The sequence below is a fragment of the Aegilops tauschii genome, chromosome 5, assembly GCF_002575655.3.
Source record: "Aegilops tauschii subsp. strangulata cultivar AL8/78 chromosome 5, Aet v6.0, whole genome shotgun sequence".
Lineage (NCBI taxonomy): Eukaryota > Viridiplantae > Streptophyta > Magnoliopsida > Poales > Poaceae > Aegilops > Aegilops tauschii.
Window position 1 is genome coordinate 364,627,305 of NC_053039.3, and position 72,089 is coordinate 364,699,393.

At 43.5% G+C, this 72,089-nt stretch overlaps 3 protein-coding genes across 4 annotated transcripts; 1 reads left to right on the forward strand and 2 right to left on the reverse strand.

Moving 5' to 3' along the window:
• The first annotated feature begins 32,480 nt into the window (after positions 1-32,480).
• Positions 32,481-34,245, forward strand: LOC109767644 (uncharacterized). Its single transcript, XM_073498632.1, has 3 exons — positions 32,481-32,641; positions 32,741-32,893; positions 33,433-34,245. Exons 1-3 carry the CDS (start codon positions 32,570-32,572, stop codon positions 33,982-33,984), a joined length of 777 nt encoding a protein of 258 aa, XP_073354733.1. The 5' UTR covers positions 32,481-32,569; the 3' UTR covers positions 33,985-34,245.
• Positions 34,246-35,396: 1,151 nt separating this feature from the next.
• On the reverse strand, positions 35,397-36,376 carry LOC141022870 (uncharacterized). Its single transcript, XM_073499147.1, has 3 exons — positions 35,980-36,376; positions 35,694-35,905; positions 35,397-35,597 (listed from the first exon to the last, which is right to left on the reverse strand). Exons 1-3 carry the CDS (start codon positions 36,374-36,376, stop codon positions 35,397-35,399), a joined length of 810 nt encoding a protein of 269 aa, XP_073355248.1.
• A 5,094-nt stretch (positions 36,377-41,470) lies between these two features.
• On the reverse strand, positions 41,471-49,317 carry LOC109767645 (uncharacterized). Of its 2 annotated transcripts, XM_020326377.4 has the most exons (12): positions 48,662-49,317; positions 47,267-47,489; positions 47,045-47,186; positions 46,766-46,963; positions 46,388-46,522; positions 45,934-46,062; positions 44,440-44,843; positions 43,952-44,168; positions 43,198-43,388; positions 42,530-42,840; positions 42,103-42,333; positions 41,471-42,000 (listed from the first exon to the last, which is right to left on the reverse strand). In XM_020326377.4, the coding sequence occupies exons 1-10, from the start codon at positions 49,197-49,199 to the stop codon at positions 42,660-42,662; spliced, it is 2,358 nt and encodes a 785-aa protein (XP_020181966.1). In that variant the 5' UTR covers positions 49,200-49,317; the 3' UTR covers positions 41,471-42,000; positions 42,103-42,333; positions 42,530-42,659. The 2 variants fall into 2 exon arrangements, with proteins under 2 accessions (XP_020181966.1, XP_020181967.1); XM_020326378.4 differs by having other exon boundaries at positions 41,471-42,333.
• Between the last annotated feature and the right edge of the window lie 22,772 nt (positions 49,318-72,089).

Consider the following 72,089-nt stretch of genomic DNA (forward strand, 5'->3'; position numbering starts at 1 on the left):
AAGTAAATAAGCGAAGAACAATATGTGAAAAGCTCGTAGGCATTGGATCGGTGATGGAGAATTATGCCGGATGCGGTTCATCATGTAATACTCATAACATAGGGTGACACAGAACTAGCTCCAATTCATCAATGTAATGTAGGCATGTATTCCGAATATAGTCATACATGCTTATGGAAAAGAACTTGCATGACATCTTTTGTCCTACCCTCCCGTGGCAGCGGGGTCCTAGCGGAAACTAAGGGATATTAAGGCCTCCTTTTAATAGAGTACCGGACCAAAGCATTAACACATAGTGAGTACATGAACTCCTCAAACTGCGGTCATCACCGGGAATGGTCCCGATTATTGTCACTTCGGGGTTGCCGGATCATAACACATGGTAGGTGACTATAGACTTGCAAGATAGGATCAAGAACTCACATATATTCATGAAAACATAAAAGGTTCATATCTGAAATCATGGCACTCGGGCCCTAGTGACAAGCATTAAGCATAGCAAAGTCATATGTGACAGCCTGGTTTTTGCCCCCTCTTATTTCCCTGATTTTCATTTGGAGTTATTCTAAAATTTGGAATTTTTGAATCTTTTCATATGGACTTAAACACTTGGGTATCCTTGGCTTCCACCCAAGTGCTTCATTTCCCTCCCTAATCATCATTTCCCTTCTGATCCACCCCAAAATAATCTTTGGAATATTTTTCTTAAATGAAAATATTCATTTTCCTCTCAAAAACCCTAGCTTGTTCAATATGCTCCAAAGCAACCCCAATTTTTATGGCCCAGAAAAATCTGAGATAATTCACAAATATTCTTTGAACCCTAGGACACCTTCCTGAGCAAAAATATTTCATCACTTTTTGGAATATATTTGCTACAGAAAATATTTTCTGTTCTGGACAGAAATGGTGGTTTCTACAGCAACTACCATTTTACTTGCTCCATTGTGCCTGGACTTTCTTGTGCATCTTCACCTTAGTAGATCATGGCTAACGTCCAAAGCACAGCCCCCAACTCCCAGCCATTTGACGTCAGTAACCACTCAAAGTTACTTATCAGAAACTTACTTGGCTTGTTAAAACTCCTCTACCGCACCTGAATCAAAACCAAAGCGTGGTAAAATTCAAAACCACCACGAACAACAAGCCAGACATGATTTTTGGACGTAGGCTGGCCTGAGGGAAGAGTTCGCGCGGTGACCACGCGTGTCCACCATGCCATGCCTGCATGTCGACGCGCTCTGTTCGCGCGTGCTCGCTTCCCCCGTTTGCCTGAGCGTGCCAAACTTCGCCACCATCCTCGTCTCAACGCCATTAACTCCCCTTGGTGCTCGCCACAGCGAGCACGGGCACGGTCCGGCCAACACAACAGTTCGGTGCGCATTGTGCTCGTCGCCTTCTCCTCGCTCCTGTGCTTGTCCCCGTTCACCAATAGTTGCCGCGTGAGCTGCGTCGTCTTCTCCCCCTCTCACTGACGCCGCTCGTCACCGGGCGCCGTGGACAAGTGTCCACCGGCGGAGCCCGAACCCCCCCTCTCCGCTCGCCTATACATGGAGCCGCCCCCAGCCTCCTCGAGCACCATCCACCACTCCCACCCACTCCTCTAGCACATAGGCAACCGTAGCCCGGCCAGGCAGGTCGCGGGCCGCCGTCCCCGAGCTCAAGCTCGCCGGCGACCCCTCTGGTCGTCATGGTAGCTCCAGCCCCTCTCAGGCCAGGGCGACACTTCCAGAGCCTCCGCCTCTCGTCGATGAAGCTGTTCCGACCTCTTGGAGCCCCTGGAGTTGCCTCTGCTCGCCGTCTTCCTCATCTCCGGCGAAAACCGCGTTCTTCCTCCGCTTGCGAGGTCGATTCTGACGCCGTCCGACCATCCCTAGCTATGCTACGGGTACGGGCAGGTGCGCCTCCGTCCCCTCTCTCAATCCCTCCCTCTCGTTTTGGCCAAGGATCCCTCGTCACCGGCGAGAGCTCCGGCGAAGCCGCGACCCCCTCTGTTTCCTTCTCCCCCTCCTCCTCACCTCACTAGAGGGGCCCGCTAGTCAGCCACTCTGTCGGTGAAGTTATTTTCTTGCACAAATAAAATAGTAAAATTTAGTAGAAAATTTTCTGTTAAGTGCTTGTTTAGCCATTTTGCTTGATTTACAGAATGTTTGAACCTAACTTGGTTGGTAAAGAAATTAGGATTTGCTTGTGGTGATGATAGTATAATTTTTGCTATGCATATGAGAAATTAATCGAAGTTATTTTCTTGCATGAGAAAAATAATGAAACTTGCTACAAAATATCTGGTTAAAATGAGAGTTACCCTGACCAGGAAAGTAATATAAGTTGTTGATGTTTATGCTTAGTGTGAATATGGTTGACATCAGTCATTTTCGTTAATATGTGATGCATGTGTAGTATTGCATTTCATGGCATGCTATGACACCGGTCATTTTCATTTTAAGTTGAACCTGAATATAACTCAACTTGAATATATCGTTGACTGGGTCATGGTGCCGCTGAATCGAGTTTTTCCCAGTGCAACCACATTTGCCTTTGTGGGAAGGCCTTGATTCGGTCCATTGACATGCCTATGGTCAGTGCCTCCAACTAGGGAAGGTTCTGGGCATGCTTACCCCGGCCCAGTAAGCAGGCATAATCTTGTGTGCCCGTTGTTGAGATTATGGTACCGGGTCCCCGAGTGGGATCATTTTGGCCACGACGGTGGTCGTTGTATCTTTGGTAGACACAGGGCCACCCAGGACTAGCCCGTTGGGGATTGGGTCGGAGTAGCCGGGAGAGTCTCATGGCAATGGAGGGGTTTCGTCGAAATGCCGTTGGTCCACCCAAATGGGAGTGCGAGGCCATGGGTTCCGTGGTGTGGGTACAGTGTGCTACCTCTGCAGAATGTATAGTCTATCGATAGCCGAGTCCACGGTCACGGACGCCTCGTAGTAGGTCCCACCATGAGTCAACATTTAATAAATTTGCACACTAAGTTATAAACTTTGCACTGTTGATGATGGTGGAAAGGCCATCGAGATGTTCGAGACCAAATATTGGTCGTGGTTGTGATCGCCGTAAGGATCACGAGTTACTCTTGTCAGGACCACAATGGTGATTTGTTTGTGATCCGTAAATGATCACGGTTGGTAAGTCCGTCTCGAGGGACGTTCGAGCATGATCACAGCATGTTGGACATATGGTGTTGCATTATTATTAATTGGTTAATTATCATGATATTGTTTGTCATTATGATTATGTCTGTTGTGAGCTTGCAAGTACATTCAATGTACTGACCTGGCGTATCATGCCAGATTTCAGGAAAGTCTCGTTGGAAAGGAGTGTTGTCCGGGTCTAGATCGTGTCCACATCGGTGTCCCTGTGCTATGGAGCTTCCGCTACGACGTTGTTCCACTGCCGCGTAGTTGTCATGATCGAGGCCCCTTTATGTTCACTAAATAATGTACATATTGTTCAGCCGCACCGTGTGTGCCGCTTGGCCTCGACATCTGTTGTAATATAAACTCTGATCCACTAGCATCAATAAAGCGGTTGTTTTCTGTACCAAGATGTTGTGTGTTGCCAGAAGACATGGTCTCTGGGCTGGCAATGCAGGGTAAACCGGTCGCTCTGAGCTGGGGTGCCACAACGCTTGGTATCAGAGCCACGCTGACTGTAGGCCACGCTGACTGTAGGCCACGCTAGACTACGACGTGTTAACTGGACGCTAGACACGAGTAAATTTGAGTGTTGGTAGCAGTTATAGCTAGTTGTTGCATTGCAGGCATTTGGTTTATTTTTTTATGCTAACCTGCTAATGGTTGTGAGTGTAGATGGCTCCGGTGGCGTATCCGTGCCAGTTGCAGCTGATGCCGTACACGTCACCGCACCTCCTTCGCAACGTGTGGCGTCGGTTGTACCCTCTCGGAGACGACCCAGTCTATCGTGTGTACCGGGAGCGTCTAGCAGACTCAGTGTATGAGTATCACGCAGTGGTTACTCTGCGCACCAGTTCCGGTTCCGGCTCTTATACTCGTACTTCTCGAAGCGGTTACGCCTCTACCACTTCTCAGGCTGTCCAGTTTGCCGCATTCGAGGTCCTTGTCGAGCTTCGCTACAACGAGGTCCGAATGCACAACAACCCAGGTTTCTACTACTATCCTTCTCTGCACGACAATGGTCGTGTCCGTTTCCCTATCATTGATCCGGAGTCTGATAGTGTTGCTAGCCACCTTGCTCGATATGTCACCGCTAGCTATCTTCTGATCCACGAGCTGGCTCGAGAGCTGACTCGTGCCCGTACTGCTTTAGCCGCTGCTTTAGTCTCTGCTAGATCTGTCACTGCTCCATCTTCTCTGGGATTTACTCCGTATATTCCGGTCGGTTCTAGTTTCCGTATTTCGCCGGTTACTCCTCCGAGTAGCACGGGCGTCTCGGCCGTGAATCCTCTCAGTGCTCCTGCCGAGTGGGTTTCACTTCTCACTACTCATGTAGCCCCGATGCTTCATCCTACCCCTGCCCCTGAGGGAGAGCCCTCGAGGCAGCACCGTCGTGTTACCTTTAATCCGGAGGTTTCCGTTAACCTCGTCAGTTGAGGATCCGAGTCCGCTTCAGGGGAGGACACCGCAGCACCAGCAGAGCAGTAGTACCTCTTAGTATTCGCAGTCGTCCGGATGATGTACGGATGTAGTCGTACGAGTCATGATGTTTTGTTGCATGTATGAGAGTAGTTGAACCTGGCATGTTGTTTATCTTTCATGTAGGAGTCTATGTATAATTATGTTGGGACTTTATTCGCCGTATTTTCTTCGCTCTTCTGTTTTCTTCCGGGATTTGTTGCTGGCTTTTCCCCAAATTTATTCTTGGATGTTTCTCATCTCGATTGCGTTGTCTTGGAAAAAATCCACAATAGGATGACGCGGGGAGGCAGCAGTAGCAACGTTCGTGAGGGAACTCCTGTTCGTCGTTCCGCACGATAGGCAGGACATTCTCCCGAGCCGTATGTTCCGCCACCACCTCCACCGCCAAATCCGCCCTCCACCGAGCAAATTCTGCGTATGTTTGAGGAAAGAAGGAACAATGATCTGATTGAAATATTAAGAAGTGTGCAAGCTATGGTTGGACAGAATGGAAATCATAACGGTCATTACTCAAAGCTGTCAGATTTTCAAAGGACCAAGCCACCCAGTTTCAGTCAGATTGTTGACCCATTGGATGCAGACGATTGGTTGCGTACCATTGAGAAAAAGCTTGAGATTGCTCGTACTGAAGAAAATGATAAAGTTCCATTTGCAACTCATTACCTTGAAGGCGCTGCTGCCATATGGTGGGAAAATGCAAAAGCCATGTGGCCTGTTGATGAAGAAATCACCTGGGAAAAATTTAAGGATCAGTTCCGGAAATATCATATCCCTACTGGAGTTATGAAGACTAAGCAGCGTGAATTTCTTGCACTCATCCAAGGAAGTCAGTCGGGGGGTGAATATTTGCAAAAATTTAATCATCTGGCCCGTTACTCCCTTTATGACGTGGCCACCGAAGAAAGGAAGATTGACATATTTCTTGGAGGCTTAAATCCGCAACTCCGGTGTACTCTCAGTATGTTTGATTTCCCAGATTTCCAAACTTTGGTGAACAAGGCTTTCATTGCTGAATGGGAACACAAGCTTATATCAGATAATAGGCCTGTTAACAACGACCACAAGCGCAAGTTTGAGCCAAAGAAGGATGGGCAACCAGTGCAAAAGGCTCGTACCTGGCAGCTGACTCAGGTGGAATACAAGCCAAATTGGCAACAGAATGTTAACAAGACCACCACTCAAGTCAAGAATGTCGTGACCAACCCAATGCATGAGGAGCGTCAGCGCAATAATTCTTGGTTCAGTTGTGGGCAGAACGGACATTATGCCAGACAGTGCCCCAAGAACAACAAGGCGAATGCCCTATTCAGGCCACAAGTCAACTTTATAGAGTCATGCCCGACCCAGCAAAACTTTACTGGGCACGTGCATCATCTCTCAGCCGATGAAGCCCAAGAGAACCCCGAAGTCGTCATTGGTATGTTTTCTGTTGATGACATACCTGCCGTAATTTTATTTGACTCTGGGGCTTCCCATTCTTTTATTTCTCGGAGTTTTGCTGCCCAAAACAAATTTCCTTGTTCGCTTTTGGGCAAAAATATGCTGGTACAAACCCCGGGATCTAAGAGCAATCTGGTTTGCCTTGATCTGGAAATCAATATCAACGGAGTCTAGTTTCCAACCTCTCTGATAATTATTGAGTCTGCAAAGTTGGATATTATATTGGGTATGAATTGGTTGACCCAATATCAAGTTTGCATAAATTGCGCAACACGAGAAGTCACTTTGACCAGTCTGAATGGGCAGACTACCAAATTCTATGCTCACAAGAATATACCCAAGCAAGAATTGGTTTTCACCGCTGTGGCTGAGTTGGAATTAATTCCTGTGGTCAGCGAGTACCCTGATGTATTTCCAGAAGAACTGCCAGGCATGCCACCAGATCGAGAGCTGGAATTTGCAATAGATCTTGTGCCCGGAACTGCACCGTTATACAAGAAGTATTACCGGATACCCTCATCAGAATTAGTGGAGCTAAAGAAACAGCTTGATGAACTGCTCCAGAAAGGATATATTCATCCCAGCTCTTCACCATGGGGATCACCTGCTATTTTCGTGGACAAAAAGGATGGCAGCCTCCGCATGTGCATAGATTACCGCTAGCTGAATGAGGTCACCATCAAAAATAAATATCCGCTGCCAAGGATTGATGATTTGTTTGATCAGCTCAGTGGGGCAAAAGTATTCTCTAAGATCGATTTACGGACCGGATATCATCAGCTCAAGATTAAAAAGGAAGATATTCCTAAGATGGCATTCACTACTCGGTACGGTCTTTATGAATATACAGTGATGTCCTTTGGTCTCACCAATGCCCCTGCTTTCTTCATGCATATGATGAACAAAGTATTCATGGACTTCCTCAACAAATTCGTGGTAGTCTTCATCGATGACATCCTCATTTACTCCAAGGGTGAAGAAGAGCACGAGGATCACCTCCGAGCAGTGCTACAACGACTCCGCGACCATCAGCTATACGCCAAATTCAGTAAATGCGAATTTTGGCTCAAGCAAGTTGGGTTTCTCGGACATGTACTATCCGTCGAAGGTATAGCCGTGGACCCGAGCAAAGTAAAGGATGTGCTCGATTGGTTGCCGCCCACGACCGTGACGCAGATTCGGAGTTTTCTCGGGTTAGCTGGATATTACCGTCGTTTCATTGAAGGGTTTTCCAAGATTGCTAAACCCATGACGGAGCTGCTCAAAAAGGATAAGAAGTTTGAATGGACGGAGGACTGTGAGAAAAGTTTCAATGAGCTAAAGATACGACTGACAACCACACCTGTATTGACTCTTCCAGACATTTATCGCAGTTTTGATGTGTATTGTGACGCCTCCAGGCAAGGCCTTGGTTGCGTATTTATGCAAGACAACAAGGTAGTAGCATATGCATCGCGACAGCTACGACCCCACGAGGGAAATTATCCTACTCATGATTTGGAATTGGCTGCGGTGGTTCATGCGCTAAAAATTTGGAGACACTACCTCATTGGAAAAAAGTGCCAAATTTTTACCGATCACAAAAGTCTTAAATACATACTTACTCAGCCGGATTTAAATCTCCGTCAACGAAGATGGCTAGAGTTGGTCAAGGATTATGATCTTGGAATAAATTACCACCCGGGTAAGGCCAACGTGGTTGCCGATGCACTCAGTCGAAAGCCTGTCAGCTTAAATGTCATATTGAAATCCTTGCCTCCCGAACTCCAAGAGGAGATCGCTCAGCTCAACCTGGTCATAGTGGATGCAATCTGGGTCATAGTGGGCACCTTAACCAAGGTTGCTCACTTCATTCCGGTCAGCACCAGATACCGAGCGGATCAACTTGCACAGCTGTATGTATCCAGAATAGTCAGTCTGCATGGAGTACCCCGAACCATCACTTCCGACCGAGGTTCCCTGTTTACCTCCGCTTTTTGGTCACGTCTCCATCAAGCCTTGGGGACAGCGCTGAAATATAGTACTGCTTATCATCCTCAGACAGATGGACAGATAGAGCGGGTAAATCAAATACTCGAAGATATGTTGCGAGCCTGTGCTTTAGCCCAAGGACCTAAATGGGAAGACTGCCTGCCATATGCCGAGTTTTCTTATAACAACAGCTTCCAGACCAGTCTAAAGATGTCACCTTATGAAGCTCTGTATGGCCGTAAGTGCCGCACTCCTTTAAATTGGTCTCAAACTGGAGATAGTCGTATCTTCGGAACAAATCTCATGATGGAAGCTGAGAAACAAGTTAAGGAAATCAGAGACAGATTGCAATTGGCCAAATCTCGCCAGAAAAGTTATTATGATGCAAAGCACCGACAGATCAATTTTGAACCCGGAGAACACGTATACCTCCGAGTCACTCCTATGAAAGGCATCAAGAGATTCCAGACCCGTGGAAAATTGGCACCCAGATTTATTGGTCCATTCCCGGTTATGTCCCGAGTGGGTACTGTGGCATATCAGTTGGAACTACCCGCTGAATTTGCAGACGTGCATAACGTGTTTCATGTTTCAAAATTAGGACGTTGCATATCCTCGCCTGAGAAAAGGACTGCTATGGTTGAGGTAGAATTGGCAAATGATTTGACCTATGAAGAAAGACCGTTTAGAATTTTGGATCGGATGAAAAGGGTCACTCGCAGTAAAGTAAGAAAATTCTACAAGGTTCAGTGGGAGCATCACACAGAACCAGAATTAACTTGGGAGTGGGAGGAATTACTAAGGGCTCATTATCCAGAGTGGTTTTCCCAAGCGACCGAATCTCGAGGACGAGATTCATTCTAAGTGGGGGAGGTTTGTGACAGCCTGGTTTTTGCCCCCTCTTATTTGCCTGATTTTCATTTGGAGTTATTCTGAAATTTGGAATTTTTGAATCTTTTCATATGGACTTAAACACTTGGGTATCCTTGGCTTCCACCCGAGTGCTTCATTTCCCTCCCTAATCATCATTTCCCTTCTGATCCACCCCAAAAATGAAAAATATTCATTTTCCTCTCAAAAACCCTAGCTAGTTCAATATGCTCCAAAGCAACCCCAATTTTTATGGCCCAGAAAAATATGAGATAATTCACAAATATTCTTTGAACCCTAGGACACCTTCCTGAGCAAAAATATTTCATCACTTATTGGAATATTTTTGCTACAGAAAATATTTTCTGTTTTAGACAGAAATGGTGGTTTCTACAGCAACTACCATTTTACTTGCTCCATTGTGCCTGGACTTTCTTGTGCATCTTCACCTTAGTAGATCATGGCTAACCTCCAAAGCACAGCCCCCAACTCCCAGCAATTTGACCTCAGTAACCTCTCAAAGTTACTGATCAGAAACTTACTTGGCTTGTAAAAACTCCTCTACTGCACCTGAAGCCAAACCAAAGCGTGGTAAACTTCAAAACCGCCACGAACAACAAGCCAGACATGATTTTTGGACGTAGGTTGGCCTGAGGGAAGAGTTGGCGCGGTGACCACGCATGTCCACCATGCCATGCCTGCGTGTCGACGCGCTCTGAGTGCCGCCGAGCGCTCTGTTCGCGCGTGCTCGCTTCCCCCGTCTGCCCGAGCGTGCCAAACTTCGCCACCATCCTCGTCTCAACGCCATTAACCCCTCCCTGGCGCTCGCCGACGCTAGAGCTCGCCGTAGCGAGCACGGGCACGGTCCGGCCAACACAACAGTGCGGTGCGCACTGTGCTCGTCGCCTTCTCCTCGCTCCTGTGCTCGTCCCCGTTCGCCAACAGTCGTCGCGTGAGATGTGTCGCCTTCTCCCCCTCTCACTGAAGCCGCTCGTCGCTGGGCGCCGTGGACAGGTGACCACCGGCGGAGCCCGAACCCCCCCCCCCCCCCCCTCTCCGCTCGCCTATAAATGGAGCCGCCCCCAGCCTCCTCGAGACCCATCCACCACTCCCACCCACTCCTCTAGCACGTAGGCAACCGTAGCCTGGCCGGGCAGGCCGCGGGCCGCCGTCCCCGAGCTCGAGCTCGCCGGCGATCCCCTCTGGTCGTCGCGGTAGCTCCAGCCCCTCTCAGGCCAGGGCGACCCTTCCAGAGCCTCCGCCTCTCGTCCGTGAAGCTGTTCCGACCTCTTGGAACCCCTGGAGTTGCCTCTGCTCGCCGTCTTCCTCATCTCCGGTGACCACCGTGTTCTTCCTCTGCTTGTGAGGTCGATTCCGACGCCGTCCGACCACCCCTAGCTACGCTACGGGTACGGGCAGGCGCGCCTCCGTCCCCTCTCTCAATCCCTCCCTCTCGTTTTGGCCAAGCAGCCCTCGTCGCCGGCTGATAACCCACAAGTATAGGGGATCGCAACAGTTTTCGATGGTAGAGTATTCAACCCAAATTTATTGATTCGACACAAGGGGAGCCAAAGAATATTCTCAAGTATTAGCAGTTGAGTTGTCAATTCAACCACACCTGGATAACTTAATATCTGCAGCAAAGTATTTAGTAGCAAAGTAATATTTTTGGGTTTTGTAGTGATTGTAACAGTAGCAATGGAAAAGTAAATAAGCAAAGAACAATATGTGAAAAGCTCGTAGGCATTGGATCGGTGATGGACAATTATGCCGGATGCGGTTCATCATGTAACAATCATAACATAGGGTGACACAGAACTAGCTCCAATTTATCAATGTAATGTAGGCATGTATTCCGAATGGGATAATTAGATTTATGCCCCTAGTTGTGTCCCACTCGTCTGTTTTACCCCTAATTCCCAAAATTCACCGGTTCCGTCCAAGTCACTTTGATCCTCTTATGCTTTTGCCCTTTGACCGTTTGACCGTCAGTTTGAAAACTTCATAACTAATTCATACAAAATCAAAAAAATGCAAATAAGATACCAAAATGTTCAGAAAAACATCACCTATATGTCAGTGTCATTTGCATTCATGAAAAAAGTGTTGGAAAGTGCACATCCGAGTTTTAGCTCTTTTGATACCACCATGAAGAGTAAACTCTAAAAAAATTAAAAAAAATGTGGTGGCAAAGAACGACAAGTGTTGTAAGTGCTTGCCAAGTTTCATTAGGGAACGACATTCGTGGAAGTCGTGGCAAAAAAATAATCTATTTTGGAGTGTTGATTGTTTTTTTTTGCCGCGGCACCCACGAATGTTATTCCCTAATGAAACTTGGCAGGCACTTAAAACATTTGTCATTCTTTGCCACCAAATTATTTTTGATATTTTTTGAACTTTTTTAGATTTTACTATTCATGGTGGTAGCATAAGAGCTAAAACTCGGATGGGCACTTTCCAACACTTTTTTCATGAATGCAAATGACACTAACATATAGGTGATCTTTTTCTGAACATTTTGGTATCTTATTTGCATTTTTCTGATTTAGTATGAATCAGTTATGAAGTTTTCAAACTGACGGTCAAACGGTCAAAGGGCAAAAGCATAAGAGGAGCAAAGTGATTTGGACAGAACCGGTGACTTTTGGGAATTAGGGGTAAAACAGGCGAGTGGGACACAACTAGGGGCATAAATCTAATTATCTCATTCCGAATATAGTCATACGCGCTTATGGAAAAGAACTTGCATGACATCTTTTGTCCTACCCTCATGTGGCAACGGGGTCCTAATGGAAACTAAGGGATATTGAGGCCTCCTTTTAATAGAGTACCGGAACAAAGCATTAACACATAGTGAATACATGAACTCCTCAAACTATGGTCATCACCGGGAGTGGTCCCGATTATTGTCACTTCGGGGTTGCCGGATCATAACACATAGTAGGTGACTATAGACTTGCAAGATAGGATTAAGACTCACATATATTCATGAAAACATAATAGGTTCAGATCTGAAATCATGGCACTCGGGCCCTAGTGACAAGCATTAAGCATAGCAAAGTCATAGCAACATCAATCTCAGAACATAGTGGATACTAGGGATCAAACCCTAACAAAACTAACTCAATTACATGATAAATCTCATCCAACCCATCACCGTCCAGCAAGCCTACGATGGAATTACTCACGCACGGCGGTGAGCATCATGAAATTGGTGATGGATGATGGTTGATGATGACGATGGCGACGGATTCCCCTCTCCGGAGCCCCGAACGGACTCCAGATCAGCCCTCCCAAGAGGTTTTAGGGCTTGGCGGCGGCTCCGTATCGTAAAACGCGATGAATCCTTCTCTTTGATTTTTTTTCTCCCCGAACACGAATATATGGAGTTGGAGTTGAGGTCGGTGGAGCGTCAGGGGGCCCATGAGGCAGGGGGGGCGCCCCCCACCCTCGTGGACAGGTGGAGGCCCCCTGGCATAGATTATTTCCAATATTTTTAATATTTTCCAAAAATCTCTTCCGTGGAGTTTCAGGTCATTCCGAGAACTTTTGTTTCTGCACATAAATAACACCATGGCAATTCTGCTGAAAATAGCGTCAGTCCGGGTTAGTTCTATTCAAATCATGCAAGTTAGAGTCCAAACAAGGGCAAAAGTGTTTGGAAAAGTAGATACGACGGAGACGTATCACTGTGGTGAATAAAAGTAATATTAAGACACCCAAACCTCCTGAGCAAATTAAAGTTGAACCTAGTATTGCTATGGTTAAAGATCTCTTGGCTAATAATATTGATGGGCATGTTAATTACTTCTGTGAGGAAACTTCTAGAATTGCTAGACCTGATACTAAAAATAAACATAGACCTATTGTAGGCATGCCTGTTATTTCTGTCAAAATAGGAGATCATTGTTATCATGGTTTATGTGATATGGGTGCTAGTGCAAGTGCAATACCTCATTCCTTATACAAAGAAATTATGCATGATATTGCACCTGCTGAGATAGAAGAAATTGATGTTACAATTAAGCTTGCAAATAGAGACACTATTTCACCAGTTGGGATTGTTAGAGATGTTGAAGTCTTGTGTGGGAAAGTTAAATATCCTGCTGATTTTCTTGTTCTTGGTTCCCCACAAGATAGCTTTTGCCCCATCATATTTGGTAGACCCTTCTTGAATATTGTTAATGCTAGGATAGATTGCGAAAAGGATGTTGTTACTATTGGTTTGGGTGATATGTCTCATGAGTTTAACTTTGCTAAATTTCGTAGACAACCCCGTGATGAGGAATTGCCTAGCAAAGATGAAATTATTGGTCTTGCTTCTATTGTCGTGCCTCCTAGTGATCCTTTAGAACAATATTTGCTAGACCATGAAAATGATATGTTTATGAATGAAAGAACGGAAATAGATGAAGTATTCTTTAAACAGGGACCTATTTTGAAACACAACTTGCCTGTTGAAATCCTAGGGGATCCTCCTCCACCCAAAGGTGATCCCGTGTTTGAGCTTAAACCATTACCTGATACTCTTAAATATGCTTATCTTGATGAAAAGAAGATATATCATGTTATTATTAGTGCTAACCTTTCAGAGCATGAAGAAAAAAATTATTGAAAACTCTGAAGAAGCATCGTGCTGCTATTGGATATACTCTTGATGATCTTAAGGGCATTAGTCCCACTCTATGCCAGCACAAAATAAAACTGGAGAAAGATGCTAAACCGGTTGTTGATCACCAACGACGGTTCAATCCTAAGATGAAAGAAGTGGTAAGAAAAGAAATACTAAAGCTTCTGGAAGCAGGTGTAATTTATCATGTTGCTGATACTCAGTGGGTAAGTCCTGTCCATTGTGTCCCTAAGAAAGGAGGTATTACCGTTGTTCCTAATGATAAAGATGAATTGATCCCGCAAAGAATTGTTACAGGTTATAGAATGGTAATTGATTTTCGTAAACTAAATAAAGCTACTAAAAAAGATCATTACCCTTTACCTTTTGATGATTGCTTAAGCAACCTTGATCGAGTTTTGCAGAGATGTGAAGAAACTAACCTTGTCTTGAATTGGGAAAAGTGCCACTTTATGGTTAATGAAGGTATTGTCTTGGGGCATAAAATTTCTGAAAGAGATATTGAAGTTGACATAGCTAAAGTTGATGCTATTGAAAAGATGTCGTGTCCCAAGGACATTAAAGGTATAAGAAGTTTCCTTGGTCATGCCGGTTTTTATAGGAGGTTCATTAAGGACTTCTCAAAAATTTCTAGGCCTCTACCTAATCTCTTACAAAAAGATATCCCTTTTGTCTTTGATGATGATTGTGTAGAAGCATTTGAAATACTTAAGAAAGCATTGATTTCTACACCTATTGTTCAGCCAGCTGATTGGAATTTACCCTTTGAAATTATGTGTGATGCTAGTGATTATGATGTAGGTGCTGTTCTAGGACAAAGAGTTGATAAAAGAATAAATGTTATTCAATATGCTAGTAAAACTCTAGACAGTGCCCAGAGAAATTATGCTACTACTGAAAAGGAATTTTTAGCAGTTGTATTTGCTTGTGATAAGTTCAGACCTTATATTGTTGATTCTAAAGTAACTGTTCACACTGATCATGCTGCTATTAAATACCTTATGGAAAAGAAAGATGCTAAACCTAGACTTATTAGATGGGTTTGTTGGGGAACGTAGCAAAATTTTCTACGCATGACCAAGATCAATCTATGGAGTAACTAGCAACGAGAGAGAGGGGAGTGCATCTTCATACCCTTGAAGATCGCGATGCGGAAGCGTTGCAAGAACGCGGTCGGTGGAGTCATACACGAAGCGATTCAGATCGTGGCCGAATCCGATCTAAGCACCGAACAACGGTGCCTCCGCGTTCAACACACGTGCAGCCCGGTGACGTCTCCCACGCCTTGATCCAGCAAGGGAGAGGGAGAGGTTGGGGAAGACTCCGTCCAGCAGCAGCACGACGGCGTGGTGGTGGTGGAGGAGCGTGGCACTCCAGCAGGGCTTCGCCAAGCACTGCGAGAGGCGAGGAGGGAGAGGGGTAGGGCTGCGCCAAGAGAGAGGGAGACTCGTGTCTGTGGCAGCCCCAAAACCCCCACTATATAGAGGGAAGGGGAGGGGTTGCGCCCCCATCTAGGGTTCCCCCCCTAGGGGTGGCGGGCAGCCCTAGATGCATCTGAGGGGGCGGCCAGAGGGGGAGAGAGGGGGGCGCACCCTAGGTGCGCCTTAGGCCCATCTGAGCCTAGGGTTTTCCCCCTTCCCCCCTTCCCTGCGCCTTGGGCCTCTTGTGGAAGGCGCACCAGCCCACCTAGGGGCTGGTCCCTTCCCACACTTGGCCCACGCAGGCCTCCGGGGTTGGTGGCCCCTCCCGGTGGACCCCCGGAACCCTCCGGTGGTCCCGGTACATTACCGGTGACGCCCGAAACTCTTCAAGTGGCCAAAACCTCACTTCCTATATATTATTCTTTACCTCCGGACCATTCTGGAACTCCTCGTGATGTCCGGGATCTCATCCGGGACTCCGAACAACATTCGGTAACCACGTATATCTATTCCCTATAACCCTAGCGTCATCGAACCTTAAGTGTGTAGACCCTACGGGTTCGGGAACCATGCAGACATGACCGAGACGTTCTCCGGCCAATAACCAACAGTGGGATCTGGATACCCATGTTGGCTCCCACATGTTCCACGATGATCTCATCGGATGAACCACGATGTCGGGGATTCAATCAATCCCGTATACAATTCCCTTTGTCAATCGGTATGTTACTTGCCCGAGATTCGATCGTCGGTATCCCAATACCTCGTTCAATCTCGTTACCGGCAAGTCACTTTACTCGTTCCGTAATGCATGATCCCGTGACTAACTACTTAGTCACATTGAGCTCATTATGATGATGCATTACCGAGTGGGCCTAGAGATACCTCTCCGTCATACGGAGTGACAAATCCCAGTCTCGATTCGTGCCAACCCAACAGACACTTTCGGAGATACCTGTAGTGTACCTTTATAGCCACCCAGCTACGTTGTGACGTTTGGTACACCCAAAGCATTCCTACGGTATCCGGGAGTTGCACAATCTCATGGTCTAAGGAAATGATACTTGACATTAGAAAATCTCTTAGCAAACGAACTACACGATCTTGTGCTATGCTTAGGATTGGGTCTTGTCCATCACATCATTCTCCTAATGATGTGATCCCGTTATCAATAACATCCAATGTCCATGGTCAGGAAACCATAACCATCTATTGATCAACGAGCTAGTCAACTAGAGGCTCACTAGGGACATGTTGTGGTCTATGTATTCACACATGTATTACGGTTTCCAGTTAATACAATTATAGCATGAACAATAGACAATTATCATGAACAAGGAAATATAATAATAACCTTTTTATTATTGCCTCTAGGGCATATTTCCAATAGTGTCCCACTTGCACTAGAGTCAATAATCTAGTTCACATCACTATGTGATTGCAATGAATCCAACACCCATGGTGTTTTATCATATCACGCTTGTGAGAGAGGTTATTAGTCAACGGGTCTGAACCTTTCAGATCCGTGTGTGCTTTACAAATCTCTATGTCATCTCCTAGATGCTGCTACCACACGCTATTTGGAACTATTCCAAATAACTGCTCTACTATACGAATCCGGTCTACTACTCAGAGTCATCCAGATTAGTGTCAAAGTTTGCATCGGCATAACCCTTTACGACGAACTCTTTTACCACCTCCATAATCGAGAAAATTTCCTTAGTCCACTAGTTACTAAGGATAACCTTGACCGCTGTCCTATGATCCATTCCTGGATCACTCTTGTACCCCTTGACTGACTCATGGGAAGGCACACTTCAGGTGCGGTACACATCATAGCATACTGTAGAGCCTATGTCTAAAGCATAGGGGACAACCTTCGTCCTTTCTCTCTCTTCTGCCGTGGTCTGGTATTGAGTCTTACTCAATACTCACACCTTATAACACAGCCAAGAACTCCTTCTTTGCCGATCTATTTTGAACTCCTTCAAAATCTTGTCACGGTATGTATTCATTTGAAAGTACTATTAAGCGCTTTGATCTATCCTTATAGATCTTGATGCTCAATGTTCAAGTAGCTTAATACAGGTTTTCCATTGAAAAACACTTTTCAAACTACCCTATATGCTTTCCAGAAATTCTACATCATTTCCAATCAACAATATGTCAACAACATATACTCATCAGAAATTCTATAGTGCTCCCACTCACTTCTTTGGAAATACAAGTTTCTCATGAACTTTGTATAAACCCAGAATCTTTGATCATCTCATCAAAGCGCATATTCCAACTCCGAGATGCTTACTCCAGTCCTTAGAAGGATCGTTGGAGCTTTGCATACTTGTTAGCATCTTTCAGGATTGACAAAACCTTCTGGTTGTATCACATACAACCTTTTCTCAAGAAAATCGTCGAGGAAACAATGTTTTGACATCCTATCTGCAAGATTTCATAAATAATGCAGTAACTGCTAATATAATTCCAACAGACTCTTAGCATCGCTACGAGTGAGAAAGTCTCATCGTAGTCAACTCCTTGAACTTGTCGGAAAACATCTTAACGACAAGTCGAGCTTTCTTAATGGTGATACTTACCATCATTGTCCGTTTTCCCTTTTAAAATCCATCTGTACCCAACAGCCTTACGACCATCAAGTAGTTCTTCCAAAGTCTATACTTTGTTTTCATACATGGATCCTCTCGGATTTTATGGTCTCGAGCCATTCGTCAGAATACGGGCCCACCATCGCTTCTCCATAGCTCATAGGTTCATCATTGTCCAACAACATGACTTCCAAGATAGGATTACCGTACCACTATGAAGTAGTACGCATCCTTGTCGACCTACGAGGTTTGGTAGTGACTTGATCTGAAGTTTCATGATCACTATCATCAGCTTCCACTTCAATTGGTGTAGGCGCCACAGGAACAACTTCCTGTGCCCTGCTGCACACTAGTTGAAGTGACGGTTCAATAACCTCATCAAGTCTCCACCATCCTCCCACTCAATTCTTTCGAGAGAAACCTTTCCTCGAGAAAGGACCCGATTCTAGAAACAATCCCTTTTGCTTCCAGATCTGAGACAGGAGGCATACCCAACTGTTTTTGGGTGTCCTATGAAGATGCATTTATCCGCTTTGGGTTCGAGCTTATTAGCCTGGAACTTTTTCACATAAGCATCGCAGCCCCAAATTCTTAAGAAACGACAGCTTAGGTTTCTCTAAACCATAGTTCATATGGTGTCGTCTCAACAGAATTGCGTGGTGCCCTATTTAAAGTGATGAATGTGGTTGTCTCTAATGCCTAACCCATAAACGATAGTGGTAATTCGATAAGAGACATCATGGTATGCACTATATCCAATAGGGTGCAGTTATGATGTTCGGACACACCATTACACTATGGTGTTCCAGGCGGTATTAGTGGTGAAACAATTTCCACAATGTCTTAATTGTGTACCAAACTCATAACTCAGATATTTATCTCTATGATCATATCATAGACATTTTATCCTCTTGTCACGATGATCTTCAACTTCACTCTGAAATTACTTGAACCTTTCAATATTTCAGACTTGTGTCTCATCAAGTAAATCTACTCAAATCATCTGTGAAGTAAGAACATAACGATATCCACTGCGTGCCTCAGCACTCATTGGACTGCACACATCAAAATGTATTACTTCCAACAAGTTGCTCTCTTGTTCCATCTCACTGAAAACGAGGCCTTTCAGTCATCTTGCCCATGTGGTATGATTTGCATGTCTCAAGTGATTCAAAATCAAGTGAGTCCAAATGATCCATCTGTATGGAGTTTCTTCATGCATGTATACCAATAGACATGGTTCGCATGTCTCAATCTTTTCAAAAACGAGTGAGTCCAAAGATCCGTCAACATGGAGCTTCTTCATGCGTTTTATCCCAATATGACTCAAATAGCAGTGCCACAAGTATGTGGTACTATCATTACTATCTTATATCTTTTGGCATGAACATGTGTATCACTACGATCGAGATTCAATAAACCATTCATTTTAGGTGCAAGACCATTGAAGGTATTATTCAAATAAAAGAGTAACCATTATTCTCCTTAAATGAATAACCGTATTGCGATAAACATAATCCAATCATGTCTATGCTCAACGCAAACACCAAATAACAATTATTTAGGTTTAACACCAATCTCGATGGTAGAGGGAGCCTGCGATGCTTGATCACATCAACCTTGGAAACACTTCCAACACATATCGTCATCTCATCTTTAGCTAGTCTCCGTTTATTTCGGAGCTTTTATTTCGAGTTAGTAACACTTAGCAACCGAACCGGTATCTAATACACTGGTGCTACTAGGAGTACTAGTAAAGTACACATTAATATAATGTATATCCAATATACTTCTGTCGACCTTACCAGCCTTCTCATCTACCAAGTATCTAGGGTAGTTCTGCTTCAGTGACCGTTCCCCTCATTACAGAAGCACTTAGTCTCGGGTTTGGGTTCTACCTTGGGTTTCTTCACTAGAGCAGCAACTGATTTGCCGTTTCATGAAGTATCCCTTCTTGCCCTTGCCCTTCTTGAAACTAGTGGTTTTACTAACCATCAACAATTGATGCTCCTACTTGATTTCTACTTTCGCGGTGTCAAACATCGCGAATAGCTCAAGGCTCATCATATCTATCCCTGATATGTTATAGTTCATCACGAAGCTCTAGTAGCTTGGTGGCAGTGACTTTGGAGAACCATCACTATCTCATCTGGAAGACAACTCCCACTCGATTCAAGCGATTGTAGTACTCAGACAATCCGAGCACATGCTCAACGATTGAGCTTTTCTCCCTTAGTTTGCAGGCTTAAGAAACTTGTCGGAGGTCTCACACCTCTTGACGTGGGCACGAGCCTAAAATCCCAATTTCAGCTCTTGGAACATCTCATATGTTCCGCGACGTTTCAAAATGTCTTCGGTGCCTCAATTCTAAACCATTTAACATTACTCACTGAACTATCACGTAGTCATCAAAACGTGTATGTCAGATGTTCGCAACATCCACAAACGACGCTCGAGGTTCAGCACACCGAGCGGTGCATTAAGGACATAAGCCTTCTGTGCAGCAATGAGGACAATCCTTAGTTTACGGACCCAGTCCGCATAATTGCTACTATCAACTTTCAACTAAATTTTCTCTAGGAACATATCTTAGTAGAACTAAAGCGTAAGCTACGACATAATTTGCAAAGACCTTTTGACTATGTTCATGATAATTAAGTTCATCTAATCAAATTATTTAATGAACTCCCACTCAGATAGACATCCCTCTAGTCATCTAAGTGATACATGATCCGAGTCAACTAGGCCGTGTCCGATCATCACGTGAGACGGACTAGTCATCATCGGTGAACATCTCCATGTTGATCGTATCTACTATACGACTCATGTTCGACCTTTCGGTCTCTTGTGTTCCGAGGCCATGTCTGTACATGCTAGGCTCGTCAAGTCAACCTAAGTATTTCGCATGTGTAAATCTGGCTTACACCCGTTGTATGCGAACGTTAGAATCTATCACACCCGATCATCACGTGGTGCTTCGAAACAACGAACCTTCGCAATGGTGCACAGTTAGGGGGAACACATCTCTTGAAATTTTAGTGAGGGATCATCTTATTTATGCTACCGTTGTTCTAAGCAAATAAGATGTAAACATGACAAACATCACATGCAAATCATAAAGTGACATGATATGGCCGATATCATCGTGCGCCTTTTGATCTCCATCTTCGAGGCGCGGCATGATCACCTTCATCACCGGCATGACACCATGATCTCCATCATCATGATCTCCATCATCGTGTCTTCATGAAGTTGTCTCGCCAACTATTACTTCTACTAATATGGCTAACGGTTAGCAATAAAGTAAAGTAATTACATGGCGTTTTCATTGACACGCAGGTCATACAATAAATTAAGACAACTCCTATGGCTCCTGCCGGTTGTCATACTCATCGACATGCAAGTCGTGATTCCTATTACAAGAACATGATCAATCTCATACATCACATATATCATTCATCACATCCTTTTGGCCATATCACATCACATAGCATACCCTACAAAAACAAGTTAGACGTCCTCTAATTGTTGTTGCATGTTTTACGTGGCTGCTATGGGTTTCTAGCAAGAACGTTTCTTACCTACGCAAAAGCCACAACGGTGATATGCCAATTGCTATTTACCCTTCATAAGGACCCTTTTCATCGAATCTGGTCCAACTAAAGTGGGAGAGACAGACACCCGCTAGCCACCTTATGCATCAAGTGCATGTCAGTCGGTGGAACCTGTCTCACGTAAGAGTACGTGTAAGGTCGGTCCGGGCCGCTTCATCCCACAATGCCGCCGAATCAAGATAAGACTAGTAACGGTAAGCAAATTGAACAAAATCAACGCCCACAACAACTTGTGTTCTACTCGTGCATAGAAACTACGCATAGACCTAGCTCATGATGCCACTGTTGGGGAACGTAGCAGAAATTCAAAATTTTCTACGCATCACCAAGATCAATCTATGGAGTAACTAGCAACGAGAGAGAGGGGAGTGCATCTTCATACCCTTGAAGATCGTGATGCGGAAGCGTTGCAAGAACGCGGTCGGTGGAGTCGTACACGAAGCGATTCAGATCGCGGCCGATCCGATCTAAGCACCGAACAACGGTGCCTCCGCGTTCAACACACGTGCAGCCCGGTGACGTCTCCCGCGCCTTGATCCAGCAAGGGAGAGGGAGAGGTTGGGGAAGACTCCGTCCAGCAGCAGCACGACGGCGTGGTGGTGGTGTAGGAGCGTGGCACTCCAGCAGGGCTTCGCCAAGCACTGCGAGAGACGAGGAGGGAGAGGGGTAGGGCTGCGCCAAGAGAGAGGGAGACTCGTGTCTGTGGCAGCCCCAAAACCCCCACTATATGTAGGGAAGGGGAGGGGCTGCGCCCCCATCTAGGGTTCCCCCCCTAGGGGTGGCGTCCAGCCCTAGATGCATCTGAGGGGGAGAGAGGGGGGCGCACCCTAGGTGGGCCTTAGGCCCATCTGAGCCTAGGGTTTTCCCCCTTCCCCCCTTCCCTGCGCCTTGGGCCTCTTGTGGGAGGCGCACCAGCCCACCTAGGGGCTGTTCCCTTCCCACACTTGGCCCACGCAGGCCTCCGGGGTTGGTGGCCCCTCCCGGTGGACCCCCGAAACCCTCCGGTGGTCCCGGTACATTACCGGTGACGCCCGAAACTCTTCCGGTGGCCAAAACCTCACTTCCTATATATTATTCTTTACCTCCGAACCATTCCGAAACTCCTCGTGACGTCCGGGATCTCATCCGGGACTCCGAACAACATTCGGTAACCACGTATATCTATTCCCTATAACCCTAGCGTCATCGAACCTTAAGTGTGTAGACCCTACGGGTTCGGGAACCATGCAGACATGACCGAGACGTTCTCCGGCCAATAACCAACAGCGGGATCTGGATACCCATGTTGTCTCCCACATGTTCCACGATGATCTCGTCGGATGAACCACGATGTCGGGGATTCAATCAATCCCGTATACAATTCCCTTTGTCAATCGGTATGTTACTTGCCCGAGATTCGATCGTCGGTATCCCAATACCTCGTTCAATCTCGTTACCGGCAAGTCACTTTACTCGTTCCGTAATGCATGATCCCGTGACTAACTACTTAGTCACATTGAGCTCATTATGATGATGCATTACCGAGTGGGCCCAGAGATACCTCTCCTTCATACGGAGTGACAAATCCCAGTCTCGATTCGTGCCAACCCAACAGACACTTTCGGAGATACCTGTAGTGTACCTTTATAGCCACCCAGTTACGTTGTGACGTTTGGTACACCCAAAGCATTCCTACGGTATCCGGGAGTTGCACAATCTCATGGTCTAAGGAAATGATACTTGACATTAGAAAATCTCTTAGCAAACGAACTACACGATCTTGTGCTATGCTTAGGATTGGGTCTTGTCCATCACATCATTCTCCTAATGATGTGATCCCGTTATCAATAACATCCAATGTCCATGGTCAGGAAACCATAACCATCTATTGATCAACGAGCTAGTCAACTAGAGGCTCACTAGGGACATGTTGTGGTCTATGTATTCACACATGTATTACGGTTTCCAGTTAATACAATTATAGCATGAACAATAGACAATTATCATGAACAAGGAAATATAATAATAACCTTTTTATTATTGCCTCTAGGGCATATTTCCAACAGGGTTCTCTTGCTACAAGAATTTGATTTGCATATTATTGATAGAAAGGGAGCTGAGAACCCCGTTGCAGACAACTTGTCTAGGTTAGAGAATGTTCTTGATGACCCACTACCTATTGATGATAGCTTTCCTGATGAACAATTAGCTGTCATAAATGCTTCTCGTACTGCTCCATGGTATGCTGATTATGCCAATTACATTGTTGCTAAATTTATACCACCTAGTTTCACATACCAGCAAAAGAAAAGGTTTTTGTATGATTTAAGACACTACTTCTGGGATGACCCACACCTTTATAAAGGAGTAGATGGTGTTATTAGACGTTGTATACCTGAGCATGAACAGGAACAGATCCTACGCAAGTGTCACTCCGAAGCTTATGGAGGACACCACGCTGGAGATAGAACTGCACATAAGGTATTGCAATCCGGTTTTTATTGGCCTAGTCTCTTCAAAGATGCCCGTAAGTTTGTCTTATCTTGTGATGAATGTCAAAGAATTGGTAATATTAGTAGACGTCAAGAAATGCCTATGAATTATTCACTTGTTATTGAACCATTTGATGTTTGGGGCTTTGATTATATGGGACCGTTTCCTTCCTCTAATGGGTATACACATATTTTAGTTGTTGTTGATTACGTTACTAAGTGGGTAGAAGCTATTCCAACTAGTAGTGCTGATCATAACACCTCTATTAAGATGCCTAAAGAAGTTATTTTTCCGAGGTTTGGAGTCCCTAGATATTTAATGACTGATGGTGGTTCACATTTTATTCATGGTGCCTTTCGTAAAATGCTTGCTAAGTATGATGTTAATCATAGAATTGCATCTCCGTATCACCCACAGTCTAGTGGTCAAGTAGAATTGAGTAACAGAGAGCTCAAATTAATTTTGCAAAAGACTGTTAATAGATCTAGAAAGAATTGGTCCAAGAAACTTGATGATGCATTATGGGCCTATAGAACTGCATATAAAAATCCTATGGGTATGTCTCCGTATAAAATGGTTTATGGAAAAGCATGTCACTTACCTCTCGAACTAGAACATAAGGCATATTGGGCCATTAAAGAGCTCAATTATGATTTCAAACTTGCCGGTGAGAAGAGGTTATTTGACATTAGCTCACTTGATGAATGGAGAACCCAGGCCTACGAAAATGCCAAACTGTTTAAAGAAAAAGTTAAAAGATGGCATGACAAAAGGATACAAAAGCGTGAGTTTAATGTAGGTGATTATGTGTTGCTATTCAACTCTCGTTTAAGATTTTTTGCAGGAAAACTTCTCTCTAAATGGGAAGGTCCTTACGTTATCGAGGAGGTCTATCGTTCCGGTGCCATAAAAATCAACAACTTCGAAGGCACAAATCCGAAGGTGGTGAACGGTCAAAGAATCAAACATTATATCTCTGGTAATCCTATAAATGTTGAAACTAATGTTATTGAAATCGTAACCCCGGAGGGATACATAAGGGACACTTTCAAGAACGCTTCAGACTCCGAAAAGGAATAGGTACGTGGTATGGTAAGTAAACCGACTCCAAAATAGTTCTAATGGTAATTTTTCTCCGTTTTGGAATATTTAAGAAAATAGGAAAATAAGAAGTAGTCCGGGAAGGACACGAGGCTTCCACGAGGGCGGAGGGCGCGCCCTACCCCCCTGGGCGCGCCCTCTGCCTCGTGGGCACCTCGTGTGCTCTCCGGACTCCGTTTTCTTGCACAGTACTTCTTTTGGTCAGTAAAAATTCATTATATAACCTCCCGAAGGTTTTGACCATCGTATCATGCAAATATCCTCTATTTTCGTTTCGAGTTGTTTTCTGCCAGAGTTGTCAAGGCCAGGCATCATGTCGTCCCCCTCCTCCAACAATGGTGAAAACGATGCTTGGCTAATGAAGATAGAGCTGAAGAGAGAAGAACCCGGGGAGATCAACAAGGATGATGGGATCAAGAAGGCCATGGAGGACCAAGTTCCGGCAGCAGAAGATGAAAACATCCTCCAACCTCATCACAATCTTCTTACCCAAACAGAGATTGAAGCTTTCAAGATGATTGAGTTAGCTCGTATACAAAACAAGTATCTCACACGTGAAAATATTTTGTTGAAGGAGCATATTATCACACTCAAGGGCATTATCCGCAAATTTGAGGATCTCCTACGCTCGATGTGCGACTATCCATCATCACCACCGTCTTCTTCACCAGCAAAGGAGACATAATCACATGGGTATGGGCACTCCCCTTGGCAACTGCCAAGCTTGGGGGAGGTACCCCGGTATCGTATCACCATCACGCTCCTACCTTTACCGTTTTTCTTAGTTCGATCCTTTTGGTAATATCTTGATCTAGTAGAATAAAGTTTTAGTATGATCTAGTTTTGAGTTTTGCCTTATGATCCTTCTATGTAATCGAGTCCGTGAGCTATATATAATAAAGATTAGTGTTGAGTCAAGGGCTTGATTTACTTTGCTTTTATCTTGAGGGAATAAAAGAAAAAGAAAGAATAAAAAGAAGTAAAGAGATCATGTTGATCTTATGGAGAGTAATGACTTCACATATAAAGAGTATGATGAATAAAAGTTGTTGAGAGTTGTCAAGCATAGTTTTGGTCATCGTTGCAATTAATAGGAAGTAATCAAGAAAGAGAGGTTTTCACATATAAATATACTATCTTGGACATCTTTTATGATTGTGAGCACTCATTAAAGTATGACATGCTAAAGAGTTGATGTTGGACAAGGAAGACAACGTAATTGGTTATGTTTTCTTATATCCGAAATAAAGTATATTGTCATGGATCATCCAACATGTTGAGCTTGCCTTTCCCCCTCATGCTAGCCAAATTCTTTGCACCAAGTAGAGATACTACTTGTGCTTCCGAATATCCTTAAACCCAGTTTTGCCAAGAGAGTCCACCATATCTACCTATGGATTGAGTAAGATCCTTCAAGTAAGTTGTCATGTTGTATTGCAATAAAAATTGCTCTCTAAATATGTATGATTTATTAGTGTGGATAAAATAAGCTTTATACGATCTTGTGATGTGGAAGAAATAAAAGCGACGGACTGCATAATAAAGGTCCATATCACAAGTGGCAATATAAAGTGACGTTCTTTTGCATCAAGATTTCGTGCATCCAACCCTAAAAGCACATGACAACCTCTGCTTCCCTCTGCGAAGGGCCTATCTTTTACTTTTGTCTTATACCTTATGCAAGAGTCATGGTGATCTTCACCTTTCCTTTTTACATTTTATCCTTTGGCAAGCACCTTGTGTTGGAAAGATCCTGATATATATCCAATTGGATGTAAGTTAGCATGAATTATTATTGTTGACATTACCCTTGAGGTAAAAGGTTGGGAGGCAACACTATAAGCCCCTATCTTTCTCTGGGTCCGATTAAGACTCCATAACCATAAGTATTGCGTGAGTGTTAGCAATTGTGAAAGACTAAATGATAGTTGAGTATGTGGACTTGCTGAAAAGCTCTTATATTGACTCTTTCCAATGTTATGATAAATTGCAATTGCTTCAATGACCGAGATCATAGTTTGTTAGTTCTCAATGAAGTTTCTGATTCATATTTGACATTGTGAATAGATTATTACTTGAGCATAAGAATCATATGACAATATCTATATATGTTGTTGTTACAAGAATGATCATGATGCCCTCATGTCTGTATTTTATTTTATCGACACCTCTATCTCTAAACATGTGGACATATTTATCGTTATCGGCTTCCGCTTGAGGGCAAGCGAGGTCTAAGCTTGGGGGAGTTGATACGTCCATTTTGCATCATGCTTTTATATCGATATTTTATTGCATTATGGGCTGTTATTACACGATATGTCACGATACTTATGCCTGTTCTCTCTTATTTTACAAGGTTTACATGAAGAGGGAGAATGCTGGTAGCTGGAATTCTGGGCTGGAAAAGGAGCAAATATTAGAGACCTATTCTGCACAGCTCCAAAAGTCCTGAAACTTCACAGAAGTTATTTTTGGAATTAATAAAAAGTACTGGCAAAAGAATCCACCAGAGGGGGCCCACACCCTGGCCACGAGGGTGGGGGCGCGCCCTACCCCCCTGGGCGCGCCCCTACCTCGTGGGCCCCCTGGCAGGCCTCCGGTGCCCATCTTCTGCTATATGAAGTCTTTTACCCTAGAAAAAATCATAAGCAAGCTTTCGGGAAGAAACTCTGCCGCCACGAGGCAGAACCTTGGCGGAACCAATCTAGGGCTCCGGCAGAGCTGTTCTGCTGGGGAAACTTTCCTCCGGGAGGGGGAAATCATTGCCATCGTCATCACCAACGATCCTCTCATCGGCAGAGGGTCAATCTCCATCAACATCTTCACCAGCACCATCTCCTCTCAAACCCTAGTTCATCTCTTGTATCCAATCTTTGTCCCAAGGGTTGCTAGTAGTGTTGATTACTCCTTGTAGTTGATGCTAGTTGGTTTATTTGGTGGAAGATCATATGTTCAGATCCTTTATGCATATTAATACCCCTCTGATTATGAACATGGATATGATTTGTGAGTAGTTACGTTTGTTCCTGAGGACATGGGAGAAGTCTTGCTATAAGTAGTCATGTGAATTTGGTATTCGTTCGATATTTTGATGAGATGTATGTTGTCTCTCCTCTAGTGGTGTTATGTGAACGTCGACTACATGACACTTCACCATTGTTTGGGCCTAGAGGAAGGCATTGGGAAGTAATAAGTAGATGATGGGTTGCTAGAGTGACAGAAGCTTAAACCCTAGTTTATGCGTTGCTTCGTAAGGGGCTGATTTGGATCCATATGTTTCATGCTATGGTTAGGTTTACCTTAATACTTCTTTTGTAGTTGCGGATGCTTGCAATAGAGGTTAATCATAAGTGGGATGCTTGTCCAAGAAAGGGCAGCACCCAAGCACCGGTCCACCCACATACCAAATTATCAAAGTAACGAACGCGAATCATATGAGCGTGATGAAAACTAGCTTGACGATAATTCCCATGTGTCCTCGGGAGCGCGTTTCTCTATATAAGAGTTTGTCCAGGCTTGTCCTTTGCTGCAAAAAGGGTTGGGCCATCTTGTTGCACCTTATTTACTTTCATTACTTGTTACCTGTTACAAATTACCTTATCACAAAACTATCTGTTACCGATAATTTCAGTGCTTGCAGAGAATACCTTGCTGAAAACCGCTTATCATTTCCTTCTGCTCCTCGTTGGGTTCGACACTCTTACTTATCGAAAGGACTACGATAGATCCCCTATACTTGTGGGTCATCACTTTCCGATCTATTTTTCATCACTTTTGTTTTCAGATCTATATTCCAAAAACCCAAAAATACTTTACTGCATTTTTTATTTCCATATTTTATTTCGTGTTTTATTCAGATCTATTTATCCAAACTCATGCTATTTAATCTATCTTTTTACCGAGGAGGGATTGACAACCCCTCTTACACGTTGGGTTGCGAGGTTTTGTTCTTTGTGTGCAGGTACCATTTACATAGTGTTGCTTGGTTCTCCTACTCGTTCGATAACCTTGGTTTCATAACTGAGGTAAATACCTACCGTAGTTGTACTACATCATCCCTTCCTCTTTGGGGAAATACCGACGCATTTTAGATTTTCCTTATTTTGAAACTTCAGAATGTTTAATAGATCAAACCATGGGTCCAATCAAAAAATCATTTCCGGCGACGAAACCTTCGAAACTAGATCCCATGTTGATATGTTCTGACGACTTTTTTTCATGCAAATAGTTACGGTTGGGCTAAGTAAGTTATCAGGTATGAAGATTGTCTAGTATCATGCTACTTACACATGAGTTACCGTGGTACATTTTCAACAACATGAGTTATCGGGAGGGGGGTATGTTTTCAAACAACTTCCTCTCCTCCAACCACCCCTAGATCAAACTTACCGTGGTATTTATATGTAAGTTAACACCTCCCCCACCTCTCGGTAAAGTTATCATGGTGTTTGCGCATGAACTATCAGGTTTGTGGTGTCTAAATTATCATGCTATTTATGCTGAAGCTATCGGGGATGTCTTCAACAACTTTTTCTCCCGGGTCAAAGTTATCACGGTGTTTGTGCGTGAATTAACAGATCTGTGGTGTGTAAATTATCATGTTGTTTATGCAGAAGCTATTTGGGGGGGCTTCAACAATTTTTTCTCTCGGGTCAAAGTTATCATGGTGTTTGTGCATGAGTTATCAGGTCTGTGACGTGTAAATTATCATGTTAATTTGCATAAGCTACCAGGCGTGTATTATACCACATGCAGCCAGGTAACTACGAAAATGAACCATGTTGATAACTATAGTACATTTGGCCCAATAACTGCATAGTAACCATATTGATAACTATAGTACATCTAGCCCGATAACTACAAAATAATCATGCTGGTAACTATAGTACATCTAGCCCGATAATTACAAAATAACCATGTTGGTAACTATAGTACATCTAGCCCGATAACTTCAAGAAGCTACCGCCATCTTGTCTTACTGAGCTGGACACAAACCTTAACAAAACTTAAAGCACCAAAAAGCAGAGCGCTCCCGCCGGCAAGCGCCGGGATCCACTGCGCACCCATGGTGATAAGGCCACCAGAGACGTGGTAGATCGACGGTGCTGCCGACGGGAGGTAGAAATCCTAGCCGCCTTTTCGTTCGATGAGGTGAGACTCATGGGACTGCATGACATTCTATGTTATTTACACACAAGTTGCCGGATATATTGTTTCTAACATTTTTCAAGGATCGAAGCAATCATTATGTTTGTACGTAGACTATCAGGTCTACGATTTATAAATTATCGTATTATTTCCATAGAAGTTAATAGTGTATGTTGCAAAACAACTTTTCTTTCCGGGTCAAAGTTACTGTAGTATTTCCACGTAAATTAACGGGATCGCGGTGCCTAAAAATACCGTGATATTTATATAGAAGTTACCCAAGCATATTTTCAACAACTTGATTTTTCTTGGGACAAATTACCAATAAAATTGTTTGTATGTATGCCTAATTCCGCAAGTAATATGTACGTAATGATAGACTAGAGAAGCTCAACAAAAGAAAAGAAAGCGGAAAAGCTATTTTCCATACCATCAATAAAACAACTAGTCTAATGTTGTATAGCTATTTTAAAGCCAGACGGGTCAATAAAACAACTAGTCTGATGTTTTCCTCAATTTCGTATTAGAAATGATATAGAAGAAGTTACCTACACCCAGTCATCAAAGGAATTTAGTCGGCCTGGTTGTAATCCTAGTAAGTCATCTAGTAAGTCATAGGCTCAAATCCCACTAGCATCCACTTTTTCTTTCCTTTTTCTCTCGCATTTAGTATAGCTGGTCAAATAGTACACTTGGTTCAAAATTTGTAGCAACGAAGCATTAGCGGGCTGGTCGTTGACCATGTAGTCGTTCGAAGCACCCACGGTTCGAATCCTACAGAGGCATGTATTTTTGCGGGCGGGAAGCTGTCACCTGACGATGATGAAATCCGTCGTGCGGATCTAAGGCAAACTGCCAGTCGGCAGGATTTTAGTATTCTCGAAAAGAAATAATAATCCTGCACCCTTAAGCTCTCAACCCAGATTAAACACTGCCACTTCCACGAATTACACATGTTTGACCATAAAAGAAATAATAATCCTGCACTTGAGTTCAACCAACAACAAAAGAGATGAAAGTGCAGCCATGTGTTCAAGATTATAGTATAAACTTAAGTTAGCGTTCACCTGGCAATGTGTTCGTTTGACACGAAATATTATGACTTCTCCTTTGATGACCAAGGATATATAAATGGTTGTCATGTTCTCATCATCCTTGACTCTAAGGGTTGAATGGTTTTCATGTCCTCGTAGGGGGACGATGGACGAGGCTTGCCTACGTGCTCCCATCCATGCTCGGCTCCATCTATTGTTCATCCAATGCCACAACCGTGAATATGTACTCCGTCCTTACGTGGGTATGTGCTCAAACAACCTCCGGCATTGACGTGAGGATGGTCGATGATGTGTGTTCTGCCGGCCACGCCGTTTTGCAAGCCACGGTCATGAGCGTGTATGTTGTGCGGGTCATCTCAAGTAACCTTCTGCATCGATGCGAGGACCGTCTATGCCGCATGTCGTGTCGGTCTCTTTGCGCAGGTCCGCCGCGAGCTGGCGAGGGCCGCCGCTGGGGCTTGTCGTGCCCGTCACGTCGCCGTGCACGCCACGGTCGTGAATGTGTACGCCGTCTCTTTTTTTTTTGCAGGCATGTGTACACCGTCTTTGCCCGGGTTAGATCGCACGGCTCCCCTTTGTCGAGAAGGACATACGGTGGTTGTTCCAGTACTACAGGGAAAATGGAGGGAAGTATGGAAAAAAAACTTGTAAGAGAGAGAAATACGGAAGATTTTGTGTTATCTCTTCGGTGAAAAAGGGACGTGTGGAGGAGAAAAATTGGTGTGGCCGTTGGATGGAAAATAAGTGTATATAAGGAGCAGGCAAGCCTCGTCCGGGTATGATGGGTTGGAACCGGACAATCTAATCGGGGGAGGTACTTTGCTAACGGGGATCAGAGGGACCTGCTCTTACCATAAATGGCAGAGCGCTAGCGGGTTAGCAGACGCGTCAAAAGAATTACTCGTCTTTCCCAAGCTTCCGAGTTCCCTGCTAGTAGCCGCCGCCGCCCGCCGTGCACATCCCCATGGCCGCTTCCCCTCCTCCGACAAAAGGGCAGTCTAACTCGATCGATACGCTCAATCGCTGCCTGCTCGATTCAACCGGGGACACCGAGATCACACCGAGCGAGACTGAACTCGGCAATATGGAGATGGCTGGAGACAAAGGTTGCTCCGCCGACACCCACTTGATTCCGGAGGTCAAGGTCGTCGGCGCTGAAGACGGGAATCCCTCCTCCAGCCGACAGATGCCAAAGTCGGAGAAGGAGTATTTAACCAAAAACTACCACAATTGACGGAAATGTGATGAAAAACTACCACTCTACGATTTTGTGTGAAAAACTACCAAATTTGTCCTAAACCGTGGCAAAAAACTATCAAGTCGCGAAAGCGCTCGCTTCGCCCGTGCTAACCCCGAATCTGACCGGTTGGGCCCGCGAATCAGTTGCCACGCTGGCGAACGGACGGCCGCCGCGCGTTGACGGCCGTTAACGGCCCGTCCGCTGTCGGAACGGCGGCTGTCGGTGGGCCAATAAGTGAGAGCGAGCTCGGCCACTCGCTCAGTCTCTTCCTCCTCGCTCGCTCTCACTCATCCTCATCCTCTCCCTCTCCCTGGTGCTCTGAGCTAGGTCAGCCTATCACCGTCGCCGCCGCGGCCATTGCTGCCGGTAGAAGTTGAGGATGCCGGCCTGGAATGACGAGGAGAGCTCGGACGAGGACATCAACATGGTTTCAATGGATCCTCAGCTCTTTGTAAGTGCATAATGGTGGAACAGAGTTAGGATTAGGGTTAGTTCATCCAAATTGGAGATTCCAAGTTGCTTTTGGTTTGATTCGAAGTTTCTTTTGCAGGAAACCCCTGACAGTGTGGTGGAACCATCTTTCTGTGGTTCTTACACTGAATCTGAGCCGACGTGCATGATGCATCATCAGAGGCCGAAGAAGATGGTGGCTTTTGAAGGTGCTTTGACTGGGAGGCGATTCCTGGGTTGTCCTATGCAGCAGGTATTTAATCTTGAACGCTAACTTGTTTTGCTGGTGGAGATGTGTGATGTGTTTTGCTGCTGGAGATGTGTGGTGCAGCATGTGGTGCAGAGATGTGTGATGTGCAGAGATGTGTGTTGTAGTTTAGAACTGAAACTTGAAAGTGCCATACATATGGAAGCTATATGTGAAAGTAGATCTTTAGTTAACTGAATTCAATACATGACTGAACCTGAGAACACCTACATGCAGAGATCTTTAGTGTACCGTGAACTTAATGTATTAGTTAGGTGTTTACTGAATATAGCTGTTAACTGAAAAAGAACAGAGTTAAATGAATTTATATCTACTGCTAAATATAGCTGTTAACTGAAATTATCTCTGATGCTAAGTCAAGTGATGTGTCCTTACTGTGAAAGAATTATGTTTGCATAATTCAGATAGCATATTGATGTAAACAAAGGGCTTTAGTTAAATGAAATGACTTTATAACTTTAGTTATCTGTACTAAGTTTGTTACTAAGTGCTTTGTGCTTACTTATAAATAATTGCTTCTGTAGGATATAGGTGTGAACTGTGGGGTTGTGGAGTGGGTGGATGGTCCTTGGCCAGAGATTCTACAAAGGTGCCTAACCAGGATTTGGGACATGTACCATGAGCAGAACTTGGGAAGGGTGAATGACAAACAAGCCCATGAGAAGGAGGTGGCCAAGCTACAGAAGGAAATTGATTTCCTGTCAAACAACTACAGCCAGTTGGTGGAAGATGTATCCAAGCTATTTGACTATCAAGATGGCAAGATGTCTCATGACATGGACTATACCAGTCAGGCAATCAATGAACTAAATGAGAAGAAGAAACAACTTGAGGATCAGGCAAAGATTGAGTTAAGTATGGAAAAGCTGAAGCTTGCCAAGGAGCAAAGGTGCATTCTTCAAAGCCAAGCAGATATCATTCAGAACATGAGGAAGGCCATGAAGGAAGTGGAGGGGGACAGAGACCTACTTAAGCAAGAGAAGAAGAAGCTGGAGTATCTGATTGCTGATCTGCTCAATGTTGGGCATGCCAGCAAAGATAAGCTGGAGAGGATCAAGGCAATTATGAATGAGTGAAGTGGTTGGTGTGTGGGTTAAGTAATTAGTAGGCCTATATATATAGCTGGCCTTGGAATGTCATGCATGTTATGTGTATATTTTGGGAAAGTTTCATGTGCTTTCAGAATGGTATGAGGGAGGGAGGTACTGTTATGGTTTAAGAACTAGTGGGTTTTATCTATGATGTAATGACTATTATGTTAAGACCTACTATGCTAAGTGAGTACTCATGCTAAGTTAAGTAAGTAAGAATGTTTTATCTATGATGAGGCTGTTTTACTCTGCTTATGTCATGTGTGGATAACTGACAGTAGTGACATAGTTGGAAGTAGCAAGTAACATATATAGCAGTTAGCTTAGATAGTTTGACAAATAACTTAACATATGTAGTAAGTAGCAAGTAGCAAGTAACATATATAGATAGTCTGACATAGATAGATAGTACTGCCATTCATAGTCTGACATAGATAGCAACTAGTAGTAGATAGTGCCTGACATAAATAGCAACTAGTAGTAGATAGTGCCTGACGAAACTGAACCTAGGAACTTACTGAACTTACGAAAGTTTAGGACTGACGAAACTGAACATTAGTGCACTGAAGTAACTGAAGGCAGCACTTCACTCCTCCTTCTTCAGCATCTTCAGGCGCTGGGAGCGGCGCACCGCAGTCACGGCCGCCCTCTTCTTCTTGGTCGGCGCCGGCTCCAGCACATCTTCCTCGCCGCCATCTTGTTCTTGCTTCACGACGACGCCGTCTGGGAGATCGGCGACCTCCGGCATCGCATCCACGTGGATTGGGAGGTTCCTATCCCCCTCCACGGCGTCGAGGACGGGAGCCAGCAGCTGCACTTCAGGCTCGTCGTCGGAGAGGACGACGACCTCATCCACCTCGTCGTCAGAGTCGTCAGAGGGCTCGTCCTCATCATCGTCACTGGACTCATCGTCAGAGGACTCGCCGTCAGAGTCGTCAGAGGGCTCAAGGACCCATGGATTGCGCCTCTCCCAGTAGGTGTTGTTGATTGGGGCTGGGAGAGCGAGGACGGCGTCGGTGACGTGGTCCGCGGCGGCCGGCGGCGTGGTGGATGAGCGGTACATCCACCATCGGGCGCGCTGCCTGGGGTCGGGGGAGCGCTGCACCTCGCGCATCGCCCACAGCAGAATGGTCGGCGGCGGGATTGTGCGGCCGGCTGGGAAGGCGCGCTGCTTTTCAGCAGCTGGCATCACCTTCACGAGGCCGCGGGCGTGGTTCCTCAGCATCGCCAGACTGGGGAACCAGCACGCGATCTCCCTGTACTGCGCGTGCATCTCCTGGTTGTTGCCGGCATTTGTTGAAAACCTCACAAAGGTTGTTCACAACAAGATCAGTTTTGCAATTGTAATCCATTGCAGACCTACACCAAGTCTCCTTTGGAAATTTTTTAAGCCACTTTCAGGCATCCTCACACTCTGCTTTAAGCTCTGCCATTGCTAATTCATGGCCATGTTTGGTGAATGAGTAGCTAGCCTGATCTACTAGCTTCTTTAGTTCTGCTCCTCTGAAACCAGCTGACTGAAAATTTGCATATATGTGCCTGAGGCAGTATCTCTGAGGGGAATCAGGGAACACCTCATTTATAGCCTTAAGAAGACCCTGATTGTAAATTAATAACCATGGTCATGAACAAAAAGAAATAAAGCTACTAATAACAATATATATCTGAACTACTGGCTAAGATAGGGTGTATACCTTTTGCCTGTCAGAAATAATGGTGTAGGTTCCAAATTTGCTACCACTTCCAATGCAACATCTTAGCTGGGTTAGGAACCATGTCCAACTCTCTGAATCTTCCTTATCAACCACACCAAAGGCTATGGGGTAGATGTTGTTGTTGCCATCTATTCCTGTGGCTGCAAGAATTTGTTGTCCAGTGGTTAGCTTGATGAAGCAACCATCAAGCCCTGCATCCATACCCAAATTAGCTACCATAAATTTACAACAAGATATTTTGAACCAAATGCAGTTATAGATTTACCTATAAAGGGCCTGCAACCATTAAGAAATCCTTGCTTTGATGCATGCAAGCAGTAGAACATGTACTTAAATCTAGGAGTTGGGGCAGGGTTTTCTGGGTCCTCAAATGTTGTAACTACACACCTGCTACCAGGGTTTGTGTCAATAACTGCTTGTAGGTAGTCCCTCAGTCTATAGTACTGCTCATTCTGGTCACCTTGTACAACCTTAATAGCCTTCCTCCTTGCCCTATAGGCTACACTCTTTGATACATCAACTAAAAACTTGACTTTGTTGTTTTTAATAAGTGAATCCACAGGTGCTCTAGGATCTGCTCTAAGATAAGGCTCAACTGCTTTGGAAAGCCACTTAGTAGTAACCTTTGTGTTCTCTGCTGATGCTGGACAAGTGTGCTCCATGTTACACTTCTTAATGCAAAATGTTCTTTCATGAGCTATCCTGGAGGCACACATGTAAAATTCACATCCATGCTCTCTCTGTGAACACCAAACAATAATTCTTGCTGGAGTGTTCCTGTGGTAGTGAAAAGACCTCAGAGTCCTTATATGAAAATCTCTTAATGCTTCTCTGAACTGGTAAACACTATCAAAACACAAGCTCTTGCACAAGAGTAAATGTGAATTGGGAATTGAGGGGTCAAAATATAGCCTTTCCTTCATCTTTTTCTTACTACTCATTGTCTTTGGCTTCTTCATGAGGTATGGTAGTTCAACTTCATCTTCTTCTTCCTCATCACTTATGCCTGCATCACCAGCAAAACAAAACTCATCTGCTTCAGGAAACCAATCTTCAAAACGTTTTTTCTCTACCTCATTGTGACATCTGCTAGTTGGACCAGGATTCTTCACATGTTTCACAATAGCAGTAGTTTGCCATGCTGTATCCTCTTCAGAGGCACACTCTATTTCCATTTGTTGAAAGCTTCAGCACTCCCATCTGAATGAGCTGAATCCTCAGAACAAAATTCAGACACTTCAGTGTCTCCTTCAAAGTGGTTCAAATCTGCCTCTCTTTGAATCCTGCTCCTCTCAAGCTGAGCCTTTCTATCATCTGTCTGATTCTGAAGCTCAGATTGCTCCACAACCATTTTCACACAGCAGCTCTCTTGAGTGTTCATGTAATTCTCATTAGCCTGTGTACTAATTCCAGGTTCAATATTTCTCACAACCTTTATGTTCACTAGCTTGACATAATGAAAAAACTCCAACATTTCATGAACACTAGCTTCATTACCTAAATACTTTACTCTTTCAGATCCAATTTCCTCCTCCTTCACATAGTACATGTAATCACTGTCCCCATACCCTTCACTAGCAATGAGTGATTGTAGAGTAAGCAAAGAAATATCTGACTCAAATATACCCCTTTTCACAGGGTTTCTTCCTTCTAAATGAAACCATATCTCCCACTTCTGGTCAGCCAAACTGCACAAATAAGTACTCATGAATTGAATTGAAATTGACCGAGCTACAACTGCAATACAGTTTACTACACATGTCCAACTAACAGAAACAAACACATCTTACTAATTTGCCAGATTGAAGCAGCTAACCAAAGGCCCAGCAGATGCTACTTGCATACCTGCAACCCATTGGTGATGACTGGGAGAGCGATGCCTCCGGCTGCTGCGAGCCAGCCTGCGTCGAGAAACTGGTGCTCCCCAACCAATTATCGACTGAGCCGCTGGCCATCGGTGGAGGCGCGGGCGAGGTAGCAGCGTCCAAACTTGTGTCAACGCCGCTAGCGTCGCCGCCGCCAACGTCGCCGCCGCCAGCGCCGCCACCCTCCGGAATCAACGACGACATGGCGGCCGCCACCTAGTTCAGAGAGACCTAGTTCAGAGAGAGGGAGAGGAGGGAGAGAGTGAAGCGAGAGGGGAACGGATCAGATCTTGACCCGCACCCGACCGACAGCCGCCGTTCCGACAGCGGACGGGCCGATAACGGCCGTCAACGCGTGGCGGCCGACCGTTAGCCTGCGTGGCAACTGATTCGTGGGCCCAACCGGTCAGATTCGGGGTTAGCGCGGGCGAAGCGAGCGCTTTCGCGACTTGGTAGTTTTTTGCCACAGTTTAGGACAAATTTGGTAGTTTTTCGCACAAAATCGTAGAGTGGTAGTTTTTGTCACGTTAAATACTCTCGGAGAAGAGAAGGCCGGCGCCATGGGTTCAACGTCATGGCTTGGCCGCTTTGGCCAGCTCTACTTGGCCCTCCGTTCACTGCTCATCCGCGCCTCGCCGGTGAAGACCGAAACCGATGCCAGAGACGGGAATTCCTCCGCCGCCAGTCCCAAGATCCAGCCGTCGCACACCGCAAGTGCCTGTGGGAAGACGTCCTGGTTCTACGCCGCCCTTCTTTCACTGGTCGTGAACAAGCAGTGGCTCGAGGGCTTCTATAAGCTCAACCCCGGGCAGTGATCGTCCGCGTTCTTGTGACCATGTCCTCCTTGCTGATCCTGGCCTTGGCCGTCCCCACCCTGTTACTGGTGCACTTCCACGGGCAGGAGATGGCCCAGGTGTGGGTCATGTCGCTCACCCTCTGCTCATACGCCTTCCTCGCCTCGCTCTTCATTTAGAGGGACTGGTGGTTCTACACGGACCTCGTACGCCTCTCCTACGGCCCCCTGCTGGCCTTCTACGCCGCCGCCGCCGTCGGCCCTCGCACCGCCATCTTCATCCTGCACTGGAGCACGGCGTGGGCCGCCGGGTACCTGGGCCGCTCCATCGCCTTGTACCGCCTGCACGAGGGGACCGAGCGGGGCATCGACAAGCTGCCTCGGCCGTCGTGCCCTAGCAAGGACGCCGCCAAAGAACTCGCCCACTTGGTCTATGTCAAAGCATTCATCATCTCGGTGGGCTGGACTATGTACATGGCGGTGATGATCTACGGAGTGAACATATGACTCAGGAGCTGTATGTTGCCTTTAACCTCTCCATCCTTGGCTGGCCCTATGCCGCCCTCTGGCTATGCCATGCCTCTAGTAATCTCACGCGCGGAGTTCTCCTTAAGGGGCCGATGGATGCACTTCCCTATCTGGTCCCATGTGTGGCGCTCGCTCCTATCATCATGTTTCTGTCTGTTATTCTCGCCGTGTTGTTCAATTGGCTGTTGCTCATGGTCTTGGTTGGCTTCCTTGGGTACCATCTCGCGGTTTACACACGCTACTTGCACACTGCCGCACCATGGTATGTACTGTCATCTAGCTTAAGTTGTCATTCGTTTAATTGTTCCATATGTTCTACAACTTGGATGCAGTTTTTGTGTCTATGAATTTATATATCTACGTTTTCATACTAGGTTGACATTTTGTGTAAGCGATTTAATGCCTAATTTGATGGGAAACCTTAGTATTGTCTTTAGTAATCAATGTCTAGAGTGAACGATCAGTAAAAAATACCACTATGGGCCCTTTTTTCCTTGGGTAAAATGCATGCGGAAAATTAATTTTATTCACGGAGATACCATGAGTAATTAGGCTTTGTTTCATGTTCGATGACACGAGTTTTGATCAAAGGGCGTGCTACATGAGCAATTACCCAACTCTATAATTATATGCATCAAGTGTCTCATGCAACTTGCATGCATTTATCTAAAATATTAGTAACACCTAGCCAACTATAAGACATCACAGTTGAGCCCAAATGTGGGTAATAACATCGCAAATGTAGACTATATATTGATTTAGTGAGTAGAGAGACAATAGCATAAGTTGTGACGTTGTAGTTAGGTTTTGTCATTTCATCAAAAGAAATTAGTATGAACTCAAAGCCGACTACAATTCTTAGTAACAAAATCCACTTCTCCTTCTTGATCCTAACACTAGTATTAGTACCGTTCCAACTTATAATTAGTTTTTTTTGTATATATAGGTATTCACCATAATATTCTATCGTCTAGCTAGGTGATATCTGTTTTTATGAAATGTGCCATTGACCAAACCTGTTTTTGCCACAGACCAACAGTATGGAGAGCCTGGAGATTATTTTGGTGTATGTTCATCAAAAGATGACCCCTCAAACTCTATGCAAGACAATGTGTACCATCAACTTTTTATGTGTTTGCACTGAGATATTATATACTTCTTCTGTTGGGGTGTTGGATATTATGTACTTCCACTGTTGGGTGTTCTAGCATAACTGCCCAGCTCACGGCAGGACAATACACTTCTAATTTATACTCCATCCTTTCCTTTTATTGTGCTCATTTGTGTGTGCACGTGAGGTACTGATTTGATGATAATTTAGGACTAAAATGCTCCTCATTAATTATATATCAAATTTGGAAGTTAGAATTCACATATACTGTGTTAAAAAAATAGTTAACAATTAGTAATTTACCTAAAATTTGGGTTTGATCTTTGAGCATAATAACCCCAACTAACTCGATAATACCGAAAGGAAATCTTCTAAAGTATTAGGACTTGGTGAAATTTATAAAAAGATTTGCTAGGAGTGGATTCTGGATAGAGTTTTGGTAAGTGTATGATTAACAATAGGCGGCTGCTAGGCGTCACTCAACTGATCTTAGGAAAAGATTAGCAAAAGATCAGCCACATGACCAACCATTGTGTACTCCTTGATGACAGGATCTCGCTAGGACCATGTCATCGCTTCCATCCCCGCACCGCGCACGTAGTTTCAGCGAGAGCTGCAACAATGGTGTGCTCCGGTGGCCCTGTGATGCTCCAATGCAGCACTAGTGATGCTCTGAGGGCCTCGGCAATGCTCCAATTTAGCACCATTGCAACAGCACGCGGAGCTCACGCATCACGGCGGAGCCGTCGCATTGGATGCTTCATCGCAATGCTGACGATTCTTACATCGGAAGCGTCATCCCACTGCAAAGCTTGACGGTTCTTCCATTGGAAGCTTCATCCCAATGCCGACGATGCTGCATCAGGTATTGCAATGGGGGGTGCGCAACGCTGGCTAGTGTCAAACCATTTCTCGATTCACAGCAATGGGGAGATGGCGGTCGCCGTTGGAAGCTCGCCCCCATAGCCGGCGTGGGGAACATGAAGAGAAAAATCAAATGCGTGGAGAGGAGAAAGGCCCATAGAGAAGATGCGATTGGGAAGGGGTGTGGTGAGCAGGCCCCACAGGGGGCACATGTCGAGCAGAGGGGGCGGTTGATGGGAGGAAGAGATCAACCGGTGAAATATGGTGAAACGTTAAGATGAATAGTCGCCTCAACCATAAAAGAAATAATAATCTGGCAACCTCAAGCTCTCAACCCAGATTAAACACTGCCACTTCCACAAATTACACATGTTAAGAAAGGATAGGACATCCAGTTGGTTCTATACAGCCATTTCAATTTTATCAAATTTGAAATAAAAGGGGGAACCACAACATCTCCCGTTGCCACTGGTAACTCTCCCAAGGTAATATTGACAATGACGCTACACGACGACTGCACGCCGTGCTGGGCATTGACCTTATCAGAAGGTAATATACCAATTGCCAGAAATAGATATCAGAGACATCGTTCACATCACAACTCCTGAATTCTCAGCTTTTTTTTCCTGTTCTGAATGGTACTGTACGAACATATGGACAATTGTCATCGAGCCTGCAAGGTGTCAACCGCGTCTAATACGAATTGCACCGGATAGAAATTTAGTTTATACAGAGCAACAACAACACCAGTGCAAAAAGCTACAAAAATTAAAACCAGATGTAATCTCTCTCCAACTGAATCCACCATGATCAGTGCTTCATGCCTATTGACATCTTTCCAGCTTCTCATTGGTAGAAATTCCCACATCGAAAAAACTTTTGGTATACATGGTCATCCAACTGTTCCACCCTCCCTGATTATCACACCAAGTTCACTTTGTTCATTCCTTACTTTGCTACAGGCGTTCATAAGCTGTGAGAATTTGAATTTCAGTGGAAGGATGAAAGAATGATTTGGCGCTTCCGCTGCTAAGACATGTATGTTCTGGTCTCACTGTCGTAGTGCACGTCTACTATACAGCAGCAGTACATCTCCGAGGCCATGAAGAATCGAGTTTGCACTACCTAGCATCAGGTTTAGTATAGTATCAGCTTTCCATGTACAATATGAGTATCTTGGTCTAATTTAACTTGATGTGCCAATTAGTAGATGACAGCGTGTTCCACCTCTAATTCATGGCATATGATGTCAATTCCATGATTGAGAAGGAGGGGAGATAACAATACTTGTTTCGTTGATACGGTTCAACTGAGATGATCCAATTTTAACACCATACAATTGGTAGAACCGTGGGAGACCAGGTCAGTGGTGGCAAGAGATCAGGCCATTTAAGATAGCTTGAGTGGGCAGCTATCTCATATAATGTAGGAATATGTGCATATGATTTCCAAGGACATCTGCAACAAAACGATGAGAGAATCAATCCATCATGTGTGTTACAATCAATGTGCTTGGAATCTGCAAGAGAAGTTATTTCTATCACTCCGTTCCAAAATAGATGACTCAACTTTGTACAAAGTTAGTACAATGTTGGGTCATCTATTTTGGAACGGAGGGAGTACTTGGTAAGAAAGTAGAATAGGAGTACGTTACCTCGTATAAGCTCCAATTGATGGACTAATCCTCAGATCTCATCAAACATGGAGGACTGGCGACATAGCACATGGGCCACATCATTGAGTTTGAGAAACAATTTCGGAAGCCGAAAGGCAAAGGATGTTGTTCAGGTATTGTTCACCATTTTAATTAAGAAAGCAGTCTCCGTTGCTAATTCCTTGGTTTCCAAATACTTGCTTTCTTCCACAACATCTGTTGTCAAGTTGAGAATTACAGGTCGCTCCGGATCATATTGAGTAAGTTCACGGACTTTTGCAACCCATTTAGCTGCTTCCCATACACCAAACCTATCATTGTCAAATGCAATAATTGGTTTAGTCAAACACAGTAACTGGAGGATCAGAGCAGAATAGCCCATATGCAGACAGTAAAATACTCCAAATGCAGATATAACTCAACCTCTCTAATTTAGATTAGTACAGATGCAGGTAACTTTCAATTTAATCTTTGAGTGTAGTATACTACAGATGCAGATAACTTGAGCAAAATGGAATTAAGTGCAGTGCATCCAAAGGTTTTGACCTAGGAGTGGAGTGCAGACTATAATGCTGGAAGGTACGAACTAATGAGGACTAGCAAGTTTGGCCAAGTATACTGCAGATCCTAATGGTCCAGGCATAACTCTATACCCAGGTAATGCATACCTTGTATTAAATGATGATGTCACAAACACAGCAGGGTAAGGAACATCCTTCTGGATATTATCATAGGGAGAATACTTCTTGATTGAAAGGAATTCTTCATGGTCCACAGGAAACCCAAACTCCTCATAATCAATGGCTGTAAGAGGTAGAATAGGATGGAGCAGAGTGTTGCAAACATCCAAGAAAGGGACCTGAGAAAGATAAAATGTAAGTTGTGGTAATGAACCATCAATAATAGGAACAACAATAGATGCAGTAATAGCACATCTTGGAGATCACCAAGAATGGATGACTAATATGGCCATTCCAAGCTCAGCAAACAATTCAAGAACATCAATTTGCCTGCAGGCACTCCATTACTAAAAATGGTCATTAGTTGCCTTTACCTATCATATTTAGCGACAAAGAAAACAGCACTGAAAGGGCTTAAAAAAAATCGCTAGGTTATTCTGCACGTAAGTTTGAAATGTGTGGGCTGCTTGGTTTGTGATTGGCAGATATTTAGGCTGCATTTGGCATTGCGGTGGATTATCATTATCGCATTTGCCCCACCGCTTTTGCATATTTTAGCGTTTGTTTGACCAGCTTTTGCCTACTTTTGTGGTTATTTCAACAGCAGATTATAAAATAAGCACAGCCCAGAACAGTTCAGCAAACCAAACTGAGTCTAGCTTCATTTGAAACTTTAGCATGGACATCTAATATTGGGGAACATGGAGTGACATACTGATTGCTACAAATAAATCATGCATACCTTTAAAACAGCGGCACGGAACAAATCTGGACGAGTATTGATTGCCGAAGCCACCAGAAGTCCTCCAGCACTGTATCCCCATCCAGCAAGCTTATTTTCTTGTATGATACCTTTTTCAAGAAGAAATTCACCACAAGAGACAAAATCATATATAGAATTCATCTTTTTGGTACGTGCACCATCCCAGTGCCACTCCTTGCCATAACCTCCACCACCCCTGAAACCATATATTTTTAAGTCAATACGAGTGTGGCCTGTAAAAACTCTAAAGGCAAAAGCAGGCATGTTTTTGAAGATGGCATAAGCTCCCATGAACCAAAATCAGTCAAACTCATTTGATATCCATTTCTCACTGAAAATATTATCAATGGGACAACGGAAGTCAATATGGACCTGGAAAATTGTCTCTATGGTATCTTTTCAGAAAGAATTCATTTGTTGTTTCAGGAGGTAAAGACGCCTTTTTCCAGAAAGTAGGCAATACGTACCTAACATCAGCATATGCAATCACCCAACCACGATCGAGTAGGCTCTTTAACTCACTACGCCAACGCTTATCCAGAATCTCACCATAGGCACCATGCCCATGAAGCAATCCTGGATTCCCTTCTTGCTTGTGCTTTCGTGAATATACCAAGGTGAGTGGAACCAAAACTCCGTCCTTCGATGGAACATCATAGTACTCACATGCATAGTATTCAGAGAGCTCATTCCAGTCACAATCTCCCAAATCTTCACTTGACAAATCAGCTCCATCTGAAGACAGCTTGCCCGCACTAGAAGCAAAAGCATTCCCATACAGTACCTTTGTTCTCTCATGAAGCATGTTTTGCTGTTGCACTATTTGCCACTTTCCATTTAGTAAGTTGTAATCAACAACTGCATCTGGCATCTAAGTTGAAAGATTAGGTTACTGCTAAGAAATAAAATACACTGACAAATACGAATTTTAATTGATCCATTTTAGTTCCCTAGATTACATGATGGCAAAATAAGAAGATCCACAAAGATAGTTGACAGCGATGTAATGCTAAGGTGCCACAACTCACAAGCAATACCTTCCCAGATGTGGAGTGGTATTGTGGTAACAGTTTAATAGTTGGTTGCACGAAACTTAAGGACAATAGAGCAAAAGGTTTTTAACTAGTATAGTAGATATATAGCAGGTTGCTTGTTAATTACCATGAAATATATTACGAAAAAAGGTTCAGCTACTGAATAATGTTGAACTTTTTATTCCATTTGGTTTAATTATATGGATAACAGCAACATCGTGTATGAATGCACCTTTCCATATAGGCGGCAAGGCAACAATTACATAAGCCAATTAAATCAAGATATTATAACAAAATTTGAAATGTACTAATGAACAACTGTGCAAGCAGATTATCACAAGAGATACTAAGTTGCTAGCACTTAACCACCCTGTAAAGGATATAAGGCATAGCACTGAATTCACAAAAGAAAAAGAAAATATAACGTTGAAAACATGGTAGGAGATGATTTAAATTGCAAAGTAGATAAAATACTGTGTACTGTTGGGAAGGTGGTAGAGTGAAAGGTGGCTTCCAAGGATATGTTTTCTTCTACAGTATGTTTGTAACATCATTCATCTGTTGTGCACTTGTGCTACTTTATAAAGGAAGACCTTCAGTGACACTCAGAACCAAAGGATATCTAGGGCTAATACATCTTAAGTTTTTCATGTAAATGATTTCTCTATGAGAAATAGCCAACTCGGACAATTTGGATAGTATTTACATAAACTAATTAAGGCCAGTTATCTCAACCAAATAATGGATGTCCAAAATCCACATTTCCATACATAAGAAAGATGGTGTTACTGCATAAAAATAGAAAAACAGTACAGGTAACTAATTCGGCCCTGCTTGCAAAGCAAAACGAAAAACAACTGTCCCAGTGTCAATGGTGTAGAAGGATGAAACAATGAGCTAAGACAAACAGCAGAAATATATGCATACCACAGGTGATGATATTGTGAAACGCATTGTTGAAGAATAGTAGTCATAATTTGGGCCAGATAAAATCTGACACACATGATCGGGAAGAGGCAAGTCAAGTGGGTGAAAATCTGATAGATGAGCAGGTACCTGAGAAATGAATTGAATACGAATATGTAGGTTATAGTTCTATAATATACAATTACGATTGCAGCATATGAATAGCCAATAACAGGAAAATATGCTAAAAATGATGAGAATCATAGCTCAGTTTCAGATATCCAATTAGGCAATATGACCGCAGACTGAGTAAATTTAGTGAACAACAAAGATTTGCAATGTTGCCACTCCCGAACACAGTAACAGATTGTGGGGGAGGCCATCACTAGGAAAATAAATACAGTATAATTATTCATTTGATCATTTCTCAACTTAGGCTTGTATATAACATCATATGAAAAGAAAATGGACTTACTTGGATATTTTCAGGTAGAGGCAGATTGACTGAACAAAGTCTGAGTTTTCTGCCTTGTCTCAGAATAAGCACCATATGAGTATTGCAAAAGTCAACATCTTCAAGAATAATACCTGGTTCCTCAAGGAAAACATTCTGAATTCAAACATCAAAAGAGTGTCAAATAGACCGCACAAAGTCACTTATCTGAATTAACTCAGAGCAGAACATTTTTCATGACAGCTGGGCTTATGGTGCATTTGCCTAAAATATATTAGAAAGTGCAACTGCTATTTTCGAAGGATTCATTGCATATTTTGTGAAGATAATGCGTGCATATCTAGAGAACAGGTGCACTCGGACAACTTTGACATGACATAGTAGATGCATAGCACAAACCTTCCAACTCTTTGGCCCAGGAGATTCCACATCACACTGCATTAGGTAATGTGAATTAACACAGACACCTTCTCTTGCAGCATCTGTGAATAAATACAGGTGTCCATGATGATGCTCCACAATGCAATGAACTTGGGATTCACCTTCCCATACCAGTGTCATTCTGGACAAGGGGTCAGAAGCCCTTATTAAATATACCTGCAAAAGGATAATTTTGCATAAGTAACAAACAGCGGACCAACTATGAATAATACAGATAGTGTGCACGAGAAGTGGAACCTTTGAGTGCGTGTCTGAAAAGACATTTAACGTTATAAACCGAAAATCCTTGGTATGTCTGATATTCAAATAAATATTCTCATCAGGTTCTTCCAACATAAGAATATCATCCTTGTTCGATCCAATAATGCTGCAAAACAGCCTAACCAAAGAAAAACTTCAGTCACAGTGCAATACAGCACAGCATAGATGAACCGGCGCAACAAAAAGAAATCCACCAACCTATATGGTCTTCTGTCCTCATTTGTAACAATATAAACCAGTGCTTTCCCATCCATAGCCCACGAAATATTTGAGACCCGATCAGCACGAGGTTTATCGCATAGTGTGCCCGTCACCAGATCCCTGATCATTAAAGTGAAAGAATCCTTATCTTTGTCATACATGGTGTACGCAATGAAGCGGTGATCTGGAGAAACTTCAGATAGCTCCTCATATGAGTATCCTGCATAATATTGATAGGCTTTAGCTTTTGTAATCTGAATAATCAAAACTACAAAAGGACTAACTACCTTTGAGCGCCCACTTCGGGACCAAAATGATTTAGCAAGTGTATTCCTCCAAAGATGTACTCCCTCCGTAAAGAAATATAAGATCGTACAGAGGGAGTATTCTCTAGTGCGGAGTCGGCAAAGTGCATAAAGTATAAAAAATGGCAGGGTGGGGATGCACCAAAGTATCTTTACTAGCCTTCGATTTGACATTTGGTAAGTAACTAAGTGTAGAATATTTGTAAATTTAGATCACAAGCGGATACAAGAACAATACAGCAAGATCATAGAATTAAAACAGCAAAAATGAAATAAAAATCAAGTACTATCATGATTGTGGAGAATATTTAGGACCGCAATATCTGGCGAACGTTCGTTGGGAGGGGTTGGCATTTGCGAACATTTTAGATCGCAAGTTTAGTTGTATGCGATTGCCAGTTTCTTCACAAACGCATGGCAATTTATGGAAAGAAGAGAAATTTTGCGGCAAAAAAGGGCAGAATTTGCCATCTCCTACCAGCTAAAGTTGCCACAAAAAAAAGTTTGCTTGCCATCCCCCTCCCAGCTGACGTTCACCAGTTTTCATTACCAATAATTTATGGCACATCAATGATCAACTGCAGTAGCATTATGTAATTACAACCTAGCAAACTTATTTGGCACTAACTAACAAATGAACAAACTTCTGGTAATTCTAAGGTAACACGCGGCAGATGCCTAGATGGTAAAAAGGTACTCCCTCCGTCCCATAATACTAGTGTCAAAAACGCTATTATATTATGGGACGGAGGGAGTACTAGGTAACAGGGGTAGGAGCAAGTCAAGAAAGTTTTTTGTCCTGTTAACAAATGTATATACCAATGATAAAATCAAATATAAACAACAGCTACAGCAATTAAAACAACAAACCCCACATTTGCATCACCAGGATATCAAACCTCTCAATCTATCGAGTCCATAAAACAGAATGTACACAATAATAGCAATGGATTATTAAGAAATAAATAGCATTGAGCCATTGACACGGCACTTTGAAAGGTAAAAATAACAATAACTGTGTAACAGAAGCCCTCATGCTCGAGACGACTGGAATAGTAGCAAATGCCAAAATTAATCTCGGTGTTACCTCCGAATCGCTCGGCCTCCTTGTTGTAATCCACCAATTTCTGTTCGATGCGCTTCCCAGCGGTGAAGTCGAACCCCGCGGAGGGGTCGCTGTAGGAGACGAACTCCCCATGGAGAGCGGCGGAGCGGCGACAGAGCACGGGGTACTGCTTGCCCTCGTCCGCGCGGCGGTAGTAGAGCCAGGGGCCCCAGCGGGCGGGCGGCGTGCAGGCGTCGGAGGCGAGGCGGGAGGCCATCTCGAGCTGGAGCTTGCGGGCGAGGCGGTCGGCGCCTGCGGCGGCGAGGCAGGCCTCGGCGTACTTCTCCTCGGCCTCCATGTGGACGTCCATGTGGCGCATGGCGGCGGCGTCGGAGAGCGAGCCCATCCAGGCGTAGCTGTCGTGCCACGTCTCCCCGTGGATGGTGACGGGCTCGGGCTTCTGCGGCGGGCGCGGCGGGTTGGGCGGCGGGGGCGGGGGCGGCGAGGCCCCGGGCCTGGCGCGGCGGTGGACGTGGCGGCGGAGGAGGAGGCGGGGGAGCAGGTCGAGATGACGGCGCATGGTCGCCGTCGCCGTCGCCGGTGGTGGCGGGGGCTGGCGAGGTTTTAGGTGGGGTTTTGCCGTTTCGGCTCGCCGGATTTGGGGGAGGCGAATGATTTGGGGAATGGGGACGATTGAAATGGGCTTCTGCTGTTGAGAGAAATCACATATTTGACCTCGGGGTGAAATCAAATCACGAACTGACCTGTTTTCGAAAAAATTCATGCTAGTGACCCTTTCGTGTGGCGCCCGACAGCAAGGCGCCGCACCCAACGTTGCAGCGCCCTTCTCTTAGGCGTCGCACATCCTGCCAGCGTGGCAGCCCGGGTCCAGGCGCAGCCCCACACATAGCAGTGCAGCACCTAAGCCTTGGGCGCCACGCTGTGTTAAGTGCAGCGCCTATCGCTTGGGCGCTGCACTTTGACTTAAGCCGCATCGGGCCAGCCCCTCCCAGGCAGTTCTTCCCCCTCTCCAGGAAGTTGCTCTCTGTATAGAGAGCGGCGGCGGCGCCCCCTTCGGATCCCCCCACACACACACACCCCTCTCAGATCTGAAGATTTTAGGCCTGGATTCGATCTCCAATCCCTCCTACTAGGTAAACTCCTCCGTTCCCTTTTTTCCTCCGTAAATTCGTTGCAATTTTAAGGATTTGCTCAAGATTAGGTGGAACCTTTGATTTGCTTGGTTTGGATCTTTTTGTCCAAGTTTGGGTGTTGTGATGGAGGATGTGTAGTCATATCCGGTATTATATGATTCTTGTTAGTGAAACCTAGATTGTTTATTATTTTTTAGATATATATGAGATGCCTAGTTTTGTAGATAATTATGAGATGTTGAGTTTTGTAGCTATATCTGAGATGTTGAGTTTTTTTAGGTATATATTAGATGTTGAGTTTATTTGAAATATGAGATGTTGATTTACTTGAACACATATGACATACGAGATATATATGAGAATTTACAATTATTTATTCATTGAGTGAGAAGGAGATGTTGAGATTCTTGTAGATGAATACATATGAGATGTTTAGATGAACACATATGAAATGTTGAGTGTATACCGATATTTGAGATGAACTCATATATGTTTATTGTTTGAACTTTGTAAGGATGGTTTGGCTTCTCGACAATGCCATTGACACACAACACCGGGCCTACATGATGCGCGAGAAGGGGCTGGTAATAATGAGTGATCTAAATATTTAGCGAATTTGCCTTTAGTTGAAATTGACATGCCCTAAGATTTGTCATTACTTGTTTTTTGCAGAAGCTTGAACCTCTGAAGATTCGGTATCATGGGGTCTCTGGTCCTGCCATGCCTTACAATGAGCGGTACACACTGATACGTCCATTTTGCATCATGCTTTTATATCGATATTTATTGCTTTATGGGCTGCTATTACACGTTATGTCACAATACTTATGCCTATTCTTTCTTGTTTTACAAGGTTTACATGAAGAGGGAGAATACCGGCAGCTGGAATTCTGGGCTGGAAAAGGAGCAAATATTAGAGACCTATTCTACACAGCTCCAAAAGTCCTGAAACTTCACGGAAGTCATTTTTGTATTAATAAAAAATACTGGACGAAGAAAATACCAGAGGGGGGCCACACCCTAGCCACGAGGGTGGGAGGCGCGCCCTACCCCCTGGGCGCGCCCCCTACCTCGTAGGCCCCCTGGTGGCCCTCCGGTGCCCATCTTCTGCTATATGAAGTCTTTCGTCCGAGAAAAAAATCATAAGCAAGCTTTCGGGAAGAAACTCCGCCGCCACGAGGCGGAACCAATCTAGGGCTCCGGCAGAGCTGTTCTTGTTGGGGATCGTAGCAGAAATTTAAAATTTTCTACGCATCACCAAGATCAATCTATGGAGTAATCTAGCACCGAGGGGAAGGGGAGTGCATCTACATACCATTGTAGATCGCTAAGCGGAAGCGTTGCAAGAACGCGGATGAAGGAGTCGTACTCGTAGCGATTCAGATCGCGGTTGATTCCGATCTAAGCGCCGAACCACGGCGCCTCCGCGTTCAACACACGTGCAGCCCGGTGACGTCTCCCACGCCTTGATCCAGCAAGGGGAGAAGGAGAAGTTGGGGAAGACTCCGTCCAGCAGCAGCACGACGGCGTGGTGGTGGTGGAGGAGCACGGAACTCCAGCAGGGCTTCGCCAAGCTACGAGAGACGAGGAGGGAGAGAGGTATGGCTGCGCCTGGGAGAGAATAACTCGTGTATTGGGCAGCCCCTAGACCTCAACTATATATAGGGGGAGGGAAGGGGGCTGCGCCCCCTCTAGGGTTCCCACCCCAAGGGGTGCGGCAGCCCCAGATCCCATCTAGGGTGGCGGCCAAAGGGGGGAGAGGGGGAGGCGCACCTGGGGTGGGCTTTAGGGCCCATCTGCCCTAGGGTTTGCCCCCATCTTCTCTTGAGGCGCCTTGGGCCTTGGTGGGGGCGCCCCGGCCCACCTAGGGGCTGGTCCCTTCCCACTATTGGCCCACGCAAGCCTCTGGGCTGGTGGCCCCTCCCGGTGGACCCCCGGGCCTTCCGGTGGTCCCGGTACATTACCGGTGATGCCCGGAACACTTCCGGTGGCCAAATCCTCACTTCCTATATATCAATCTTTACCTCCGGACCATTCCGGAACTCCTCGTGACGTCCGGGATCTCATCCGGGACTCTGAACAACATTCAGTAACCGCGTACATACTTTCCCTCTAACCCTAGCGTCATCGAACCTTAAGTGTGTAGACCCTACGGGCTCGGGAACCATGCAGTCATGACCGAGACATATCTCCGGCCAATAACCAACAGCGGGATCTGGATACCCATGTTGGCTCCCACATGTTCCACGATGATCTCATCGGATGAACCACGATGTCAAGGATTCAATCAATCCCGTATACAATTCCCTTTGTCTACCGGTATAGTACTTGCCCGTGATTCGATCGTCGGTATCCCGATACCTTGTTCAATCTCGTTACCGGCAAGTCTCTTTACTCGTTCCGTAACACATCATCCCGTGATCAACTCCTTGGTCACATTGTGCACATTATGATGATGTCCTACCGAGTGGGCCCAGAGATACCTCTCCGTTTACACGGAGTGACAAATCCCAGTCTCGATTCGTGCCAACCCAACAGACACTTTCGGAGATACCTGTAGTGCACCTTTATAGCCACCCAGTTACGTTGTGACGTTTGGTACACCCAAAGCATTCCTACGGTATCCGGGAGTTGCACAATCTCATGGTCTAAGGAAATGATACTTGACATTAGAAAAGCTTTAGCAGACGAACTACACGATCTTGTGCTAGGCTTAGGATTGGGTCTTGTCCATCACATCATTCTCCTAATGATGTGATCCCGTTATCAACGACATCCAATGTCCATGGTCAGGAAACCGTAACCATCTATTGATCAACGAGCTAGTCAACTAGAGGCTTACTAGGGACATGGTGTTGTCTATGTATCCACACATGTATCTGAGTTTCCTATCAATACAATTTTAGCATGGATAATAAACGATTATCATGATTAAGGAAATATAATAATAACCAATTTATTATTGCCTCTAGGGCATATTTCTAACAGTCTCCCACTTGTACTAGAGTCAATAATCTAGTTCACATCGCCATGTGATTAACACTCACAGGTCACATCACCATGTGACTAACATCCAAAGAGTTTACTAGAGTCAATAATCTAGTTCACATCACTATGTGATTAACACTCAATGAGTTCTGGGTTTGATCATGTTATGCTTGTGAGAGAGGTTATAGTCAACGGGTCTGCAACAATCAGATCCGCATGTACTTCGCAAAACTTTATGTCATATCGTAGATGCTGCTACCACGTTCCACTTGGAGCTATTCCAAATGGTTGCTCCATTATACATATCCGGTTTTTCTACTCATAGTCATCCGGATAGGTGTTAAAGCTTACATCGACGTAACTCTTAACGTCGAACTCTTTATCACCTCCATAACCGAGAAATATTTCCTTATTCCTCTAAGGACAATTTTGACCACTGTCCAGTGATCCACTCCTGGATCACCTTTGTACCCTCTTGCCAGACATGTGGCAAGGCACAAATCAGGTGCGGTACTCAGCATGGCATACCGTATAGAGCCTATGACAAAAGCATAGGGGACGACCTTCGTCCTTCCTCTTTCTTCTGCCGTGATCAAGCTTTGAGTCTTACTCAACTTCACACCTTACAACTCAGGTAAGAACTCCTTCTTTGACTGATCTATTTTGAACTCCTTCAAAATCATGTCAAAGGTGTGTGTTCTTTTGAAAGTATCATCGGGCGTCTTGATCTATCTCTATAGATCTTGATGCCCAATATGTAAGCAGCTTTATCCAGGTCTTCCTTTGAAAATCACTTTTCAAACAACCGTTTATGCTTTCCAGAAATTCTACATCATTTCAGATCAACAATATGTCATCCACATATACTTATCAGAAATGTTGTAGTGCTCCCACTCACTTTCTTGTAAATACAAGTTTCTAGCAAACATTGTATAAACCTAAAAACTTTGATCACTCCATCAATGCATATATTCCGACTCCGAGATGCTTGCTCTAATCCATAGAAGGATCGTTGGAGCCAGCATACCTTTTAGCATCCTTAGGATCGACAAAACCTTTGATTGTATCACATACAACTTTTTCTTACGAAAACTGGTAAGAAAACTTGTTTTGACATCCATCTGTCAGATTTCATAATCGAAAAATACAGCTAATGCTAACATGAATCCGACGGACTTAAGCATCGCTACGGGTGAGAAAATCTCATCGTAGTCAACTCCTTGAACTTGTGAAAAAAACTCTTTGCCACAAGTCGAGCTTCATAGACGGTAACATCACCGTCCACGTCCGTCTTCTTCTTAAAGATCCATTTATCTCAATGGCTTGCCGATCATCGGGCAAGTCCACCAAAGTCCATACTTTGTTCTGATACATGGATCCTATCTCGGATTTCATGGCTTCTAACCATTTGTCGGAATACGGGCCCACCATCGCTTCTCCATAGCTCATAGGTTCATTGTTGTCTAACAACATGATATCTAAGACAGGATTACCAAACCACTCAGGAGTAGTACATATCCTTGTCGACCTACGAGGTTCGATAGCAACTTGATCCGAAGCTTCATGATCACTATCACTAACTTCCTCTTCAACAGACGTAGGCGCCACAGAAACATCTTTCTGTGTTGCACTACTTTCCGGTTGAAGTAGAGGTTCAACAACCTCATCAAGTTCTATCTTCCTCCCACTCAATTCTTTCGAGAGAAACTCCTTCTCGAGAAAGGACCCGTTCTTGTGACAAACAATTTGCCCTCGGATCTAAGATAGAAGGTATACCCAACTGTCACCTTTGGGTATCCTATGAAGATGTGTTTTTCCGCTTTGGGTTCGAGCTTCTCTGGCTGAAGCCTTAAGCATCGCAGCCCCAAACATTAAGAAACGACAACTTTGGTTTCTTGACAAACCAATGTTCATATGACGTCGTCTCAACGGACTTAGATGGTGCCCTATCTAAAGTGAATGCAGCTGTCTCTAACGCATAACCTCAAAATGATAGCGGTAGATCGCTAAGAGACATCATAGATCGCACCATATCTCATAAGGTTCGATTACGACGTCCGGACACACCATTTCGCTGTGGTGTTCCAGGTGGCTTCAACTGTGAAACAATTCCACAATGTCTTAAGTGATTGCCAAACTCATAACTCGGAAATTCTCCCTCGATCAGATCGTAGGAATTTGATCTTCTTGTTATGATGGTTCTTAACTTCACTCTGAAATTGCTTGAACTTTTCAAACGTTTCAGACTTGTGCTTCATTAAGTAAATATACCCATATCTACTCAAATCGTCAATGAAGATGAGAAAATAACGATATCCACCACACGCCTTAATTCTCATTGGATCACGCACATCAGCATGTATGATTTCCAACAAGTCACTTGCCCGTTTCATTGTACCTGAAAACGGGATCTTAGTCATCCTGCCCATGAGGCATGGCTCGCATGTGTCAAGCGATTCAAAATCAAGTGACTCCAAACATCCATCAGCATGGAGTTTCTTCATGCATTTTATGCCAAAATGACCTAAGTGGCAGTGTCACAAGAAAGTGGTACTATCATTATTAACTCTACATCTTTCTGGCGTGAACATGTGTATTACCACGACCGAGATTCAATGAACCATTCACATAGGGTGCATGACCATGAAAGGTAGTATTCATGTAAACAGAATAACCATTATTTTCTAACTTAAATGAATAACCGTATTGCAATGAACATGATCTAATCATATTCACGCTCAACGTAGACACCTAATAACATTTATCTAGGTCCAATACTAATCCCGAAGGCAGATGGAGCGTGCGATGGTGATCTCATCAACTTTGGAAACACTTCCAACACACATCGTCACCTCGCCCTTAGCCAGTCTCCGTTTAGTCCGTAGCTTTTGCTTCAAGTCACCAATAATAGCAACTGAACCGGTATCCAATACCCAGGTGCTACCAGGAGTACTAGTAAGGTACACATTAATAACACGTATATACTTTGTTGAAGTTGCCAGCCTTCTTATCTACCATGCATTTGGGGTAGTTCCGCTACCAGTGACCGTTCCCCTTACAATAGAAGCACTTAGTCTCGGGTTTGGGTTCAACCTTGGGTTCCTTCATTGGAGCGGCAGCTGGTTGTAGCGACCCGACCCGAATGGATCAAGTCTCTGTGCTTAAGTGTCATCCCTGGATCGGTATGCTGACACACACAGTACTCGAGGATTTATAACAGAGGTAAATCACATGTATAAAGTAACGTAAATACTATTACCTCAATCCAAATAGCGGAAGTAACAAGGTTGTGGATTCCCATCAACACCAACGGCAAAGTTGAGTGTAGAAATCGTAACCCTAACGTGTCACTTACTCATCGTAAGAATCCTGCAACATGAAACGTTGCAGCCCGAAAACGGGTCAGCACATGGAATATGCTGGCAAATTCACACCATAGAGAAATGATGAACAAAGGCTATCACTACATGCATATATGGCTGGTGGAAAAGCTCTATGGTTATAATGTTTTTGCGAAAAGCCAATTTTTCCCTACTGCAAATGAATAAATTTTATTTGACTATCATGGTGGTTGTTAAACATTGAGATGGTTGACAGCATCTCAATCCCAATTAAGTATCATCATTAACCCAACAAAATTAATTAAAGTAACATGATGAGATCAACGAGATAATCCAAGAACTAGATACTCAAGATGTCCATAACCGGGGACACGGCTAACCATGATTAGTTTGTACACTCTGCAGAGGTTTGCGCACTTTTCCTCACAAGACTCGGTCGCCTCCGCTTGATTCTCGCACTACATGATGTTTGAGAAACGGATGATCAAGACACAGTCTTTCAGAAGCATTTACTCTCTACTCCGGGCAGACCGTTACACCTACAATCCCCCTACATCTGCTAGTCCACCTCTTCAAGAGCTCACACAACTTACTCAACTATGCCAGAGCCCATAATGGCTTGTGGCTGCACACGGTCCAAAAATACAGGCAACACTGGGTTCTCCAGGTGCCTCAATCCACCCAGTTGTTTATTTAAGTAGCCACCTTAAGTTGAACCATTAATTAACAATCTCACATTTGTCATGGAAAATTCACTCAAACCCAATCCACGTCTACGAGCATAGCATAGCAGTATAAGAATAACGTAATAGTAACTCCCAAGGTTTGAATGCAGGGCAATAGGTTCCTACCTCATCAACTACTTCCCAATACCCACATGTTTTCAATCCTACTCATGCAATGTTTGAGGGTGAAACTAATGCATAAAAACTGGGTATGGAAGGGATATGATCAAAGTGTGAACTTGCCTGCAATGTTGATGAAGATGATTCGCACTCATAACTCTTGATAGTTCTACTCGTCACACTCTGTTCAATCTATCGTGAGCAAGCAATAGTAACCATACATAAGCAATCACTCAAAAGATCAGAAAGATCGAAGAAGATGATTCGGAAAACATCAAAACCAAGCAAATAACTCTTGCAACATAAAACAATTTCTAACAGTACCAAAATTATGTGAATTTGGCCTTATCAGAAAGTTTAGGTCAAGAGCTTCGATATGCAAAAAGAATCAACTCAAACGGAGTTACGGAACTCAAGTTACGATCAAACGAAGTTTAAATATAAATTTGAACAAATTTTGAAATTTGAAAATTTCAAAAAGTTGATGTGACAGGTTCACTAGATAGGTGAAAACTGGTTTCATCTAATTTGGATGAACGAGTAAAAAGTTATGGCTATTTGAAAAATTAGGGCCAAGCTGTTTTGCAGAAGAAAAATAGTTACGGCTAAAAAAATTAGGTTTAACGTATAAATACAGAGAACGAATAAATATACCTAAAAGACGACTTCGGAGTGAGGAGAGGAGAAATATATTTTTCTTTAAGAAATCTAGTCAAACCAAAATTTTGATTTAACCCGAATCGGATGATTTTTGGAGGCTCTATGGGTCTATATTTATTGGTGGAAAAAAGGCTTAAAGGTTAAAGGCTAGGCAATGTGGGACTAAACATAGACGAAAAAAAAAGCGCATGGCCTAAAGCTTCGGCCGGCCGCGCGTGTGCGTTCGGCAGTTTTTTTTTCAAACACTAAAAGAAGGAAAAAATAAGAAAAAGAAAAAATATTTTTTTTCTGCAACAATAACCAAAAAAACAATATGGGCCGGCATGGGTGCAGTGTGCACGTAGGCGACGGATAAAATTTGGGCGGCACGTACATTTTTTTCTTTTTTTTAGAAACAGAAAGGAAAACTGTATAACGAAAACGAAAATAAAATTGTACATAGGCATATTATATATCAAAATTTTCAGAAAAAGATTTCCTACAGCATGGGAATTTTTCTAGAATTAAATAAAATCCACAAAAATTCAAATAAATCAAAGAGTGCTACTGCTCTACTAAAATCCAATAAAAATCATTTTCAAAATACCAAAATTAATTCAAAGTTATTTCTCTCCAATTTTCTGTTGTAGGGAATCATGTTACCCTATTTTCCATATATTTTTATTTTGGAGAAAAATAATTTGAATAAAACCCAAATACTCCAAATTAAAAATAATTTCCAAAAGGACTTTAAATTAGATCCTTTTAAACTTCCAACTCATATTTCATATGTTTTGAAGAAGTCATTTTATCTTCTCTCATGAAAATCATTGAGTTGTTTGATCTTCAAATATTTTGAATAAAACCCAAATACTCCAAATTAAAAATAATTTCCAAAAGGACTTTAAATTAGATCCTTTTAAACTTCCAACTCATATTTCATATGTTTTGAAGAACTCATATTTCATATGTTTTGAAGAAGTCATTTCATATGTTTCTGAATTGGAAATATTTTCAAATGATATTCAAATATTTTCAACACCCCTTTTCATTTAAATAAATGGAAGAAGTCATGTCATCTTCTCTCGAGGGTTTTGTGATGAAAAGAATTTGAATTCATGGAGATCATAAAAGCAAAATGAAAGTTTGGGAAAGCCCTTTTATTCCCTCTCATTTAACTTTCAAAAGATTTCGAATTCACTCACTTTCAGTCAATCAATCACACAACAATCCAACAAACAATCAAATCTATCTATTTATTATAACATTCCAAATTTTAGAATTTTGGGATGTTACAGTGGTGTACCATTCATGAAGTTTCCCTTCTAGCCCTTGCCCTTCTTGAAACCAGTGGTCTTGTTAAACCATCAACACTTGATGCTCCTTCTTGATTTCTACTTTTTGCGGTCTTAAGCACCGCGAACAGCTCCGGGATCATCTCCATCCCTTGCATGTCATAGTTCATCACGAAGATCTAGTAGCTTAGTGATAGTGACAAGAGAACTCTATCAATCACTATCTTACCTGGAAGTTTAACTCCCACTTGATTCAAGTGATTGTAGCACCCAGACATTCTGAGCACATGCTCACTAGCTGAGCTATTCTCCTCCGTCTTGTAGGCAAGGAACTTGTCAGAGGTCTCATACCTCTCAACACGGGCATGAGCCTGAAATCCCAATTTCAGCTCTTGGAACATCTCATATGTTCTATGGCGTTCAAAACGTCATTGGAATCCCGATTCTAAGCCGTAAAGTATGGTGCACTTAACTATCAAGTAGTCATCAGGACGTATCTGTTAGATGTTCATAACATCCACAGACGACGCTAGAGGGGTTGGCACACCGAGCGGTGCATCAAAGACATAAGCCTTCTGTGTAGCAGTGAGGACACTCCTCAGGCAACGGACCTAGTCCGCGTCAATGCTTACAATATCTTTCAACTTAATCTTTCTCTAGGAACGTATTGAAACAGGGAGCTACAACGCGAGCTATTGATCTACAACATATTTGCAAAGACAATTTAGACTATGTTCATGATAATTAAGTTCATCTAATCAAATTATTTAATGTACTCCCACTTAAATAGACATCCATCTAGTCATCTAAATGATACATGATCTGAATCGACTAGGCCGTGTCCGATCATCACGTGAGACGGACTAGTCATCATCGGTGAACATCTTCATGTTGATCGTATGTTCTATACGACTCATGTTCGACCTTTCGGTCTTCCGTGTTCCGAGGCCATGTCTGTACATGCTAGGCTCGTCAAGTCAACCTAAGTGTTTCGCATGTGTTCCGAGGCCATGTCTGTACATGCTAGGCTCGTCAACACCCGTTGTATTCGAACGTTAGAATCTATCACACCCGATCATCACGTGGTGCTTCGAAACAACGAACCTTCGCAATGGTGCACAGTTAGGGAGAACACTTTTCTTGAAATTTTAGTGAGGGATCATCTTATTTAAGCTACCGTCGTTCTAAGCAAATAAGATGTAAAACATGATAAACATCACATGCAATCTAATAGTGACATGATATGGCCAATATCATTTTGCTCCTTTTTGATCTCCATCTTCGGGGCGCCATGATCATCGTCGTCACCGGCATGACACCATGATCTCCATCATCATGATCTCCATCATCGTGTCTTCATGAAGTTGTCTCGTCATCTATTACTTCTACTACTATGGCTAACGGTTTAGCAATAAAGTAAAGTAATTACATGACGTTTATGTTGACACGCAGGTCATAAATAAATTAAGACAACTCCTATGGCTCCTGCCGGTTGTCATACTCATCGACATGCAAGTCGTGATTCCTATTACAAGAACATGATCAATCTCATACATCACATATATCATTCATCACATCCTTTTGGCCATATCACATCACATGGCATATGCTGCAAAAACAAGTTAGACGTCCTCTAATTGTTGTTACAAATTTTTACGTGGCTGCTATAGGTTTCTTAGCAAGAACGTTTCTTACCTACGCCAAAACCACAACGTGATATGCCAATTTCTATTTACCCTTCATAAGGACCCTTTTCATCGAATCCGATCCGACTAAAGTGGGAGAGACAGACACCTGCTAGCCACCTTATGCAACTAGTGCATGTCAGTCGATGGAACCTGTCTCACGTAAGTGTACGTGTAAGGTCGGTCCGGGCCGCTTCATCCCACGATGCCGCCGAATCAAGATAAGACTAGTAACGACAAGTAAATTGACAAAATCGATGCCCACAACTACATTGTGTTCTACTCGTGCATAGAAACTACGCATAGACCTAGCTCTGATACCACTGTTAGGGATCGTAGCAGAAATTTAAAATTTTCTACACATCACCAAGATCAATCTATGGAGTAATCTAGCACCGAGGGGAAGGGGAGTGCATCTACATACCATTGTAGATCGCTAAGCGGAAGCGTTGTAAGAACGCGGATGAAGGAGTCGTACTCATAGCGATTCAGATCGCGGTTGATTCCGATCTAAGCGCCGAACCACGGCGCCTCCGCGTTCAACACACGTGCAGCCCGGTGACGTCTCCCACGCCTTGATCCAGCAAGGGGACAAGGAGAAGTTGGGGAAGACTCCGTCCAGCAGCAGCACGACGGCGTGGTGGTGGTGGAGGAGCGCGGAACTCCAGCAGGGCTTCGCCAAGCACTACGAGAGACGAGGAGGGAGAGAGGATGGCTGCGCCTGGGAGAGAATAACTCGTGTATTGGGCAGCCCCTAGACCTCAACTATATATAGAGGGAGGGGAGGGGGCTGCGCCCCCTCTAGGGTTCCCACCCCAAGGGGTGCGGCAGCCCCAGATCTCATCTAGGGTGGCGGCCAAAGGGGGGAGAGGGGGAGGCGCACCTGGGGTGGGCCTTAGGGCCCATCTGCCCTAGGGTTTGCCCACATCTTCTCTTGAGGCGCCTTGGGCCTTGGTGGGGGCGCCCCAGCCCACCTAGGGGCTGGTCCCTTCCCACTATTGGCCCACGCAAGCCTCTGGGGCTGGTGGCCCCTCCCGGTGGACCCCCGGACCCTTCCGGTGGTCCTCGTACATTACCGGTGATGCCCGGAACACTTCCGGTGGCCAAATCCTCACTTCCTATATATATCAATCTTTACCTCCGGACCATTCCGGAACTCCTCGTGACGTCCGGGATCTCATCCGGGACTCCGAACAACATTCGGTAACCGCGTACATACTTTCCCTATAACCCTAGCGTCATCGAACCTTAAGTGTGTAGACCCTACGGGCTCGGGAACCATGCAGTCATGACCGAGACATATCTCCGCCCAATAACCAACAGCGGGATCTGGATACCCATGTTGGCTCCCACATGTTCCACGATGATCTCATCGGATGAACCACGATGTCAAGGATTCAATCAATCCCGTATACAATTCCCTTTGTCTACCGGTATAGTACTTGCCCGAGATTCGATCGTCGGTATCCCGATACCTTGTTCAATCTCGTTACCGGCAAGTCTCTTTACTCGTTCCATAACACATCATCCCGTGATCAACTCCTTGGTCACATTGTGCACATTATGATGATGTCCTACCGAGTGGGCCCAGAGATACCTCTCTGTTTACACGGAGTGACAAATCCCAGTCTCGATTCGTGCCAACCCAATAGACACTTTCGGAGATACCTGTAGTGCACCTTTATAGCCACCTAGTTACGTCGTGACGTTTGGTACACCCAAAGCATGCCTACGGTATCCGGGAGTTGCACAATCTCATGGTCTAAGGAAATGATACTTGACATTAGAAAAGCTTTAGCAGACGAACTACACGATCTTGTGCTAGGCTTAGGATCGGGTCTTGTCCATCACATCATTCTCCTAATGATGTGATCCCATTATCAACGACATCCAATGTCCATGGTCAGGAAACCGTAACCATCTATTGATCAACGAGCTAGTCAACTAGAGGCTTACTAGGGACATGGTGTTGTCTATGTATCCACACATGTATCTGAGTTTCCTATCAATACAATTTTAGCATGGATAATAAACGATTATCATGAACAAGGAAATATAATAATAACCAATTTATTATTGCCTCTAGGGCATAATTCTAACAGTTCTGCCGGGGAAACTTCCCTCCGGGAGGGGGAAATCATCGCCATCGTCATCACCAACGCTCCTCTCATTGGGAGGGGGCCAATCTCCATCAACATCTTCACCAGCACCATCTCCTCTCAAACCCTAGTTCATCTCTTGTATCCAATCTTTGTCCCGAAGCCTCGGATTGGTACTTGTGGGTTGCTAGTAGTGTTGATTACTCCTTGTAGTTGATGCTAGTTGGTTTATTTGGTGGAAGATCATATGTTCAGATCCATTATGCATATTAATACCCCTCTGATTATGAACATGAATATGATTTGTGAGTAGTTACGTTTGTTCTTGAGGACATGGGAGAAGTCTTGCTATTAGTAGTCATGTAAATTTGGTATTCGTTCGATATTTTGATGAGATGTATGTTGTCTCTCCTCTAGTGGTGTTATGTGAACGTCGACTACATGACACTTCACCATTGTTTGGGCCTAGAGGAAGGCATTGGGAAGTAATAAGTAGATGATGGGTTGCTAGAGTGATAGAAGCTTAAACCCTAGTTTATGCGTTGCTTCGTAAGGGGCTGATTCGGATCCATATGTTTCATGCTATGGTTAGGTTTACCTTAATACTTCTTTTGTAGTTGCGGATGCTTGCAATAGGAGTTAATCATAAGTGGGATGCTTGTCCAAGTAAGGACAGCGCCCAAGCACCGGTCCACCCACATATCAAATTATCAAATTACCGAACGTGAATCATATGAGCGTGATGAAAACTAGCTTGACGATAATTCCCATGTGTCCTCGGGAGCGCTTTTCTCTATATAAGATTTTGTCCAGGCTTGTCCTTTGCTACAAAAAGGATTGGGCCACCTTGCTGCACTTTATTTACACTTGTTACTTGCTACTCGTTACAAAATACCTTATCACAAAACTATCTGTTACCGATAATTTCAGTGCTTGCAGAGATTACCTTGCTGAAAACCGCTTATCATTTCCTTCTGCTCCTCGTTGGGTTCGACACTCTTACTTATCGAAAGGACTACGATAGACCCCCTATACTTGTGGGTCATCACACACCGTACATCCAGCAGGCAGGACTACTCCCATGGATTCAATTGGTCAGCCGGTCCATGCCGAATCTCAACGCTCCACTGGTGTCTGCTCTTGCTGATCGGTGGAGGCCGAAGATGCACAGTTTCCATCTTCGGACTGGGGAGATGACCGTGACGCTCGAGGATGTCTCGTTGATCACCGGTCTTGCTATCGACGGGAGGCCTCTCTGTATGAGCACCGATTCTGATGGGTGGCTGATGTCTACTACGCAACCTTCTTCTTGTAGACGTTGTTGGGCCTCCAAGTGCATAGGTTTGTAGGACAGTAGCAAATTTCCCTCAAGTGGATGACCTAAGGTTTATCAATCCGTGGGAGGCGTAGGTTGAAGATGCTCTCTCTCAAACAACCCTGCAACCAAATAACAAAGAGTCTCTTGTGTCCCCAACACACCCAGTACAATGGTAAATTGTATAGGTGCACTAGTTCGGCGAAGAGATGGTGAAACAAGTGCAATATGGATGGTAGATATAGGTTTTTGTAATCTAAAAATATAAAAACAGCAAGGGAGCAAGTGGTAAAAGTGAGCACAAACGGTATTGCAATGCGTTGAAACAAGGCCTAGGGTTCATACTTTCACTAGTGCAAGTTCTCTCAACAATAATAACATAATTGGATCATATAACTATCTCTCAACATGCAACAAAGAGTCACTCCAAAGTCACTAATAGCGGAGAACAAACGAAGAGATTATGGTAGGGTACAAAACCACCTCAAAGTTATTCTTTCTGATCGATCTATTCAAGAGTCCGTAGTAAATAAGACGAAGCTATTCTTTCCGTTCAATCTATCATAGAGTTCGTACTAGAATAACACCTTAAGACACAAATCAACCAAAACCCTAATGTCCATACTCCAATGTCACCTCAAGTATCCGTGGATATGATTATACGATATGCATCACACAATCTCATATTCATCTATTCAACCAACACAAAGAACTTCAAAGAGTGCCCCAAAGTTTCTACCGGAGAGTCAAGACGAAAACGTGTGCCAACCCCTATGCATAAGTTCACGAGGTCACAGAACCCGCAAGTTGATCACCAAAACATACATCAAGTAGATCACATGATATCCCATTGTCACCATAGATAAGCACATGCAAGACATACATCAAGTGTTCTCAAATCCTTAAAGACTCAATCCGATAAGATAACTTCAAAGGGAAAACTCAATCCATTACAAGAGAGTAGAGGGGGAGAAACATCATAAGATCCAACTATAATAGCAAACCTCGCGATACATGAAGATCGTACCACCTCAAGAACACGAGAGAGAGAGATCAAACACATAGCTACTGGTACATACCCTCAGCCCCGAGGGTGAACTACTCCCTCCTCATCATGGAGAGCGCCGGGATGATGAAGATGGCCACCGGTGAGGGATTCCCTCTCCGGCAGGGTGCCGGAACAGGGTCCCGATTGGTTTTTGATGGCTACAGAGGCTTGCGGCGGCGGAACTCCCAATCTATTGTGTTCCCCGATGTTTTTAGGGTATATGGACATATATAGGCGAAAGAAGTCGGTCAGGGGAGCCACGAGGGGCCCGCGAGGGTGGGGGCGCGCCTAGGGGGTAGGGCACGCCTCCCTACCTCGTGGCTTCCTCGAAGCTTCCTTGACGTCTACTCCAAGTCTCCTGGATTGCTTCCGTTCCAAAAATAACTCTCCCGAAGGTTTCATTCCGTTTGGACTCCGTTTGATATTCCTTTTCTTCGTAACACTGAAATAGGCAAGAAACAACAATTTGGGTTGGGCCTCCGGTTAATAGGTTAGTCCCAAAAATAATATAAAAGTGTTTAGTAAAGCCCATAAGCATCCAAAAAGATAATATAATAGCATGAATACTTCATAAAGTATAGATACGTTGGAGACGTATCAGCATCCCCAAGCTTAATTCCTGCTCGTCCTCGAGTAGGTAAATGATAAAAGAAATAATTTATGAAGTGTGAATGCTAGCAGGTGCACAAGTTTGATCAATGATAATTTCAATCACCTTTTCTAGCATCATCATGTGTCATAACAGTAGCTCATCTCATAAAACTTTTCATGATCAAGTAACAAACTGTTCACATGTTAAAGTATAGATCATAAACTTTCTTGAAAACTAACAAACCATGTTATTAGTCATCAAACAATTACAATTCATCTTATTTTCAGGAAGATTCTATGTCAGAGCTTTGATTCAGCAAACTTCACATACTCAACTATCATTTAGTCTTTCACAATTGCTAACACTCACGCGATATTTATGGGTTCAAAGTTTTAATCAGACACAGAGAAAGATATGGGCTTATAGATTCGCCTCCCAACCTTTTACCTCAAGGGTAATGTCAACAATAATAGTTCATGATGCCTTACATCCAATTGGATATATATATCAGGATCTTTCCAACACAATGTGCTTGCGAAAGGATAATGTAAAAAGGAAAGGTGAAGATCACCATGGCTCTTGCATAAGATATAAAACAAGAATAAAAGATAGGCCCTTCACAGAGGGAAGCAGAGGTTGTCATGCGCTTTTATAGTTGGATGCACAGAATCTTAATGCGAAAGAACGTCACTTTATATTGCCAGGACCTTTATTATGCAGTCCGTCGCTTTTATTGCTTCCACATCACAAGATCGTATAAAGCTTATTTTCTCCACACTAATAGATCATACATATTTAGAGAGCAATTTTTATTGCATGCACTGATGACAACTTACTTGAAGGATCTTACTCAATCCATAGGTAGGTATGGTGGACTCTCATGGCAATACTGGTTTAGGGGATGTTTGGAAGCACAAGTAGTATCTCTACTTGGTGCAAAGAATTTGGCTAGCATGAGGGGGAAAGGCAAGCTCAGCATGTTGAATGATTCATGACAATATACTTTATTTCGGATATAAGAAAACATAACCCATTATGTTGTCTTCCTTGTCCAACATCAACCTTTTAGCATGTCATATTTTAATGAGTGCTCAAAATCATAAAAGATGTCCAAGATAGTATATTTATATGTGAAATCTCTCTTCCCTCAATATTCTTTCATGAATTGTTCAAGTGACCAATACAATGTCTGCTAACCTTCAATAAATTTACCACCTCTACTTCTCATATGTGAAGTCATTACTCCCCATGGGATAAGCATATGAAACATATATAATTTCAGATTTATGATATTCAAATCATTCAACTCTTTACTCATAGGATATAAGTGAAGCACACGAGTAAATGACAAACTACTCCAAACAGATATAAGTGAAGATCAATGAGTAGTTAAATAATTATGTAGCCATGTGATGACTCTCTCTCATTTAAGAATTTCAGATCTTGATATTTTATTCAAACATCAAGAAAAACAAAATAAAATGACATTCTAAGAATAGCAAACATCAAGTGAAGAAGCAAAAACTTAGGATCAACCGATACTAACCGATAGTTGTCGAAGAAGAAAGGTGGGATGCCAACCGGGGCATCCCCAAGCTTAGACGCTTGAGACTTCTTGAAATATTATCTTGGCATGCCTTGGGCATCCCCAAGCTTGAGCTTTTGTGTCTCCTTAATTCCTCTCATATCACGGTCTCCCTAAATCTCAAAAGCTTCATCCACACAAAACTCAACAAGGACTCGTGAGATAAGTTAGTATAAACCAATGCAAAAACCTTATCATACTCTTCTGTAGGAAATCACTAAAATTATTAATCAACATTGCATACTAAATGCCTCCGCATATTTAATAGTCATATCCTCAAATAGAATCATTAAACAAGCAAACATATGCAAACAATGCAAACATAACAGCAATCTGCCTAAACAGGACAGTCTGTAAAGAATGCAGCAAGATCCAAACTTCCCTAGCTCCAAAAATTATGAAAGAAAATTCCCACTGTAGTAAATTTATCAGATCTTATTATGCAAAAGGTTTCAACATTTTATCACATTCTGACTTTTCTAGGGAATTTTTGCAACAGCGGTAAACTTTCTGTTTTCAAACAGCAACATGTAGACTTGTAAAATAAGCGTAGTAAAGGCTATCAATGCCACTTTTATTGAAATAAAAGATGCAAAACATTGTTCTAGATAACAACAAGAAAATCCTAACAAAATAAATTGATGCTCCAAGCAAAACACATATTATGTGGTGAATAAAAATATAGCTCCAAGTAAAGTTACCGATGAATGAAGACGAAAGAGGGGATGCCTTCCGGGGCATCCCCAAGCTTAGGCTCTTGGTTGTCCTTAAATATTACCTTGGGGTGCCTAGGGAATCCCCAATCTTAGGCTCTTGCCACTCCTTATTCCATAGTCCATCGAATCTTTACCCAAAACTTGAAAACTTCACAACACAAAACTCAACAGAAAACTCGTAAGCTCCGTTAGTATAAGAAAATGACTCACCACTTAGTTACTGTTGTGAACTCATTCTAAATTCATATTGGTGTAATATCTACGGTATTCCAACTTCTCTATGGTTCATACCGTCCGATACTACTCATAGACTCATCAAAATAAGCAAACAACACACTGAAAACAGAATCTGTCAAAAATAGAACAGTCTGTAGTAATCTGTATCAAACGTATACTTCTGGAACTCCAAAAATTCTAAAATAAATTGGTGGACCTGAGTAATTTATCTATTAATCATCTTCAAAAATAATCAACCTAAAAGCACTCTCCAGTGAAAAACGGCAGCTAATCTCGTGAGCGCTAAAGTTTCTGTTTTTTACAGCATGATCATAAAGACTTCACCCAAGTCTTCCCAAAGGTTCTACTTGGCACAAACACTAATTAAAACAAAAAACCACATCTAACCAGAGGCTATATAGATTATTTATTTCTAAACAGGAGCAAAAATCAAGGAACAAAAATAAAATTGGGATGCCTCCCAACAAGCGCTAACGTTTAACGCCCCTAGCTAGGCATGATGATTTCAATGATGCTCACATAAAAGATAAGAATTGAAACATAAAGAGAGCATCATGAAGAATATGACTAGCACATTTAAGTCTAACCCACTTCCTATGCATAGGGATTTTGTGAGCAAATAACTTATGGGAACAATAATCAACTAGCATAGGAAGGCAAAACAAGCATAACTTCAAAACTTTAAGCACATAGAGAGGAAACTTGGTATTATTGCAATTCCTACAAGCATATATTCCTCCCTCATAATAATTTTCAGTAGCATCATGGATGAATTCAACAATATAACCATGACATAAAGCATTCTTTTCATGATCTACAAGCATAGAAATTTTATTACTCTTCACATAAGCAAAATTCTTCTCATTCAGAATAGTGGGAGTATCATAAGGAACTCGAATACTATAAATTGTTTCCACATTAAAAGAGTAATGTTCAGAAAAGGGTGATCATAATCATGACAAGTTTTATAAACATAATCATCACTACTCTTTATAGCATAAGTATCATCACAATAATCATCATAGGTAGCAACTTTGTTCTCATCATAATCGATTGAAACCTCTTCCAAGATAGTGGAATCATTACTAAATAAGGTCATGACCTCTCCAAATCCACTTTCATAATTATAATCATCATAAGTAGGAGGCATGCTATCATCATAATAAATTTGCTCATCAAAACTTGGGAGTCTAAAAATATCATCTTCATTAAACATAGCATCCCCAAGCTTGGGACAAACATTAATTGCAGAAAATATATTCTCAAACATGTCATTCTCATCAAACATAGCATCCCCAAGCTTGGGCCTTTTCATATCATAAGCATAATCACTCTCATCATTAATAGTATGGATAGCACCAATAGTATAGCAATTATCATTATCACAAGGAGTAATAGGAGCAACATCATTTGGGAGAGATACCTTTTTACCTTTGTTTCTCCATCCTTTCTTTTTCTTCTTCACATTATGTGTGGGTTCAATCCTCTTTTTCGAGCTCCTTATTAATGAGATTGATTGAATAGAAGGCTCCTCCACGTTACCTGATTCATCATAAGAAATAATAGGAGGGTATTGGGAAGTCTCTTACCTTTCGTTAGTATTCTCTTCATCTTCTATTTGTTTTCTTTTCTTTATGTAATTGGCAATATAAGGATTTTCAATGCAATTCACCGCACAATACATAAAAATTTCTTCTAGATCAATATCGAGGAATTTCTCAAGGTTATATTCTGGAATATGCTTAGTTATACGTTTCATTTCTTCATAACCCAAAAGCAAACTAAGTTCATTATGATGTGCAAGGGAAATCAAGTCATCACAATTTTTGGACATGATTTGATCATGAAACAATTTGCATTGGAGGTTTAAATGACCATGTTCATTGCAAAGTTCACAAGTATGGCGAAGAAATTTTAAATTTTTAGCACAAACATCTAGCCTCTCTTGCAACCATTTGGTTTCTAAATACTTATGCCTCTTGCAAAATCTATCTTCCCTATTTGGTGTGTACTTGCAAACTCTATGCACTCCACAAAAGTTGACATGCTTATAAGAGACATTTTCATCATGACTAGTGCAATCATCATTAGTACCATGGATATTCAAGGAGTTCATACTAACAACATTGCAATCATACTCATCATTCAAAGATTTAGTGCCAAACATTCTAATGCATTCTTCCTCTAGCAATTGAGCACAATTATCGGAATCCTTATTCTCATGAAAGATATTAAAAAGATGAAGCATATGAGGCACCCACAATTCCATTTTTTTGTAGTTTTCTTTTATAGGATAAACTAGTGATAAAACAAGAAACAAAAAGATTCGATTGTAAGATCTAAAGATATACCTTTAAGCACTCACCTCCCCGGCAACGGCGCCAGAAACTGCTTGATTTCTACTACGCAACCTTCTTCTTGTAGACGTTGTTGGGCCTCCAAGTGCAGAGGTTTGTAGGACAGTAGCAAATTTCCCTCAAGTGGATGACCTAAGGTTTATCAATCCGTGGGAGGCGTAGGTTGAAGATGCTCTCTCTCAAACAACCCTGCAACCAAATAACAAAGAGTCTATTGTGTCCCCAACACACCCAGTACAATGGTAAATTGTATAGGTGCACTAGTTCGGCGAAGAGATGGTGAAACAAGTGCAATATGGATGGTAGATATAGGTTTTTGTAATCTGAAAATATAAAAACAGCAAGGTAGCAAGTGGTAAAAGTGAGCACAAACGGTATTGCAATGCGTTGAAACAAGGCCTAGGGTTCATACTTTCACTAGTGCAAGTTCTCTCAACAATAATAACATAATTGGATCATATAACTATCCCTCAACATGCAACAAAGAGTCACTCCAAAGTCACTAATAGCGGAGAACAAACGAAGAGATTATGGTAGGGTACGAAACCACCTCAAAGTTATTCTTTCTGATCGATCTATTCAAGAGTCCGTAGTAAATAACACGAAGCTATTCTTTCCGTTCAATCTATCATAGAGTTCGTACTAGAATAACACCTTAAGACACAAATCAACCAAAACCCTAATGTCACCTAGATACTCCAATGTCACCTCAAGTATCCGTGGGTATGATTATACGATATGCATCACACAATCTCAGATTCATCTATTCAACCAACACAAAGAACTTCAAAGAGTGCCCCAAAGTTTCTACCGGAGAGTCAAGACGAAAACGTGTGCCAACCCCTATGCATAAGTTCACGAGGTCACAGAACCCGCAAGTTGATCACCAAAACATACATCAAGTAGATCACGTGATATCCCATTGTCACCACAGATAAGCACATGCAAGACATACATCAAGTGTTCTTAAATCCATTACAAGAGAGTAGAGGGGGAGAAACATCATAAGATCCAACTATAATAGCAAAGCTCGTGATACATCAAGATCGTACCACCTCAAGAACACGAGAGAGAGAGAGAGAGATCAAACACATAGTTACTGGTACATACCCTCAGCCCCGAGGGTGAACTACTCCCTCCTCATCATGGAGAGCGCCGGGATGATGAAGATGGGCACCGGTGAGGGATCCCCCCTCTAGCAGGGTGCCGGAACAGGGTCCCGATTGGTTTTTGGTGGCTACAGAGGCTTGCGGCGGCGGAACTCCCGATCTATTGTACTCCCCGATGTTTTTAGGGTATATGGACATATATAGGCGAAAGAAGTCGGTCAGGGGAGCCACGAGGGGCCCATGAGGGTGGGGCGCGCCTAGGGGGTAGGGCGCACCTCCCTGCCTCGTGGCTTCCTCGAAGCTTCCCTGACGTCTACTCCAAGTCTCCTGGATTGCTTCCGTTCCAAAAGTAACTCTCCCGAAGGTTTCATTCCGTTTGGACTCCGTTTCATATTCCTTTTCTTCGAAACACTGAAATAGGCAAGAAAACAGCAATTTGGGCTGGGCCTCCGGTTAATAGGTTAG

What these genes read in the sequence shown, in the direction of transcription:
- LOC109767644 (XM_073498632.1), top strand. Translation starts at nt 32,570, where the DNA reads ATGCCGGCCTGGAATGACGAGGAGAGCTCGGACGAGGACATCAACATG. An exon ending in CAATGGATCCTCAGCTCTTT is followed by an intron (nt 32,642 to 32,740) that starts GTAAGTGCATAA and finishes TTTCTTTTGCAG; the next exon opens with GAAACCCCTGACAGTGTGGT. An exon ending in TGGGTTGTCCTATGCAGCAG is followed by an intron (nt 32,894 to 33,432) that starts GTATTTAATCTT and finishes TTGCTTCTGTAG; the next exon opens with GATATAGGTGTGAACTGTGG.
- LOC141022870 (XM_073499147.1), bottom strand. Translation starts at nt 36,376, where the DNA reads ATGGAGCACACTTGTCCAGCATCAGCAGAGAACACAAAGGTTACTACT. An exon ending in TGGTTGCAGGCCCTTTATAG is followed by an intron (nt 35,906 to 35,979) that starts GTAAATCTATAA and finishes GTATGGATGCAG; the next exon opens with GGCTTGATGGTTGCTTCATC. An exon ending in TTATTTCTGACAGGCAAAAG is followed by an intron (nt 35,598 to 35,693) that starts GTATACACCCTA and finishes ATTTACAATCAG; the next exon opens with GGTCTTCTTAAGGCTATAAA.
- LOC109767645 (XM_020326377.4), bottom strand. Translation starts at nt 49,199, where the DNA reads ATGCGCCGTCATCTCGACCTGCTCCCCCGCCTCCTCCTCCGCCGCCAC. An exon ending in CTCTACCTGAAAATATCCAA is followed by an intron (nt 46,063 to 46,387) that starts GTAAGTCCATTT and finishes TTCATTTCTCAG; the next exon opens with GTACCTGCTCATCTATCAGA. An exon ending in TCACAATATCATCACCTGTG is followed by an intron (nt 44,844 to 45,933) that starts GTATGCATATAT and finishes CTTTCAACTTAG; the next exon opens with ATGCCAGATGCAGTTGTTGA.